General features: G+C 38.8%; 1 protein-coding gene across 1 annotated transcript; it reads left to right on the top strand.

Annotated features, from left to right (window-relative positions):
* Nucleotides 1-34,350: 34,350 nt before the first annotated feature.
* Nucleotides 34,351-37,474, top strand: LOC133831439 (disease resistance protein RPM1-like). Its single transcript, XM_062261735.1, has one exon. It carries the CDS (start codon nt 34,501-34,503, stop codon nt 37,366-37,368), a length of 2,868 nt encoding a protein of 955 aa, XP_062117719.1. The 5' UTR covers nt 34,351-34,500; the 3' UTR covers nt 37,369-37,474.
* The last annotated feature ends 34,615 nt before the right edge of the window (nt 37,475-72,089 follow it).

Below are 72,089 nucleotides of genomic sequence, written 5' to 3' on the forward strand. Positions count from 1 at the left end.
ACATGGCACTCTGGTCTAGCATGTCATGTCTCTGGTCTAACATGGCACTCTGGTCTAACATGGCACTCTGGTCTAGCATGACACTCTGGTCTAACATGGCACTCTGGTCTAGCATGGCACTCTGGTCTAACATGGCACTCTGGTCTAACATGGCTTACTGAGCTACTCCTAAGCCAAGTCACTTTATCACAACTCTGAGGAGCCAATATATTTATTGACTTATTAATGTGTCTTTTACGGACCATGTACTGCCACTTGTCACCTCTATTGCCACGTCATCGATCTCCAATTTTTGGGGATAACACTAATAATCTTATTTATTAATTCCATGATTACTCCACTATAAATATGGAATTGCACTCTAAGTATTTGTAGAATTATATTTACAGAGTTTTCTCTTGTAGTCCATTGATATAATCAATATATGTAGTTCTGTCCTCCATTATTGGTTTGTTAATTAGAGCTGGTCAAAATTACCGTTTTTCCCTTCTAATTACCTCTTGATCCTTAAGTATTATTAATTCACTAGTGAATAATTAATCTATAATCTAATTATATATTTGAGCTCAATAACTATTCAGTTCTAGAATTAACCCTTAAGGGAACCAATATTCAATCCATTAGGAAATCATGGATTCCATTATTGTAATTCTTGTTCCCAGCCATCCATGATATTGAATCTCCAAAACAAAAGTCATTAGCCTCATTATTCTAAGAGACCTTAATGAGTAAATCAAAAGATCCAATAAACACAAATAGGAGTTCATGAATACTCAGGATTTAGACTAATCTACAAATGATCATCTATTATGATAAGAATTAAATCTTTATGTCAAACGACAAGTTTTTAAAGATAATTAATTCTCATCGGTCCTGTCATATATAATCTCTATTATATACAACACTTTTACTAAGATGTCTATCCACATCAGTAATCTGAATCTAGATTACTCGCATCTCATATGCTTAGCAAACCGTACTAGTAACCATTCATTAAAGATTCCATACTTTAATATGTTAATGACAATTTTATTCATTATATATGATCTTAATTCTCTCGTACTAATACAAGATCATATTCTCACGAATAAATAGAGAATTTGCTTGATATTTTCATATAATTAATTGAAACAATAATTATAACATTCAAATATAATAAGATTGTACTTTTATTTAAAACCAATAAAATGTTTTTACATGCTTTTAGGACATTAATTCTAACAATTTATCCCCGCCTGAAGCTCCTCCTCATGCTCCTGGTCCTTAGTAGCGGCCTGAACGATGATCATAGTCTCCATGTGCTCCTACATCCGTTGAGTAAACTGGAGGAGGGCTTACTCAGCCATGTACAGCGTGTGAAGCCTGGCCTCCTCCAGGGACTTCTTGGAGTTTCTGAAGGGGTAGAGGTCCATTGAGCCCAGGTGTTGGTCCTCCTGGAGGAGGTCGTACTTCTATAAGTTCTTCTCTATCATGAGGCAACTGAGATTCAGCTCCTCATCGGGAATGGCATTCATCCTCTAAAGTCGGTCGTCGTAGGCAACGACGAACAGAGTACAACTAAAGGAACTTGCATAAGGAATCTCCTAAGAACCAACTACATGCAGAGGACAACCAAACAAGAGATTTGGGAACACTTACCAACCTTGGCGAAGACCAGGAGTAGAGTGGGGTTGGTCCCCGTTGGAAAGCCACTTGTGCAGAAGAAGTTATCTTTGTAATCCCACGTGTGGCTCTCGTTTATGCACAGAGCCTTGTAAGACATGCCTAGGTATGTATACTTCATTAAAGTATAGCACCCCTCGAGCTTCCCCTTCTAAGGGCCCGAAAGCTATAGACATACATGATTTCGACCCGAGAGGGGATGGGCCAGTTGTGCCTCTAGTACCTAACGAATAGCCCGACTAGCACCCGATACCCATTCGAGGATAGCTAGAAGGGGGATATGCCGAAAAACTTTAGAAAGTCAAAATAGTATTGGTGTACGGGCAAGGCCGCTCCTACTTGGAGGTGAGATGCGCCCCGAGGCCATGGATGCTCTCGTGCGCCCTTTCGTTCTCTCAAGACAGGCACGTCAAGATGTCCCGATCTTCCACTCCGTAGAAGGCGAGTATTCTATTAAGAGCTCCCCGATATTTCAGCTTGCTGGGGAGCTGCTCGGCTTCGAAGCCATGCGCCGTATATCTATTGGTCCCATACGTGGGACCCATGTTCACCTCCTCCTTCTATGGGCCAATCGGCCGGGGCCTCTCCGCCCTCATTGGTTCTTACCTCACCACGAAGGCCCTGCTCTGCTCCGAGACCTCCTGCCTCCTCTCCTCGGGTAGTCGTCCTACATCTAGAGCGATCTCCAATATCTCCTGGTCGAAGTAATAGAATCCTTGCTGGTGGAGATGGTGTAGCTCTTTGGACATTTGAAATAGCAAAACCAACCAGTTAGCACAATGAACAGAAAGATAGGCCAAAATGGGAATACCTAAGATAACTTCTCGAGGAGTGGAGGAGAAGGACTTCTAAGGGACTGGGGTGTCCTCGAAACCAAAGAATTGGTGCCACCGGAATTTATGGACCTCGCCAAAATCTGGGAAATTTCCAAATTCCAGTTGAAGGTCAAAATGCGAAAAAAATGCAAAAATGCCTAAGGCAATCCATTTGGACAGTTTTTAACGTCAAAATGGACTCAAAAAGACTAAAAGAAGGTCAAAGTGACTTTTGAATATACCTGGAATCACCAATGCCTAACACTTGTAACTAATCTAAACCCAAAAACTCAAAATAGAAAAGGAAATAGCACACTTACTCGAGATGTAGCGCCTGTAAGTGTTGTACAGCGTGCAGACACAAAAATATTTTGTCTCGTTTACCCAGAAGTACGAAGATTCTCTCCAGTTGAACTGATGGGAATTGAGGTTGTGAGTAATCGAGGGGTTTGAGAGAGTTTGGAAAGCTTTGGTAATTTTGAAAATTTCAAACGACAAAAGTGAACAATAGAGAGGAAACTCTCCTGTGTTATACATGAAGGACATGAGGAGGAAGCAACCCTGCCCTGACCATTGATCACTTATGGGGTAGACACTCGAGCGTGATCCAACAGTCACGATTATAAAGCACGAATCACAATCATTAGAATGAGAAAATGAAGCCTCGGGTACAGGGAAAAAGGAGACTTCAGGTACGGATTGGACGTCTTGGGCGTGGAACGGACTCCTGATTAATTGCACTAATTTATGGGCCCCAACAATGGGGAGTCAACATGTGGCTTTACGTTTTTTGAGTGTGATGTCATGAAGAGCCCAAGCGTCACCTCTCAAGACCTTTGAAATTACTCCTCTTAGACAAAGTCTCCATTATCCGAGGACAAGTGAAGACTTGGGAGGAAATGTTGTCTGTGATATCATCAATGGACACGTGGCGGTCACTAGAGAAATGATTAGGCTCCTCATGAGCTAATGAAGTCTTGTAGAGCTCGCCTAGTGCTCCTCGGAGCGTAGAATCCCCCAAACGCATTTTATCCATTTCCAAAAGTGGATGTATTCATGTTAGGAAACATCCCGAGGACATTCGTTATGGTCCTCCCGTCTTCTTGATCAGTTAGTCCTCTAGGCCTAGGAGTTTGTCCTCGGGACCTGGAGGGAACGCCAAATGTCAGTCGCAGCAGCTTTGTACCGTAAGCGGCCATCTGGCATATTTTTGTGCCTCGAGTACTGGTGTCGAGCCCGTACACTCGACAATTGACATGTCCCAATGCGCCGCCTAACATGGGAAACGTGCAACTGCATTCTAGCAGTGTCAGGGGGCATGCCTCATGTAAAGTATTGGGCTGCAACATACGAATTAGGCCCGGTGCGATACGTCTAGGCCCACCACCTTAATTAGGGCACCCAAAGGTGTTAATTAGCATTAAACTCCCAAAATGATTGAGAATGTTTGTAATAAATCCTCATTAAGGGAATTAATTATCTCAAGCACTTATAAATAGGGCTAGGGCTTCCATTGTAAAGGACTTTTGATCATACTTTTGTACTCAAAACAATATATACGCTGCTCGAGAAAACATCCATTGAAGCTTGCCATCTCAAACTTCAAGAACACTAATACTAAAGCCTTTGGACTAAGGTTGTTTTATAACTTGAACCACGTAAAATTTGTGTCTTCTATTTGCATTTCTTTAAGGTGGTGTTTGGTTACAAAATAAAAATGGAATAGTAATAGGAATAGGAATTGAATGGAATGAAATTTTCTTTCTTTTGTTTGGTAGTGTACGTCCTAAAATTCAACATGAGTCTTTTATTTAGCTTGTATACAACTATCGAGTAAAGAACTATAGTAGATGACCCATAAGTCCGTATTTCCTCCACAAAGATAGCACGGTTCCCCAGGTCAATAGCACGAGATGGGGAATGCAAAGTAATAAGCACGAGCTTGTAACATTTATAAGGCACAACATCTGCGACACGAGCTCACGATGTACTCAGCTCGAGGTACGCAAGAGACCTGACATATCCTTGGATCTTTAGAATCCCAGATACGTTATATAGACATGCATGGTCCAACATAGCATGTCTGCAAATCCTTGAAATCCTAAACATGTAATATAATCGTGCATGGTCACGCATGGCATGTTCGATTATCTCTGAGGATCCATGATTAGTTTTACCTAATGATATGACCATACCTTAGGATAAATTGTAATATTTATAATTTAGTGTGGCGTAGGTCACACTAGGGGTTAAGTCACATGATGACCTCAAGGCCTATCTAGGGTTTTCTCTATAAATACTAAGATCTTGGATAGGGAAAAGGATGATGTTCCTGTAATACAAAAACTCTGTCAAAATTTAGAGAGAAAAACAGTAATAATATAGACTCATGGACTAGGTGGATTTTAACCCCCGAACCATGTAAAAAAGACAAGTGTTCTTGAGAGTTCTTTTATAGTATTCTTAAGTATTATTTTCTTATTGCGATTTATCATTAAGCACTAATCCATCCCAACTATTTTCATAATTCACTGTTGGCTAAAAACCATGTCAACAGTTTGGTTCTTTCATTGAGAGCTGCATATTAGTGCTTTCATCAAGATCCCAATCAAAGCTCATCATGGTGGTCACTCGATCGAGGCACGACAATGAAACGGAACAACTTGCTGGGCTAGAGGTTCACCATAATGCTATTTCCGATGAGCATAGCCATGAAATCCAACAACAGTCGGGAAAACAACCGATGGGCCATGGAAACACTGGGAGTTCGGCATCATTGCTGCCAAATCCGAACCCGGATTACTTGACCGTGGTAGAGTTGGAAAACATACACTTAAGATGCCATTTGGCCAAAGCAAACAAGTAAATTGAAGAGGTTTTGGCTCGGCTACCCCCTCTTGCAATCGACGTTAATGTTGGAAAGAGGCAAGGTGGGACTCATAAGTCCCGCTGGGATGGCTGATCCAGACCAAGTCGATCGGTTAGGACCTCGACCCCAAGCTCTACGCCCATGGCACAAGATCACCAAGATGTTCAGCCTGATGGCCCTCCCAGGGGTCATTGGCAAGTTAGCCGGTCGGTTAGGACCTCAAACCCGAGTTCAGTACCACCGTCATATGCATCTGGAAATGCCCGTGGCAACCCGCGGGGAAGGTCTGGGGCAAACTCACAAAGACAGCATGTTCCAGCCAACCCCCCTGCATCACGATTAGATCGTCAAGCGCAGAGAGTTAGAAATGGTGGAGCAGAACAACCGCAGGATAATTTGGTTTGTCCTGACTGGACAAGAATTGCCTCGCCAGTTAAGCATTCCCCATCACCCATAAGGCATCCAACACTGCCTCGTTCTGCGCGAAATGTTCCTACTTATGGGGACAGCAAGAGAAATGCTCTTCCCGCTGCCCCTACTCGGGCCCCGAGGACACGCGACAGTATCCCAGATCCTCATCCTTAACCGCGAGCACTAAGCTTCACTAATGGGAGTTATTGGACTGAGAGTCGTCGAAGTGGCAGGTTCGATACAGATTTGAGAAATCACTTGAGTTCGGCTCAGAGCTCTCAAGTCGATCTCCAGACTGATCTTTGAGATCGCCTAAACTCCCAGACGAGGAATTCAATCCAAAATGGAGGCAGTTACACTCGTCAAGAGGGAAGTCCTTCCGAAGTACGTAATAACGGGAATGTCCCACCAAACCAAGCTCGAACTTGGAAGGACAACAACCCGCCGAACGCGTACGGTAGGACGGGAGCTGTTGAACAGCCCCAGAATAACTAAGAAACCAAAGACCAAACCCTCGAAAGGTTAGCCCAGATGGAGGAGCTGATGAAAAGACTCATATCAGAAAAGGAAAGAGATGAATATGATTCAGGGGACGAGCTCGAGCTTTTCGCCCCAAACATTGCGACAACCGCATACCCGCTGGGTTTCAGAATGCCCCATTTATCAAAATTTGATGGAGATGGAGATCCATCCAACCACTTGGGGATGTTCAATACTCTGATGATGGCCCACAACATTGGGCTCGAGCTAAGGTGCCTAATATTCCCTTCGACTTTGATCGGACCGGCTAGGAAATGGTTCAAATAATACAAAAAGCACTCTATTAGCTCGTGGAAGAATTTCTCTGCGGACTTCAAGAGAGCTTTCAAGGCTTCTCAGGCAGCTCGGATTAAGGCTGACTCCCTGGAAAATGTGAAGCAGCAACCTGGAGAACCTCTGAAAGCATACCTAAGTAGGTTTGCCAATGTTGCTGCATGAGCTAGAGACACCGACGAGAGTTCTAAACTCATGGCAATGAGGACGGGGATCCTCGTGGGAGGTGACCTATGGCAGGAGCTACAAAGAAAGGGAGTTAACACTGTGGATGAGTTCCTAAACTGAGTCCAGAGGTGGATTAATCTAGAAGAGGCATGGGCTTCTGTCGCAGGAACCAACCAGCCCCTGTTCAGCCCATTGGAGTGACAACAACTGTGGCTGGTGCTACAGCTCAGACCATTGCCCAGAATAACCAAGGGGGTGGCAAAATAAAGGGAAATGGTGAAGGAAGTTAGAGCGGGTTAAAGAAAAACAAGTTCGTGGAGAAGTTTAAACCGATCTATGCGACTTATTCCGACCTCACGGATACTAGAGAGCGCATTCTTGGCGAATTCTACTCACCTTCCGTGGAAGAAGCCAGAACCATTAAAGAATCAAAGGGCAAAGAGAGATCCCTCGAAATTTTTTTGGTTCCAAATGATATCGGTCATAATACTGATGACTGCAGACAATTAAAGGATGAGATCGAGACTCTCATCAAGGCAGGACCTTTGGCTCAGTACGCTCGGAATCAAGGGACTCCCAGACAGCCCGCTGGACAAAATATTTCATCAACTCTGGAGGCTCCAATGAATCAAAATGGAGATCAGGTGAATCAGGACAACCCTCCTCCGATCACAGGAGGAGATATAACAACCATTTTTGGAAGACCTCACCTGGTAGGAACGAGCAGAGGTGCCCATAAAAGATATATCAACGAGCTGAAATCCCATAATGGAGTGGAGTTCATCCCGAAGCAGAAGATATCAAAGCACCATCGATTAGAAAAGCAACCGATCATTTTTACAGAAGAAGACACCAGCCATGTCCAGTTCCCATACAATGACCCTTTAGTCGTAATGGTTCAGCTCGCCAACCGAAGAGTTAGGAGGATACCAGTAGATAATGGAAGTTCTGTGAATCTACTGTTTAGGTCCACCTTAGAAAAAATGGGGTTGTCTGTAACCGACCTAAAGGAAACTTCCATGATCCTATATGGATTTTCGGGTGAGGGATCAGCAGCCATCAGAACAATTGAGCTAGTGGTGACATTGGGAGAAGGTCCACAAAATGTCTTGAAACTCCTCGAGTTTGTGGTCATCGATTGTCCAACAACCTATAACGTGATTTTGGGGCGACCTGCATTGATGGCGTTTGAAGCCATAACCTCCATCTGCCACCTAACAATCAAATTCCCCTCCTCTGCGGGAATATGCACTGTCAGGGGTGATCAGCTCGCTGCCAGGGAATGCTATAGCATTTCCATGAAGGGAAAATGACAACTTGGGCAGCAAGCAATGGCCATAAATAACGGAGGCAAGGAGTCCCAGGAAGTGGAAGTTGCTTATGGGACGGAAGAACCTCAAGAAACCAAGGATAGAGGCATCACCCCAAGCGATGATATTGACCCACGAATGGGCGAGGATAGATCAAAGCTCCAAGCTATCAAAGAGCTCGAAGAGGTAAATATAGATCCCAAGGATGCTTCGAGAGTCGTTAAGATTGGGAAAAATCTTGACGATGAGAGAAAAATGGAGCTGATAAATTTTTTGCAAGGGAATCTAGATGTTTTCGCCTGGTCTCATGAAGACATGGTGGGACTAAGCCCGAGTGTGATCATGCACACCCTAAACATGGATAAAAGTGTACCTACAAAATCCCAAAAACAAAAACGTTTAGGGACAATCCAAGCTGAGGCATTGGAGGAAGAAGTAGCTCGATTATAAAAGTGCAGGTTCATTCGTGAAGCAAAATATTCGACCTGGATCATGAATCCTGTCATGGTACTGAAGCCAAATGGAAAATGGCAGACATGCATCGATTTCTCTGACATGAACAAAGCTTGTCCCAAGGATTGCTTTCCATTGCTGAGAATTCATCAGTTGGTAGATGCCACGGTGGGGCACGAGCTCATGTCCTTCATGGATGCGTATTCTGGATATAACCAGATCACGATGAATCCTGCAGACCAGGAGCATACTAGCTTTATGACTCCAACAAACGTATACTGTTATAAAATCATGCCCTTCGGATTAAAGAATGTCGTGGTTACCTACCAACAGTTAGTTAACAAAATGTTCATTGGTTAGATCAGAAAAAACATGGAAGTGTATGTCGACGATATGCTGGTCAAATCAAGACTGCCAACAACCATGTATCCGACCTAAATGAATGTTTTGAGATCCTGAGGAAATATAACATGAGGTTGAATCCCAGAAGTGTACTTTCGAAGTGGCATTGGGAAAGTTTCTGGGATTCATAGTCAATACAAGTGGAATAAAGGCAAATCCAAATAAAACTAGGTCATTATTGGAGATGCCTTCACCCAGCTCGCGTAAAGAAGTCCAGAGTCTGACTGGAAGAATGGCCGCCCTTAATCGCTTGCCATTCTATAACTTGCTCCGAGGGAATAAGAAATTCGAATGGACTGAGGAGTACGAACAGGCATTTCTCGATCTAAAAATGCATTTGACCAAACCCCCAGTATTGTCTAAACTAGTGGTAGAGGAGCCCCTATTCCTTTATTTGGCTACAACAGAAAATGCAGCCAATGTCGTATTGGTCCAAGAAGAAGACTGGGTTCAAAAACCAGTATATTATATCAACAAAAGACTTCTCGGAGCTGAATCATGGTATCCCCTAATGGAAAAGATGGCGTTCTGCCTGATATTAGCCTCCAGGAAGCCTAGGTTGTACTTATAGTCCCATTTAATCCATGTCATGACCAACCAACCCTCAAGGCAGGTATTGCAAAAACCTGAAGCGTTGGGACGTCTCCTAAAATGGGCAATCGAACTCAGGCAGTTTGAAATATTGTGCGTACCATGGACATAGATCAAAAGCCAGGTCCTTGCTGATTTCATGGCTGAATGCACTAGATTTCAAGAAGAGCTTTTGAAAGAACTAATACAAATGTTATGGAGAATATTCGTGGACGACTCCTCTAATGAGAATGGGTCCGGAGCTGGGATCATATTGATTTCTCTGGAAGGGCATCAGTTCCATACCGTGCTACAATTCGGGTTCGAGACATCGAACAACGAAGCTGATTACAAGGCTTTGTTATCCGGGCTTAGAGTGGCAAAGGAATTGAAGGCCAGGGTCGTCCAGTGTTACAGTGATTCCCAGCTCGTGGTCAATAAAGTGTTAGGGGAATACCAAGCGCGGGGTACCAAGATGGCAGCTTACCTAGCCAAGGTAAAGAAAGAGTTATCATAATTCGTGTTTGGCGTCGTCTAACAGATCCATCGCGAGCACAATGCTAATGTAAACACTTTGGCGAAGCTCTCCACCTCCAAGGAAGCTGAGACTTTGAACGTAGTACCAATGGAATTCTTGGAAAGTCCAAGCATGGCAGGAAGCGTGGCGGAGGTCGAGATGATTGACACTAGGCAGACTTGGATGACCCCCATGATAGAATATCTTACAACAAGAAAATTGCCTGAGGAAAGAAAAGACATGAGAAGGATACTCTATCAAGCTCTAAGATATATATTAGTGGATGGAACACTGTACTAACGAGGCCATTCCTTTCCTCTACTCCAGTGTGTTATGCCAGAGGAGGCTAAAACTATTCTGCAGGAGGTACATGAAGGATTTTGTGGGGATCATGCTGGGGGGCAAAACTTGGCCTTAAAAATATTAAGGCAGGGTTATTTTTGGCCCACTTTAACAAAAGATTCCATCTCCCATGTTCGAAAATGCAATAAATGCCAATGATTCACCACAGTTGCACGAACTTCACCGGTCGAGCTAACAATGATCTCATCCTCGTGGCCATTTGCAGTATGGGAATAGATTTAATAGGAGCTTTACCAACGGGAAAGGGAGGAGTTCGTTATGCGGTGGTGGCCATTGATTACTTCACGAAGTGGGTAGAGGCCGAGTCGTTGGCAACCATCACCTCAAAAAGAGTCCTCGACTTTGTGGTTAAGAGCATTGTGTGCCGGTTTGGGCTTCCGAAGAAGATCATGTCAGATAATGGAACTCAGTTTGACAGTGACCTCTTCACTGAGTTATGTGAAAAGCACGACATAGTTAAAAGTTTCTCATTGGTTGCATACCCGCATGCCTATGTGCAGGTCGAGGCCATGAATAAGACCCTCATGGAGAATCTTAAGAAGAGGTTGGATGAGGCCAAGGGAGTCTGGCCTGAGCAGCTCCCGCAGGTACTATGGGCGTACCGGACCTCCCACCGAACTTCCACAGGACATACCCTTTTCTCCCTGACTTTCGGAAGTGAGGTCGTCCTTCCCGTTGAAATAAAAGTAACCACGCACAGGCTCTAGATGTTCAACTAGGAGCGGAATGATGAGTTGCTCAATTCGTCTCTTGACCTAATTGATGAGAAATGAGAGGATTCACAACTACAGCTCGCACATTACCAACAAAAAACCACTCGTTATTTTAATTCCAAGGTCAAAAGGCGTAGTTTTGGTTTGGGCGACCTAGTTCTCTGAAGGGTCTTTTTGGAAAACAAGGACCCCAAAGACGGTGCTTTAGGTCTGAACTGGGAAGGGCCGTATCAAATAGTGGAGGTCGTGCGTGAAGGAACTTTCAAATTAGCTCGACTTAGTGGAGAAATAGTCTCATGGACCTGGAATGTCATGCACTTGAAGAAATATTATCAATGCTGATACCATCCATATATGTAAGGCTTAGTTATAAAATCCATTTAATTAAGAAATGAAGGGATCATTATGTATTTCTTGTCTTTCATATAGTTTATTTAGGTAGTTCGTGTGATAACATTTGTCCAAGCAACCGAGAAAGTTCACTTTCTGGATACTTGGGGGGCATATAACTCGAGATGGATTAGAACATTTAAATCACTTAAAATCCTGGACATAACCAGGTACAAAACTATCCTGGATATAACCAGGTCAAAAACTTAGAAGTTAGTAAAATTGATTAACTGATGTTGTTTTTTAGAAAACACGAGGTGTCAATAAACCTAGCATGAACTAAGTTTTAAATCATACAAAATATCCTGAGGTCAACCAGGTCCAAAACTTAGAAGTTAGCATAATTGTAAATTCGATGGCTTCCCTAGAAGCTCGAGATAATAGTAAACCTAACGTGGACTGAGTTTGAAATATTTAAAATCCCAGATATAACCGGGTCCAAGGATTGATGCTTGACAGGTATGATACAAACCAGCACATTAATTTTGGATATAACCAAATTCAGAATGTCTATCCCGATCTAAAAGTTAATTCAAAAGATTTTGAATGTGCAAGTCTAGAAAAGAATAAACATGAGAAACAATCAAGGAAAAGACAAATAGATAAAAAAGGTAGATATATGAATTAAAACCAAATTGTCTCGAGGAAAAATAACCTCAAACGAGGCCAAAAGGCAGATGTTTACAAAAAGATAAGAAAAAAGAAAACCAAGCCCCTCTAGGGGGCTCTGAGGATGTAACCTCTTTGGTCTCCTACTCGCCCGCAGTGGAAGCATCCCCGGTCTTAGACTACTCTTGTAGGATCCGAGCTTTGAACTTCTCGAGGTATGGATCCCAAACTTCAAAAGCCAGGAAGGAGAAGTTGCCATCCTGGTTGAAGGCCCAACAGTGATACAACATGCTTTCCATGGAGGACAGCGAGGCCGCCTTCTCCTCCTTAATAGTAACCTCGGCCTCCAGTTGCTTGGCTTTGGCCTCTGCGACCTCGACTTGGAGAACAGCCAAGGCAACCTTTGTAGCTTGCTCGCTCTCTTGAGACAATGCAAGGGCAGCCTTGGCATCGAGCTCGCCTTGTTGAGCAATTGCGAGGGTAGCTTGGGCAGCAGTCAAGGCAGTCTGAGCAGCCTGGAGCTCAGCCTAAAGCTCTTCATTCCTAGCCCTGACCCGAGCTATGCTGCGGTGCTGAGCCAAGACCGACTGCAAAAAAAAAATATCTGGGGTAAAATCAAAAGAAAAAAATAATGTATGTATGTTCAACTGAGGAAAGCTAGCTTACTGTGAGAGTCATCCCTAAGGAAGACTCTAGGACATTCTCCGGGCTCCTCTCCTCGACTACCCTCAGGTCCTTCGGGTGGGCCTTGTATATGTGCTCCACCACGTGGTTCGTCATCTCATAGAAATTCCTCCGAAAGGTATCAGGGATCTTCTCCAAGTCCTGAGCATTGACTAGGATGCATACAGTGGTGACGGGGACAATAGAAGCTGTGGGATCAACTTGTGTTGTCTGATCCCGAGCAGAGGCAGATGGAAATTGAGGAGGAGGCGGAAGAGGACCCATTTTTTTTGTCACGGCAGCAGTCGCAGTGGCGGGGCTCGTGCCTTTCCCCTTATCCGGGGATTTGTAGGTAGTCCTTGTCGCAGGGGGCGTCCTCTTTGCTGTAAATCGGGGCTTCTTTATGGCTGGCCCCGAGCTGGTCTTTCCCTCCCGGAAAATAGTGTGGATATCGGGAGCTCCTGATTGTGCCATTTCTTCACCTGAAAAAAAGGAAAATGAAGTTAGTATACATGTAAAGTCATCAGTTTACATAAAATGTGTATACATATACAGTACAATAAAAGATCCTACCCTCCGGGCTAGGGGAGGAGTCTATTGTCACGACCTCTGGCCTTGGATCTGTTGGAGGAGAGGGGGAGTCTAAGTCTACAATTTCTTGGATTAGGGGAGGCTCAGGCTCAAGTTTTATCTCAGGGCTGGACTCCTCTACGTACTGCCTGAGTCCAGGGGCAAGGGTATCCTGGAGCAGAGAGGGCCACTACCTGAGATTGGTCTTATACTCTTCAAAAAAGGACGACCTGAAGGATAGAGTATTGTCTACGACGACGGTGCCCTTAGGGTAGCCCATGTCATGGCGTAACACTAAGTTGTTCATGCACTGGAGTAGGGTTATATTACGGTCTGGGTCACTAGGGTGGCGATGGACGAGCTGGTTTGGATTAAACCTAACTAACCTAAGGTCAGCGACAACCCTATCTAAATCCTTATAGGGGTATGGGTTACCTTGGCCGGAGGGGCCGGCTGCTGCCCTCGAAGAAGCTCGCTCTAACTCAGGGTCCCGAGCAACCTTGGGAGCCCGCCTCTTCCGCACGAGAGGCACTTCATCTTCTTCTTGCTCCTCGCCTTCAGTGGCCTCAGCATCCCCTTCATGGGTAGGCTGGAGCTCGCGGACCACCGGGAGGTCAGCCCATGTTCTTCTCAAAGCCAGAGTCTGGCCTTCAGAACTTAACTTACATGCCAGCATCGTGTCATCTGACACGAGTTAGCGGTAGTCCTTCTTGCTAGGCGGAAGCCTAGATAGCGTATCATATTGACCCCCGAGGGTCACAGACTTGTCCGTCCTCGTGAATATGGTTGCACAAAAATACTACTCAATTAGTATATGCACGAGAAGTTGATCCAGGTATAAAGAGAATGATTTCACAAGCTAAGAAAGGAAAGGAAAGAAGACTTAGGAGGACGGTTGAAATATCGGTGTTCGCAGTTGCGAAACCCATTCGACATAAAGAATTGATCTTTATAGTTGTTGGGATAGCTGTGGAGCTCAATGACCGAGGGAGAGTTCGGGAATCGGGTCAAGTAATAGAACCCGTCATCTCGCCCTCGTTGTTCCGGGTTGGCCTTGAGGCAGAAAAAGTAAAGGATGTCCACTGGAGTGGGGACCTCCCATTCATGCTTCATAAGAGATACTTCAACCCCGCCAATAGTCGGTATGAGTTCGGGGGAAGCTGAAACGGTGCCAACTTCACGTAGTTGAGGAAGTTGGCGAAGTACTGGTCTAGAGGAAGGAAGGCCCCTGCCTTCAAATGCTCGTCTCTCCAGGCCGCGAAGTCATTCTGGAGAGGTGCGCAACTACTTTCCCCTTCATACGAAGGTCGGGCTATGAGGACGCCGGTCCCGACCTCAATGTTATGGGACAACATTATCTTGTTGACCCTTCATTGGGTCGTGATCTTGGAGACGATTGTCTCTACCTCGAAGAAGGTGTTAGGACCAACCACGACCTCATTCTCCACCACGGGGCCGAACTAAGGAATAGAAGATTCAGAGGCGATCTCCTTTCCCTTGTTGATTAGTCGAGATAAGGAGCCAGCTACACTCTTCTTGGGTACGCTCTTCTTGGGTGCCATTAGATCGCCTAGCGAACAAGAACGACGAGTCACTTAGTGGGCGACCTAATATTTTTATAAAGGCAAAGGCAGGGAAGCAAGAAAGGAAGTAATGCTTTTGAAGCCCGAGCTAAGCTAGTCTCAGCCCGTTGCGTGGTGCCACGCGCTACCTATGCTACGCGCCTAGGTTTCCCAATAGACCCCTGGTGTTTAGGGATCCGTGTGTCAGAAAATTCAGCCACTATTGTCCTTGGGGGCGGTTTAGAGAAAAACCACCCAGAAAAAAGAAAAAAAACGTGTTTCCTAAGCAATCTGATTTTTCTTTGAACCTTAACCTTTCATAATCTTAGGAAAGGTTCCAAACCTTCTGTGTAAGCCTAAAGTTGAAATCTATGTGCCAAAAATTGAGAAGACCCCCTAATATTGACTACAGCAAAGCATGAAAGAAAATGATAAATAAAATGCAGAGATCTATAAGGAAAGAGCCCATAAGAAGTGATAGGACATACAATATGATCGCCGATAGAAGAGGTGTGCTTCGTAAGGATTGGAAAACTCACTCTTGAGCAGCTGAACGGATGGGTCTTCAAAATATTTTGGGAACAGAGGGTTTTTGAAGGGTTTTCTTTTCTCTGAAAAGGAAGAAGGTTTGAAAACACAGTAGATGGGGGAAATTTTCGAATGAAAAATGGTAATTGTGGAATTGACTTGTCCCTTTTTATACGTAAATGGCATAAAACAACGTGGACGATTAGATCAAACCAGTTCAAGATCCGAGGGTAGTGTTTCGAAAGGATAAATGGTGGCAAAAAGTTTGCCAGGCCATTAATGCAGTCCTCGAAACCCGAACAGACGCCAATCATCGTGTTCCACGTGTCCAATACTCGAGTAGTGGGCAAGCTTGGATAATCGCAACGAAAGTTTAAAAGTCCCCATCGTGTAAATCAGAAGGAGACGTCATAAAACACGATTAGGGACTTTGGGAGCAAATGTACGTCCTAAAATTCAGTACGAGTCTTTTATTTAGCTTGTATACAACTGGTGAGTAAAGAACTGTAGTAGATGACCCATAAGTCCGTATTTCCTCCACAAAGACAGCACGGTTCCCCAGGTCAATAGCACGAGTTGGGGAATGAAAAGTAATAAGCACGAGCTTGTAATGTTTATAAGGCATAGCATCCACGACACGAGCTCACGATGCACTCAGCTCGAGGTACGCAAGAGACCTGACATATCCTTGGATCTTTAGAATCCCGGATACGTTATATAGACATGCATGGTCAGACATAGCATGTCTGCAAATCCCTGAAATCCCGAACACGTAATATAATCGTGCATGGTCAGGCATGGCATGTCCGATTATCTCTGAGGATCCATGATTAGTTTTACCTAATGATATGACCATACCTTAGGATAAATTGTAATACTTATAATTTAGTGTGGTACAGGTCACACTGGGGTTAAGTCACGTGATGACCTTAAGGCCTATCCAGGGTTTTCTCTATAAATACTAAGATCTTGGATAGGGAAAAGGATGATGTTCCTGTAATACAAAAACGCTATCAAAATTTAGAGAGAAAAGTAGTAATAATATAGACTCGTGGACTAGGTGGATTTTAACCCCTAAACCACATAAAAAAGACAAGTGTTCTTGAGAGTTCTTTTCTGGTATTCTTAAGTATTATTTTCTTATTGTGGTTTACCATTAAGCACTAATCCATCCTAGCTATTTTCATAATTCATTGTTGGCTAAAAACTGCGTCAACAGGTAGAGACTATGAAATGAGTGACTGAATAATTATTACTATGTTTGATATACTATGGAATGGAATGGAATTAACATTATTTTGACCAAATTACCCTTACTCTTTTAATGAATATTTTTTTTTTATCAAATTACTATTATTTTGTAATGTTAGTTTTTATTATATACCAAGATACTATTTTGTATTTGAATTTTTTTTTTACTAAATTAACCTTATATACAAATTAAACAAATAAATAATAATAAAATTCTAATTATTAATACTCAATATACAATTTTTTTATAGAAATTACTTTAAAAATTGTGCTTAATTGAATGGATTTTTTTACTAATATAAATATGTTATAACTTTATTGGATTTTATTATATTTGATTATCAAAAAAGTAAATAATAAAATTACATCTTAATATGATAAAATAGCAAATATTCATTACACAAAAAAGAATAATAAAAAATGTTAATTGTCTAGTGTTTATAGTTTTTTTTTCTATCTTATAGATATGATATAAATATATATTATATTTTTTTTTATCAAAATTCTTTCATGACCATATATATATATGGAAGACTTCTCAATGGTTACTACCCATAGATGTGTACTAACAATTATGATGATTTGATAACATAGTGACTTGGTATAGCAAGTCACCAACATGTAAATATTTTTTTTCTACATTAATTTTGAATTAAGTTATTTTTCTTTTGCCATAATTAATATTGTGTCCAACCAATGAGAGACACTAGCTATATTTAAAAATTAACATGTATTTGAAAAATGAAAAGTTTACAATATTATATTTTCATAATAAATACACTTTTTTCATCAGGTAAATCTTCCAAAAATTTGAAAAATTAAAATTTATTTTTAGAAATATTAATTAACAACTATAAATATGGACCATTGATCTTAATCAATTGGTTAATATTGAAGTAACTATCCATGGGTAGTAACCATTAAGAGTGCACCCTTATATATATATACTAGATATAAAAACATGCAATATGCACGTTTTGCTTAGTTTTATTTATAGAATTTATTAATTATTTTTATTAAATTTATATTAATGTCATATAAATTTTAAATAAATATTATATTTTAATTAAATAATTTATTTATTTTTGTTTAAGTTTATGTTTGTTCTAATTTTTTTAATTTGAGAGTGACAACAAGAGATTATATATTGTATGTTTAATGTAATATTAAATATTATACGTGGATTTTAAATTTAAGTTTTTTATTAGTTTTAAAAAAAATTAATTTGTTGTTAATTCACAGTAGATTATATTATTATATGTTTAATATGATATATTCTAATGAGTAAGTTTTAAGTTTAATTAAATTTTATTTAAGTTATAAAACATATGATTTTATTATTTTTAAATAATTATCATTGTAAAATATATTAAAAATATCATATTTTTTAATTATTTATTATTTTTTAAATAATTATCATTGTAAAATATCTCAAAAATATCATATTTTAATTTTTAATTATTTATTTTATTTTATTTAAGATTAAGTATTTACAAACTACCGTTAAATATAAGAATATTTTATTAAAGTTGGACGCCCTAAATATCCACGAGTTATTAGCGAGCTGGAAAATGGCATAATTCAATCTGCCACGTGGAAACCATACCCAGAGCTGCTGTTACGAGTCTCCACCTCTTTAGCTCGAGCCAATCAAAGGGTTAGCAAGTATGCTCGAAGGCATCGGGTCAGCAGTTTGGATATCACGAGCTGACACTACATCGAGCTTGAGGTGAGGCATAGATCTGGCACCCATGACCATTTGTGAAGTCAACCACGTAATGTAAACGTGCGCATATCAGACATCATGTGTCTACTCCATTCCTGAATTCTCGGACACGCAGCATAAACGTGCGTGTTCAAGCACCCCACGACTGGTTTGGGCCATCCGGCCCATTATCGCCCTTACCTATTGATTAGACAACACTTCATTGTCAAGTTTTAGGAATTAATCATAAGTGTCACAGAGGTAACATGATGGGTAAGAAGGTCACAGGATGACCTCCTTTACCAACACCCATATATCCTCTCCCTATACATAGGGAGACCCTGGACATTGCAAGGGGTTGGGTTTTTTTGATTGTAAAGAAACACTCTGTAAGGAATACTCAAGAAATATCAATAATATTGACTGGTGGACTAGAGGGATTTTAACCTTCGAACCACCTAAAAAGAAGGGGTGATAACCTTCCCACCATACTAATTTCGCCAGTTTGGAATATAAATATTTACACATTACGGTTCACTATTTAGCACTAATCCATCCCATTTATTCGTATAATTACCTGTTGGCGAAAAACCGTGTCAACAGTTTGGTACTTTCATTGAGAGGATTTATATTGGTGCTATTGCAGAAGCCTAACCATGGTGGTTACTCGTTCAAGGCATGGTAATGAAGCAGATCAACGTGATGGGCAGGAGGCCCACCATGCCGCCATATCCGATGAACAGAACCCCGAGGTTCAGCAGCGACCGGGAAAGCAGCCAATGGGCCAGGGCGACACTGGAAGTTCGGCTCCCCGGCCGCCAAATCCGAACCCGGATTTCTACACGGCGATAGAGACGGAAAACGCACAGTTGAGAAGTCAGCTATCGAAAGCAAACAAGCAAATTGAAGAGGTCTTGGCCCGATTACCCCCTCTTACAACCGACGCTAACGTCGAACAGAGACATAGTGGGACTCATAAGTCCCATCGGGGTAACCGGTCCAGGCCAACCGGTTGGTCAGAACCCCGACTCCAAATTCTACTCCCACGTCACACCACCAGGAAACTGTGTTTGAGGAACTTCCTAGGGCCGATCAACAATTCAGCCGATTAAACCGAACCTCAACTCCTAGCTCGATTCCACCCTCGAGTGCACCCAGGAGGGCCCGAGGCAGCTCACGAAGGAGATCCATGGAAGGCTCGCGATGACAGCCTACCCCGGCCAGTCGTCTTGCACCACGGTCAGACCGTCGAGCGCAAGACGCGAGGAATGGTAGAGCGGAGCGGCTGCGACCTAGCTTAATCCGCCCTGACGGGACTAGGATTGCATCACCAGTTAGGCATCCCCCGTCACCAATAAGATACCCATCTCCTCCCCGTCCAGTCCGAGACATTCCGGCTCATGGGAGTAGCAGGAGAAATCCTCCTTCCGCCGGTCCTTCCCATCGCAGCCGAGCGCACGGGGAAATCCCGGATCCTCACCCTCAGCGGTGGGCTCTGAGTTTTTCAAATGGAAGTTACTGGACCGGAAGTCATTGAAGTGGCATGTCTGGCGAAGACCTGCGCTATCGTTTGAGTTCGGCTCAAAGCCCTCGGGCCACCCCTCGGGCCGACCTCTGAGATCGCCTCAACTCTCAGAGAGGAGATCCAACTAGAAATGGTAGTCGTGCTCACCAAGGGGAGGGTCTGTCGGAAGTACGTGACAGCGGGAATGTCCTGCCTAACCTAGCTCAAGCTGGAAGGGACAATAACCCGCCTAACGCTTACAATGGGACTGGAGCTGTTGAACATCCCCAGAACAACCAAGGAAGTAAGGACCAAACCCTAGAGCGTCTAGCTCAGATGGAGGAGCTGATAAGGAAGCTCTTATCGGAAAAGGAAAAAGATGAGTACGACTCGGGGGATGAACTAGAGCTCTTCGCCCCCAACATAGCAGCTACGGCGTATCCACCTGGTTTTCGTATGCCCCACTTGTCCAAATTCGATGGGGATGGAGACCCGTCGGATCATTTGGGTATGTTCAACACCCTAATGATGGCTCACAACATCGGTCCCAAGCTAAGGTGTTTGATATTCCCTTCCACCTTGACTGGGCCAGCCAGGCAATGGTTCAAGCAGAATAAAAAACAGTCCATCAGCTCGTGGAAAACCTTTTCTACCAACTTCAAGAGGGCATTCCGGGCATCTCAGGCTGCCCGCGTCAAAGCCGACACCCTGGCAAACGTAAAGCAGTAGCCCGAGGAACCTTTGAAAGCTTACTTGAGCAGATTCGCAAATGTCGCGACTCGAGCCAGGGAAGCAAATGATAGTTCCAAACTTATGGCCTTGAGGACTGGAATCCTCATTGGAGGCAGAATCTGGGAAGAGATACAGAGAAAAGGTGTCAGCACCGTGGACAAATTCTTAAATAAGGCCCAGGGATGGACAAACCTGGAGGAGGCGCGAGCATCGGCCGCGGGAACCAGCCAAGCCCCTGATCAGCTCGCTGGAGTGGGAACGGATGCCGTGAAAGCGACCCAAACCGTTACACAGAATAACCAATTGGGTGGAGGCAAGAGAAAAGGGAGCAGCGAGGGCGGCCAGCACGGCCCAAAGAAGAAAAAACCCGTGGAAAAATTTAAACCAGTCTACACGACTTACACTGAGCTCACAAACACTAGGGAGAACATTTTCCTAGAAAACTCTGCTCGCCTTCCCTGGAAGAAGTCGGAGCCTTTGAAGCACCAGAAGGCTAAGCGGGACCCCTCCAAGTTTTGTCGATTCCACAACGACATTGGCCACAACACTGACAATTGTAGGCATTTTAAGGATGAGATCAAGACTCTCATCAGAGCCGGACCCTTGGCTCAGTATACGCAGAATAGAGTTCCCTCCGGTCAGCCGGCTCTAGAAGCTCCAATAAGTCAGCCCGGGCCCCGAATAAATCAGGACACCCCTCCTCCTGTGATAGGAGGAGAGATCTCCACGATCTTCGGAGGCCCCCATCTGGCCGGCACAAGCAGAGGTGCCCCGAAGAGATATGTCAATGAATTGAAGGCTCATAATGGAGTGGAGTTCGTCCCAGAGCACATCTACCCAAACAGCAACGACTGGAGAGGCAACCAATCATATTCACTGAGGAAGATGCCAGTCACGTCCAGTTCCCCCATAACGACCCTCTGGTAACAGCTACCCAGCTCGCCAACCGGAGAGTTAGGAGGATACTGGTCGATAATGGGAGCTCGGTGAACCTGCTATTCCGGTCTACGCTGGAAAAGATGGGTTTATCTGTCACCGAGTTGAAAGCCACCTCCATGATGCTATATGGATTTTCCGGAGAGGGGTCGGCAGCAATAGGAACAATCGAGCTGGTGATTACCTTGGGAGAGGGACCCCGGACTGTCTCAAAACTCCTTGAGTTTGTGGTCATTGATTGTCCTGCCGCATACAATGCTATTTTGGGCCGACCTACATTGATAGCATTTGAAGCCATAACCTCCATCTGCCACCTCACACTAAAATTCCCCTCTTCCACGGGGATATGCATGGTCCGAGGTGATCAGCTCGCTGCCAGGGAATGCTATAGCATTTCTATGAAGGGAAAATCAAGACTCGGGCAGCAGACGATGACCATCCAGGGCGGGAGTGAGTGATCTCAGGAAATTGTACCTAGTCCAGAGATAGAAAAACCTCAGAATGCCAAAGGGGAGGGTATCATCTTAAATAATGATATCGAACCCAGAGTAGGCGAGGATAGATCCGAGCTCCAGGCCATCGAAGAGCTCGAGGAGGTAAATATTGACCCACAAGACCCCTCGAAGGTGGTGAAGCTCGGGAAAATCCTATGTAGCAAAAGGAAGGCGGAGCTGATTAGGTTTTTGCAAGAAAATCTAGATGTGTTCGCCTGGTCTCATGGAGACGTGATAGGGATCAGCTCAAGCGTCATCATGCACACCCTCCACTTGGATAAAAACGTGCCTGCAAAGTCCCAGAAACAAAGGCGCCTAGGAACGACTCGAGCTGAGGCCCTAGAGGAGGAAATAGTCCGGCTCTTAAAGTGCGGCTTTATCTGCGAGGCAAAGTTCCCGATCTGGGTCGCCAATCCTGTGTTGGTCCCGAAGCCCAACGGGAAATGGCGGACCTGTATCGACTTTTTCGATTTGAACAAAGCCTGTCCCAAAGATTGCTTCCCCTTGCCAAGGATTGACCAATTGGTAGATGCCACGGCGGGGCACGAGCTCATGTCTTTTATGGATGCGTACTCGGGCTATAACCAGATCTCCATGAATCTGGCAGACCAAGAACACACTAGCTTTATGACCCCAACTAATGTTTATTGTTACAAGGTCATACCTTTCGGGCTGAAAAACGCAGGAACTACGTACCAGAGGTTGGTAAACAGGATGTTTACCAATCAGATCGGGAAAAATATGGAAGTGTATGTTGACGACATGTTGGTCAAGTAAAAAAATGCCGATATCCATGTCTCTGATCTGGAGGAATCCTTTAAGATTTTGAGAGAATACGACATGAGGCTAAACCCCCATAAGTGTACTTTCGGGGTTGCGTCAGGAAAATTCATGGGTTTCATCGTCAATACCAGGGGAATAGAAGTGAACCCCGATAAGATCAGGTCGCTACTTGAGATGCCCTCACCCCGGTCGCAAAAAGACGTTCAAAGTCTGACAGGAAGGGTAGCGGCCCTTAATCGATTTATTTATAAATCTACTGATAAGTGTTTGCCATTCTACAACCTGCTCTGGGGAAATAAAAAATTTGAGTGGACTGAGGAATGCGAACGTGCCTTCCTCGACCTGAAAGAACATTTAGCTGAGCCGCCCGTATTATCCAAACCAACGGCAGGAGAACCTTTTTTCCTTTACCTAGCTGTCATGGAAGATGCGGCTAGCGCCGTACTAGTTCGGGAAGAAGACCGGTCTCAAAAGCCAGTCTATTACATCAGCAAGAGGCTTCTTAGAGTTGAATCCCGATATCCGTTGATGGAAAAGATGGCCTTCTACCTTATTACGACCTCCCAAAAGCTCAGACCATATTTCCAATCCCACTCAATACACGTCATAATCGATCAGCCTTTAAGGCAGGTTTTGCAGAAACCTGAAGCATCGGGACGTCTGTTGAAGTGGGCTATCGAGCTCAGCCAATTTGAGATACTGTACATGCCGTGAACTGCTATAAAAAGCCAAGCCCTGGCTAATTTTGTGGCAGAATGCACAGGATTCCGAGAAAACCCAGTGGAAGAATCAGCTCAAACCTCATGGAAAGTCTTTGTAGATGGCTCGTCTAACGAGAACGGCTCCGGGGTCGGAATCATATTGATATCCCCAGAGGGACATCGATTCCACTAGGCATTACGATTCAGATTCAAAGCGTCCAACAACGAGGCTGAATACGAAGCTTTATTGGCTGGGCTAAGGGTGGCCGAGGAGCTGAGGGCCAGCTCCGTCCAGTGTTACAGTGATTCCCAGCTCGTGGTAAACCAAGTGCTAGGAGAATACCAAGCATGAGGAACCAAGATGGCTGCTTACCTGGCCAAGGTAAAGAAAGAGCTATCTGCTTTTGAGCACGACTTAATCGAGCAGATACCCCGGGAGCAGAACGCCAACGCTGACGCCCTGGCGAAGCTCGCCACTTTCGGGGAGGCAAAAACTTTGGGGCTAGTGCCGGTAGAATTCTTTGAAAGACCAAGCATAGAGGAAATTGGGGCGGAGGTCGAGATGATCGACACTAGATCGACTTGGATGACTCCCATCCTCGAGTATCTCACAGCAGGGAAGTTACCCGAGGAGTGAAATGATGCAAGGAGGGTATTTTACCAGGATCCGAGGTATACAGTGATAGATGGGATATTATACTGGCGTGGCCTCTCTTTACTTCTCCTACGATGTGTTCTGCCAAGTGAGGCGAAGACCATTTTGCAGGAGGTGCACGAGGGCTTTTGCGGAGATCACGCCGGGGGGAAAAACCTGGCCTTGAAGATATTGAGGCAAGGGTATTATTGGCCCACTCTGTCAAAGGACTCGATTTCCTACGTCCAAAAATGTAACAAGTGCTAGTGATTCACCACAATTGCCTGGGCTCCTCCGGTCGAGCTGAAGATGATCTCGTCCCCATGGCTGTTTACGGTATGGGGGATTGACCTGGTTGGTGCCCTCCCCACTGGAAAAGGAGGAGTTCGCTATGCGGTGGTGGCTATCGACTATTTCACAAAGTGGGCAGAAGCAAAGCCCCTAGCGACGATCACTTCAAAGAGGGTCCTCGACTTTGTGGTCAAGAATATTTTTTTCCGATTCGGGCTGCCAAAGAAGATCGTGTCAGATAACAAAATGCAGTTCGATAGCGATCTCTTCACTGAATTCTGCGAGAAGCACGACATTGTTAAAAGCTTCTCCTCCGAGGCTTATCCCCAGGCCAATGGGTAGGTCGAGGCTGTCAACAAGACGCTAAAAGCAAGCCTTAAGAAGAGGCTAGATGAAGCCAAGGGAGTTTGGCCCGAACAGCTCCCCCAGGTACTGTGGGCATACCAGACCTCGCACCGAACTTCGACGGGTCACACACCTTTCTCCCTGGATTTCGGGAGTGAGGCCGTCCTTCCTGTCGAGGTAAAGGTAGCCTCGCACAGAGTCCAAACATTTGACCAAGACCGGAACAAAAAATTGATCTGCGCGTCCCTCGACCTAATTGACGAAAAACGAGAAGCTTCACAGCTGCAGCTCGCGCATTATCAACAAAAGATCACTCGTTATTTCAACTCAAAGGTCAAGAAATGTGTCTTTAGCGTAGGTGACCGGGTACTCAGAAGAGTCTTCTTAGCCGGTAAGGATCCCAAGGACGGAGTGTTGGGACCAAACTGGGAAGGGCCCTATCAAATAACAGAGGTCGTGAAAGAAGGAACCTTCAAACTAACTCGACTTAATGGAGAAGCAGTCCCACAGACTTGGAACGCGATACACCTGAAAAAATATTATCAGTAATACTTTTGTAAGGCTTAATTATAAAAGCCACCTTTGTTTATTAAATAATGAGAGATAATCTTTTCGCGTTTAGGTATATGTTTGTGGATGTAATGTTAAAAAAGAAAAGAAAAGAGGGGGGTACGTTTCAAGTAACCACAAAAGGTCCTTTCCTGATTACTTGGGGGGCATATGCCTTGGATACGACCAGGTCCTAAAACTTAGAAGTTGATTCAAATTGATTAATCGATGTTTTTCTTAAAAAGCACAAGATATCAATAAAGGATTAACGCGAACTAAGTTTTTAAAGTTAATGTCCTGGATACGACCAGGTCCTAAAACTTAGAAGTTGATTCAAATTGATTAATCAATGTTTTTCTTAAAAAGCACGAGATATCAATACAGGATTAACGCGAACTAAGTTTTTAAAGTTAATGTCCTAGATACAACCAGGTCCTAAAACTTAGAAGTTGGTTCAAATTGATTAATCGATGTTTTTTTTAAAAAGAAAAGCACGACATATCAATAAAGGATTAACGCGAACTAAGTTTTTACAGGTAATGTCCTGGATACGACCAGGCCCTAAAACTTAGAAGTTGAGTTTAAATTGATTGACCAAAATTTTTATTAAAAAAAAAGCACGAGATATCAATAAAAACACTAACAGAAACTAAGTTCTTACCAAATATGTTGAAAATGAGTAATGATGAAGGTAAAAAATAGATTAAAGTGAAATCTGGGGAAACTAATTGTCTTGAGGAGAGAAAACCTCGTGGTAGAAGATTACAAATAAAAAATAAAAAAGAGAAGGATCAAAAGTCCTAGGCCCCTTCAGGCCGCTCCGACGAAGTCACCCCTTCGACATCCTGCTCGCCTGCAGCGGAAGTCTCCCCAGTCTCAGAGGGCGCCTCCTATTGAAGTCGAGCCTTAAACTTCTCGAGGAAGGGCTCCCACACCTCCGGTCCTAAGAAGGAAAAGTCACCATCCTGGTTGAAGGCCCAACAATGATACAGCATGGCCTCCATGGAGGAGCTGGAAGATGCCCTCTCTTCCACAAGGGCAGCCTTGGCCTCCTCAAGCTTGACCTTCACAGCATCCAAGGCAACCTGTGTAGCCTCGACCTCCAGTAGCTTAGCCCGGTTTGCCTCCAGATCAGCCTGCGCATTGACCAAGGCGGCCTGCGCGACCCTCTCGCTTTCCCTGGCAGCCGTCAGGGCAGCCTTAGCATCCTACTCTTATTGTTGAGCAGATGTAAGAGCGACCTTAGCAGTTTGGAACTCTCCCCTGACCTCGTCAAACCTGGCTCTGGACCAAGCTATGCTTCAGTGTAGGGCCAAAGCCGCCTGCAAGGTCAAAAGATGATAAGGCATGTGCTTTAGAAAAATCAAAGAGAGCCATTGATTAAGCAAACTTACCGCGAGGGTCATCCCCAGTTAAGACTCCATAACGTTCTCGGGGCTCCTCGCCTCAATCTCCCGCAATTCCCTGGGGGTGGCATTGTAGCAATGATCCACCATATAGGTCGCGGTTTCATAAACCGTCCCTCGAAAGGCCTTGGAGATTTTCTCTAGGGTCTGAGTGTTGACTGGGATGCGCACGGTGGTAACCAGAGCTGGCAAGGTCCCAGTCGGTACCTCCAGTTCCTGGTTAGAGACCGGAGGTCGCAGGGGAGGTGGGGGCATCTTCCCTGCAGCAAGAGGATCCTGGCTTTTCCCCTTGGTGGGAGACTTGGAGGTGGTCCCGGGAGGGGGAGTTTTCTTGGTCAGGCGGAGCCTCTTTACCAATGGTCCAAACGACCTGGAAGGAGGATTCCCCCCCCCCCCCCCCCCCCTTGGAACATGGATCGCAGAACGTTGTCCCCGGGCTGTGACATCTCCTCGCTTGAAACAAAACCAAGGAAGCGTTAGTAGACTTAAAAATACTTGATAAAAGAAAAAAAAAAGGGTCTAAAGAATCTAAAGAATGTATTGAAAAGGTCCTATCCTCCGAGCTAGAGGAGGAATCTATTGCCACGACCTCCGGCCGCGGAGCTTCTACGGGGGAGTCTAAGATTATCACTTCACGAATGAGAGGGGGCTCTGGGTCTGGATTTGCCTCAGGACTGGACTCCTCTACATACTGCCTAAGCCCCGAAGCTACTACACCCTCTAGAAGGGAGGGCCACGACCTAAGGTTGGTCCTGTACTCCTCAAAAAAGGCTAACCTAAAGGCTAGGGTATTGTCTACTACTATAGTGCCCCTAGGGCGGCCCATGTCATGGCGCAACACTAGTTGGTCAACGCACTGGAGTAGAGTTATGTTACGATCTGGGTCATTTTGATGACGATGTATGAGTTGGTTGGGGTTAAACCTAGCAAGCCGTAGGTCTATGGCAGCCCTGTCTAAGTCCTTAAACGAGTATGGGTTACCTTGGCCAGAGGGGCCGGCTGCTGTCACGGACTGACCCCCTGGGCGATCTCAAGAGCCCGCTTCCTACGCACGAGCGACACCTCGTCTTCCTCGTCCAGTCCGTGACACCCCCTTGGGGATGGGCGCCATCTCACGAGCTGCTGGGACGGTCCGTGACCTCCTCAAGGCCAGGGTCTGGCCCGGAGACATTAACTTACACGCCAGCATCATCTCATCAGACACGAGCTGGCGGTAGTCTTTTTCGCTTGGAGGGAGCCCTGCCAAAGTTTCATATTGACCCCCGAGGGTCACCAATTTAGCTGTCCTCGCGAAAATAGTTGCACGATGGGTCACCAGCAAGAAAGTTACATCAGTGAATGTACTTTATGTTCCCGAAATGAGTAGAAACTTGGTAAGTGGTTATTTGCTTGGCAAGTCCGGCATTAAAGTCATTTTTGAGTCCGGTAAACTTATACTTACCAAATCAAATGTATTTTTGGGAAAGGGGTACTCTTGTGAGAGTATGGTTAAATTGTGTACCAATGATGTAACTTTCAATGTTATCAATAAAAATGCTAATTCTGCCTATATTGTTGAGTATGATTCTTTATTTTTGTGGCATCTTAGACTATCGCATATAGGTTTTTCAACCATGAAAAGAGTAGTAAAATGTGGTATGATTGCATGCAATATTAAAAACTATGGTAAATGTGAAACATGTGTTAAGGTAAAAATTATTAAGAAACCATTTCCTAGTGTAGAAAGATCATCTAATTTACTAGATTTAATCCACAGTGATCTTTGTGAATTAAATGGCGTTTTAACTAGAGGTGGTAAAATGTATTTTCTTACTTTTATAGATGATTTTAGTAGATATACCTATGTGTTTCTTTTAAAGCATAAAGATGAAACTTTTGATGCTTTTAAATTGTATAAATTAGAAGTTGAAAATCAACTAAATAAAAAGATTAAGGTGCTAAGAAGTGATAGAGGAGGAGAGTACTTCTCTAATGAATTCAATACATTTTGTGAAGAAAATGGTATAATTCATGAGTGCACTGCACCTTATACACCACAACACAATGGTGTTGCCGAAAGGAAAAATAAGACTTATCTAGAGATGATAAATTCTATGCTGGTGTTTTCTAAGTTGAACTTCAACTTATGGGGAGAAGCGCTTTTAACCGCTTGTCACATTCTTAATCGAATACCGATGAAGAAAAATGAGATATCTCCATATGAGTTATGGAAAGGAAGAAAACCCAACATAGAGTACTTCAAAGTGTGGGGGTGTCTTGCATATTGCTAGAAAAATGAACCTAATAGAACAAAGTTAGGTTCAAGAGCCATAAAGTGTACTTTTGTTGGTTATGCCAACAATAGTAAAGCTTATAGGCTATTAGACTTAGAGTCTAATATTGTGATTGAATCTAGAGAAGTTGAATTTTTTGAGAATATGTTATGTGACAACAATTCTCAAGCTTCAACATCTCTAAAGGAGAATTTGTTATATGAGAACAATTCTCAAGCTTCTACATCCAAAGTTGATTCTCAAGAAGAGAATTCTCAAAAGGATGTAAAGCAACCCTTTGAACCTAGAAGAAGTCAAAGGCTTAAAAATCATAAAAGTCTAGTAGTGGATGAGATATATTCCCAACGAATTTCATTCTATATGGTAGAAGGAAATAGAGAGGAAGTCATTAGGAAAATTCCTATTGTACTTCTCGTTGAGGATGATCCTAAGACTTATAGAGAAGATATGCAATCGAGAGATAGTGCATTTTGGCAAGAAGTCACTAATGATGAGATGGATTCCATTATTTCCAACAACACTTGGGAATTGGTAGATCTCCCACCGGGGTCTAAGGCAATTGGGGTATTTAGGAGAAAATACTACACTGACGGCACTATCCAAACCTTTAAAGCTAGATTAGTAGCTAAAGGGTTTAGGCAAAAATAAGGTATCGATTATTTCAATACCTATGTGCCTGTTGCAAGAACAACTTTTATAAGAATTTTGTTCACTTTAGCTTCTATACATAACTTGTATGTTCATCAAATGGATGTCAAAACGACATTCCTTAATGGTGACCTCAATGAGGAGGTCTATATGGAACAACCCGAAGGGTTTGTCCTGCCAAAATATGAACATAAATTATGTAGACTTGTAAAATCCTTATATGGATTGAAACAAGGTCCTAAGCAATGACATGAGAAATTTGATCAAGCCATCATGTCTAATGGGTTTAGACATAACAATGGAGACAAGTGTTTGTATTCCAAAACTTGTAAGGGATATGTGATCATTGTTTGCTTATATGTGGATCACATGCTTATTCTAAGTAATAGTATGAAATGGATAGAAGAAACGAAGAGGTTTCTATCATCAACCTTCAAGATGAAAGATCTTGGAGAAGTTGATACCATACTTGGTATCAAAGTAAAGAAACATAGTGGGGGGTTTTGCGTTAGGGCAAGCCCACTATGTTGAGAAATTATTGAAAAAATTTAACCATCTCAAGGTTAAAGATGCCCATACTCCATTCGATCATAGTGTAAAACTAGAGAAGAATGAAGGAAGGGTGGTGGCTCAATTGGAGAACGCTAGTACTATAGGGAGCCTAATGTACGCTGCCCAGTGTACTAGACCTAATATAGCATTTGCGGTAAGTAAACTTAGTAGGTTTATAAGTAATCCAAGTGTGGATCACTGAAAGGCTATTGGAAGAGTCCTAGGTTATCTCAAAAAAACCAAAGGACTAAGCCTTCACTACTCCAAATTTCCTTCAATCTTAGAAGGATATACAGATGCAAGTTGGATATCCCATCTTGGGGACAACTTGTCCACATCTGGTTGGATATTTACACTTGGTGGAGGTGCAATTTCTTGGGGTTCCAAGAAACAAACTTGTATATCTCATTCCACTATGGAAGCAGAGTTTATAGCTCTAGCTGCTACCGGCAAAGAAGCCGAATAGTTAAGGAATCTGTTGAGCATACAACGAAGTGTATAATGGTAAGTCTAGACATATTAGTCTAAGACATGGATATGTAAGAGAATTGATTCAAAGAGGAGTCATCTTAATATCCTATGTGAGAACAAGTGAAAATCTAGTGGATCCTTTCACTAAGCCACTAACAAGAGATTTAGTGGCTGCATCATCTCGAGGGATGGGACTTAAACTCCCTAAAGAGATTCACAATTGATGGTAACCTATCTTAGCACTAGTTATTCAACTAGTGTTAGGTTCAATAGGTAACAACAATTCAATCAAGTGAATATTAGTTGTACTCAAAACAAGTACCATATGAGATATTGAGCACTTGTGTGTTACCAAGTTGAGGGTTAAAATCGAAAGGTTTTTTAATAGAATTCAGTCTTGTGAAGACAAATATTTTTGGTAACAAAATACTGTAAGAATTCTACCTATTGGACCTAGGGGTGGTGCCACCTCTTATGAGAACTGGGAGTATTCTCAAGAACGTCCATGAATGGAAAGTGCACATGGCCATTAACGGTGCAAAGCGAGACATAGAGGTCTCAAGTGAACATCGCAAAGGTGTGTATGTTATCACCGATTTGTTATCATGAAAAGATGGTTCAATGCCTAGTGCAACCAAATTTTCGACAAATTTTCGACAAATTTTGTGATAATTACACTATAGTAAAGTTCAAGTTGAAAAACGCTTTGCTTTATGCACTAATGCAATGTCTCCTATAAGAGAGAGTTCTTATTTAATCAAGTGGGGGATATGTTATATTTTAAAATATAATGATTGATTAAATAAGTGTTACATTAAAAAACTATTTAATTTAGTGGGGGAATGTTATATTATTTTATAATATAATGTATTATTATATTATATTATAATATTTTAGATTAAATAAATGTGACAAAGAGTGTCACATATTGTAACATATAATAGAGAGTTACAATATTTAGATATATGAGATATATCCAAATATGTAACATATTTGGTGTTACAAATTTGTAACTTCCAAATATTACCTTTTATTGTGTAAATTTGGTGTTACACAATATTGAGATGAATTTCATAAAGCCATATGTGAAATGGCTATTAGAGATATGATTTTAACCCCAATAATGTATTTTGGGAGTTACAAAATCATTTGGGAGGGTTTGGAACCGTTTGGAAAAACAACACATTTTCAAGTGCTGAAATTAGTCAGTGGCCGCAGCCTGTGGGACAGAGAGCAGTGGCCGCGACCACTGATGTCCCTGACCGCGGCCACAGGTGTAAATCTGACCAATTTTTCAGTTTTTTCAATCTTTGTTGAACGGCTCAAAAAACTCAAATAATTCCCAAATCTCATTTTTAATTCCATATTAATCCAATTAAACATTGGTAACAACCATGGGATTGGTGGAATTTGAAATTCAAAGGGTGTCTCTAAGCTCTATAAATAGGAGCCTATAGCTCACTTGAAAGACATAACATTTCTATCCATTAGAGCACGTGGCTAGAAATACCTTGAGGCTTGATAATTCTAGAAAGCATTTCATTTAATCTAAGAGAGATCTTTTAGTGCTTGAGTTAGGGGGAAATAAGCTTTCGGACAAAGGTTTTAAACCTTGTTCAAGTTGGTGATCCCCAACCCTCTTCACTTAAGTTGTGTAAGTGAGAGTTTACATGTGTTTCTGTTCTTACATTTTATTCTATTACTTTTCTTCTTATTCTCCTGTTCTATTTACTTGTAACTTTTGTTTAGAGTTGTAATCTTCTTTTTTGTTTCAAACACCTTTACTTGTAATCTTTTGCTTAGAGTTGTATTTTTCACTATTCTATTCTTCTTCTATTCTTCTTCTTCTTCTTTTTGTTTATTTGTACTTTCAGTTATAGAGTTGTAACCTTATTTAATCAATCTATATTTATTTGTAATATATTGCCTAGAGTTGTAATATTCTTACCTATTTCTATTGAGGCAAAAACTATTTTTCCTAACATACGTGACATGCATGGTTATTATTGAGGTATGTTGAGTGTTTAATTGTGGATATGGATTGCATATCAAATGCTTAGCAATTCTTGCTTACTTGTGAATGGTACCGACTTACTAGTCAGAATCGACAATGGTGTCAGAACTATCTGTGAAGCTGTGACTTACTAGTCAAGTTCCACAGTAGTTTTGAGCACTGGTCGTATGTACTGACCTAAGAGTCAGGAGCGACATAAGCATCATGAACGTAGAGCCGATGAAAGATTAGATCTAATCGACATCTGCATTGAATGACTCATCATGAGCATTAATGTCGGACCGACCCCAAATTCGATGAAAACTAAAAACGCGTGCCTAGTTCTATGACTAGTTACTCAGAGCTAGGGCCAGAAGGCCCAGATGATCCTATCGTCACATGGCTAAGGGTACGGAACCCACAGTAGTGACTCCATGGCCACTCACTCGGTTTACATTGGTGACTCGCTCATCAGTCACATATTCTGTTAAAGCTAGTGACTCGATCACTCATTTGTAAAGGGTGCGGAACCCATGTTAGTAGTGACTTATACATTTGTCACTCATCAGATTAGGACTATAAGTCCTGGATGATTATCATGATCATTATTTGATATTATATATATGCAGTATTGATTTTCTTGATGGGCTTTGGCTCATGGGTGCTATGTGGTGTAGGTGAAGGGAAAGAAAAGCGCACCCAGCCTTGAGTGGAGAGCTTATGTGGCGATGTGTACATATGCGACTGCTTGACCACCACGGCTAAAGAATTCTCGGAGGAACTAGGGGGTTTACCTTATTTTTGCCGCTTAGGTCGGCAGGTTGTAAATTTCAAATTGTAATGACCATTTTGGATTGTAAATACCTTGTAAATATTTTTATGGGCCCATGAACAGTTTTATGAATTAAATAAAATATATCATTTTCCTTTTGATTGATTTTATACATTAACCTATTAATAACACATAGATGCACATTTATAACCAAAGAACTCGATTAGCAAGTTAAGCACGGTTCAAAGATTACAGTAACGGTTTTTGAGTGACCAGAGCGTTACATTAGCCATGGTTTTTCTCCTCAAAAAACACTCAAAATAGATGTTGTCTTTGATATTGACGACTTCACAGAAACAATAGAGATGACTAACAATGATTTTTACAAGAAAATCATAAAAATCTGTAGATTTTATGGAGGATTTCGTGAGAATGAAAAAGACAGGGAGAGAAAGGGAAGAGAGACGAAGAGAAAGTTTTAGAATTTTTGATAAAATAAGAGGGATATTTTGAGTATGAAAGGAATGTTCAGCATCAAATTAAAAAAATTAATAAAACTAGAATTTTTTAATAATATTAGACATTATTAAATATTATTTGTGATATTACCCTAACCAAATTTCCCTTTGAAAATTGAGATTAAATTGGATTAAATTGAATTATCGGGTAACATTAGCACAAATCCCGCCACCTGCATCATAATATGACGTGTTGACAAAGTGCATGGTAATGACTGTTCAGAACTTCCAAACGTGGATGACAAGTTGACCACGACTCATTAATTCATGAGGAGCAAACCACAACGGCAAACACCCCGCGCCGCCGCGTTAACCAAATTAAATAAACCCTTAATTAAATATATATGAACTGAATATAATAAGTATAGTATCACAACAACCAACAGTAAAATAATATTATCGAATAAGCCAACTAAAAAAACCATTTACCACAAAAAACCAACCATACAAAAACACTTTCCTTCTATCTATTTCATTTCGCCTTATCAAATTCAAGGCACTTTTTTTTTCTTGGTTTTGAAAAAGCCTTATCAAAACACTTTCATTGAAGAAAAATGGCCGAAAGCGTGGTGACCTTCCTGCTAGACAACCTCTCTGTTCAACTGCAAGAGGAGTTTCGGCTCCTGAGCGGCGTTCGAGATGATGTACAGTACATTGTCGACGAGTTGGAGAGAATCAAAGGCTTCTTAAGAGTTGCGGACGCCATGGAAGAAAACGATATCCAGCTCAAGGTCTGGGTCAAACAAGTCAGAGACGTCGCTTACGACATTGAAGACTCCCTTGACGAGTTCAACCTTCGTTTTTCTCATTTCCATGGCCGTGGATTCCACGCGCCGCTTCGGAAGCTTCTCCGCTTCGTCAAAAACTTAAGAGCCCGCCGTCGAATTGCTTTGGAGATACAAGTATTCAAGTCCAGGGTGGAAATTATCTCGGAAGGTCACCATAGATACGACCTTCGAAGTCGAAGGCTAGGCTCGAGCTCAGGTGGTTTGATCCGGGGACGAGTGGCGAGTCAGGGGGATGCGCTTTTGCTTGAGGAAGCGGATTTGGTCGGAATCAGTGAGCCCAAAGGACAACTAATTGAGTGGCTCATGAGGAATGATTCCGGACGACAAGTCGTTTCGGTGGTGGGAATGGGAGGGTTGGGGAAGACGACATTGGTGAAGCAAGTTTATGAGGATCCGAAAGTGAAGAAACGCTTCAAGGTTCATGCTTGGATCTCTGTTTCTCGGTCGTTCAAGACCAAAGATCTCTTGAAAGATGTCGTCAACCAAATCTTCAGGGTTATCAGAAAACCAGTTCCACCAGAAGTGTCCACCATGAGCAATGATCTTCTAAAGGAGAGAGTAAAAAACTTGCTTAAACAGAGTAGATATTTGATTGTTCTTGATGATGTTTGGCAGGTAAAAGCTTGGGATTCGATCAAACTGGCTTTACCCACAAACGACATGTATGGTAGCAGAGTTATGATCACCACTCGCAATGCTGAGATAGCTTCTGCGAGCTGTGTTGAAACCCATGATTGGGTTTACAATTTTGAGCCTTTAGGGGAGAAAGAATCTTGGGACTTGTTTTGTATGAAAGCCTTTCACTTTCAGGGTGGTTTATGCCCTCCTCATTTGGAGGAAACTTGTCGATTGATATTGAAAAAGTGTGGAGGATTGCCTCTTGCAATTGTGGCAATTGGAGCTGTTTTGGGTGCCAAAGACAAGGCGAGTAAAGATGAATATACCATTCTATATGATTGTATTGGTTCTGAGATTGAAGGGAATTACAATCTTGATAGCATGAAAAGAGTCCTTTCTCTTAGTTTTAATGATTTGCCATACTACTTGAAATCTTGTTTCTTGTACTTGAGCATCTTTCCTGCTTTGCAAAGCATCGAAACTATGAGATTGATTCGGCTATGGATAGCTGAAGGTTTTGTGGTTGAGAAAGAAGGAAAAACTCTTGAAGAAGTTGCTGAGGGTTATTTTAAGGAGCTTTTGAATAGAGGGCTAGTTCAAGTGGCTGAGACAACCAATGATGGAAGGATCAAATCATGTCGGGTACATGATATTCTAAGGGAGATTGCCATTTTGAAGTCCAAGGATCAAGATTTTGCTGATATAGCGAAAGAGCAAGGTTCCATGTGGTCAGACAAAGCTAGGCGCTTATCGATCTTTAACATACCGCAGAATGTAGAGCACAAAAGAGTATCCAAACTTCGTTCATTGCTTATATTCCCAGAAGAAGATTTGGCTGCTGAATTTTCATTATCAGCATTGTTTCCTAGAGGTTTTAGGTTGCTCAAGGTATTAGACTTGCGAGGTGCATCATTGGAGATTTTTCCAAAAGAAATAGTTAAGCTAATTCATTTGAGGTATTTAAGCTTGAGGAATACCAAGGTGAATCATATTCCTAGCTCTATTAAGAAGCTTCAAAATTTAGAGACACTGGACCTTAAACAAACTTATGTCACTGAGCTTCCTGTGGAGATTGCGAGTCTCAAGCAACTCCGGCATCTCCTGGCATATCGATATGAAATTGAGTCTTATGCACATTTTGACTCCAAGTATGGTGTTAAGGTCCCTTTAGGAATAGGAAGCCTTCAGTCACTTCAGAAGCTCTGTTTTATAGAGGCAAATCAAGGAAATGGTTCTTTAATGACAGAGCTGGGAAATATGAAGCAGCTGAGAAGGTTAGGGATCATAAAATTCAGAGAAAGAGATGGTATTGCTTTGTGTTCTTCAATCGAAAAGCTCACGAAACTTCGCTCTTTGTCTATCACTTCTGAACAAAAGGAGAATGTGATTGATCTTCAACAAATTTCTTCTGCACCTGAATCTCTACAAAGGCTGTACTTGGCTGGGCGTTTCGAAAAGTTACCTCACTGGATAAACTCTCTTCAAAATCTAGTATTACTACATTTAAAATGGAGTAGGTTAAAGGAAGATCCTCTGGTACATCTTCAGAATTTGCCTAATCTGGTTCATCTTGAGTTTCTTCAGGTTTATGATGGAGATAGCCTGCATTTCAGAGAAGGAGGCTTCCTAAAGCTCAAGCTATTAGGTCTTGACAAATTAGATAGACTTCAATCTGTGACAATGGATAATGGGGTCATGCCAAGACTTGAGAAGTTGGTCATACAACGCTGCAAACTCTTGAAGAATGTCCCAACTGGAATTGAACACTTGACTAACTTAAAGGCGATCGAGTTTTTCGACATGCCTGATGAGTTAGTCATGAAACTACGTCCAGATGGTGGAAAAGATTACGAGAAGATTACTAATGTACCAGCAGTTTACTCTTCTTATTGGATAGATGGTGCTTGGGATGTATATTCTATTGAGAGGTTCAGTGAAAGAGAGAGTTCGCACCCAGGTACTACTGCTGCTATAGCAGAGAGGAGACACCAGAGGAGTACTCTATGGAAAGTGTAAATTTTTGTACAATCAGGTTTTTTTGTGTATAGGGTTATTACATAAATACATAAATATACTTTATACAAGTTTAATAAAAAAATTTATACAAGGTGTTATGCTGCAATTTCATATTTGTATTCTTTTACTTTTGAATTTTATACAAGGTGTTATGCTTTGTGTCACTAGCTTCAGGCAAGTACACCATGACCAATTTGACTTTTGCTTAGGTACATTGCTTAAGGAAGAACTTTGTTCCTTTTGTTTATTAATTTCTTGTTTCAAACCTTTGTTTGCCATAAACCAAACGCTGCAAGCCTGCAAACACTCATTGTATGTACCAAACGCAACCTCACAGGATTAGTTTAAAACAACATTATCAAGTGCATCAAAAACACGTTAGGAATTACTCTATTAATTAATTTTAAATTATGAATTTATAAGTTAAATAATTTAAGAGTTTATCTTTTTCTTGAGCAATAAAATATGTTAAATCTCTACAGAATATGATATGAGAAATGCTAAATACACTCTATATTATAATCTCTTTTGCACTATCTAAAATCAATGAATGACATATGTAATCTACTAGTGATTTATAATATTTTTAAATATAAAATAATTGAATAATATATCCATGTCATACATTAATGAAAAAGAGTAAGAAAGAGTGCAATAAAGAGTTTTCTTAGTGCTCCTTCGATAATATAAATCATTGTGATATTTTGATGGGTGAAAACGTAAAATAGTCTCTTAGCTATCTCAATATCACAAATTTATAAGTTTTGAGAGATTTTGATAGTCACCCACCCATTGAACTTATATAAATGACCATAGATAACTTTCAGTCTATCATTCCATATATTTACTGTTGAATTTATAAAATGATGTCGAGAGGACAATACCATTCGCAATAACATTCATCACTAGTTTAACACAAAGATCAACAATTTTATAAAATATGGAGGCGTATACCAAATAGATTTTAGATTAGAAATTTACCTCTAGAATCATTAATGTATGAGATGATTGGGGCTCTCAATAACATGCCAAGAAAAGTTAGAGAAGAACAAAATAGGTACAAGGAGATTATCCTCTACACACTTAACCTTTCTCACCATACGCCCTTGTAGCCAACAACCTCTAGTATAGGTGTGTTCTATACACAATGAGCTCTAAAAGCGTATTTTGGTCTAAATGTAGATCTTAACCTAATGGATTGATTAGTGATTAAAGTGAGTGTTTCCATGTGCCTTGTGGTGATCAAAGCTATCACCAACCAAGAACTGAACCAGAACAAGATATTTCAAGATTGATATTAATCTTAATTGCAAATAACAAATCTGATATGCAGAATTAACAACACAATTATAAAACTAAATTTCAGAAGTAGAATCAATATTGATCAGAGAAACAACAATAGAATTACGTGGTTCATCCTTGTTGCCAGGGACTATCTCCACGGGAAAACAGCCACAGAAAAGGGCTTGCACTTATCTTTATTAAGAGTAATGATATGTGCACCCAAAATATACACTCAAACATTACACACAGTGATGTGGCAGTTTGGTCTTGCCAATCATATTTATTAAAATTAGGACCCACTGTTTTAAAAAACAGTGACACGTCACTGTGTGTAATGTTTGAGTCCATATTTTGGGTGCACATATCATTACTCCTTTATTAATGGTGTCAATAACAATGGCAACTTGTACATCAATGATTCTCCAAGTAACTCTTCAAGAATCTTGTTCCTTTACACAAAGAGAAAATGAGAGAACAATACAACTCTTCTAAACTCTCTCACTCACCATAAACTCTCTAAGAAAACTAAAAACTGAATTCTTTTTCTTTTTCTGTAAATGAGTTGTGTCCTCCCTTATAAAGCTAGCATCAAAATAGAGAATTCCAACTAACTTGACAGCTGGTAATTTTACTCCAACTCAGTTGCCGTGTATTGTTGATATATTTAAGTGGATAGACCACATTCTTCAATAAATCCACCTTGGTGCAGTCACTTGAATATCAAGATAAAATGCAGGACTGTTTCCACTTTGCCTCCAATGAGGCATATCAGCAGTTACCAATGTTCAGCAAGTCTAGGTAGTGCCTAAACTTTTCTTGAGTTACTCCTTTTGTGAAAATATCTGCTGGATTGTGTGCAGTACCAATCTTCTTAACTTGGACTTCTTTACTTGCTATGACATCTCTTATAAAGTGTAGCTTAATATCTATATGCTTGGACATTTCATGAAGCATGAGGTTCTTCGTTAAGTGGATAACACTTTGATTATCACAATGTACTGTGATATCTTCAGAGTTGAATCCCAGTTCATTTGTGAGACCTTTGAGCCACAATGCTTCCTTGATTGCTTCAGTAGCTGCCATGTATTCAGCCTCTGTTAAAGATAGAGCTACAACTTTATGCAAGTTCGATTTCCAAGTAAAACATCCACCTTGCATTCTAAACACATATCCTGATAGTGATCTTCTAATGTCTAAACAACCAGCATAGTCTGAGTCTACATACCCAATTACCTCTCCTTGTTTCAATTCATTGAACTTGTAGATAAGTCCAACATCAAGAGAAACTTTAATGTATCTGAGAATCCATTTAAGTGCACTCCAATGTTCTTCACCTGGATATGAAATGAACCTACTAACGATGCTCATAGCATGGGCTAAGTCCGGTCTTGTGCAAACCATTGCATACAAAAGGCTGCCAACTCCACTTGCATAAGGAATTGAATCCTTGTGCTTCCTGTCCTGCTCTAATTTTGGAGACTGATCTTTAGACAATTCAAAATGAGGAGCTAATGGAGTAGATACTGGTTTAGCTGGATTCATGTTGAATTCGTTTAATACTTTCAACAAGCAATTCTTCTGAGATAGAGATATAAAACCAGGTCTGAATCTTTTAATATAAATTCCTAGTATCCTTCTAGCTTCTCCCATGTCTTTCGTCTCAAATTCACCCTTAAAATGACATTTTAGTTTATTTATTTCTTCCATGTCTTTACCAACTATTAAACTATCATCTACATCGAGCAGTAAATAAATTTTGCTATTCAAATATACACATGGGTCATATTTACTTTTAGTAAATTTGATTCTTGTCATGAACTCATCAAATTTAATAGTCCATTGCCTTGGTGCTTGCCTTAAACCATAAAGAGACTTAAAAGGCAAACCTGATTTGGGTTGGTACTCTCAAAACCTTCAGGTTGTCTCATGTAGATCTTCTCATCTAATTTTCCATGTAGAAAAGCTATTCTAACACCCATCTGATCTATTTCAAGATCCATTTAAGCTCCCTTAGCCATTATAGCTCTTATAGATGCTTGCTTAACAACTGGTGAGAATATATTTTTGAAATCAATGCCCTCTTTTTGAGTGAACTCTTTTGCAACTAGTCTTGCTCTAAACCTTGCTTGTTCCACTCCTTGAATTCCCTCCTTTTTTTTTTTTATGAAAATCCACTTGCATTCGACTAGTCTTTGACCTTTTGACTTGTCTACTAAAACCCAAGTTTTGTTCTTTTGCAATGATTCCATTTCCTCATGTATTTCTTGAAGCCATTTAACCCTTTCCTTGCTTGTAATAGCCTCCTGGTATGTTGATGGTTCTAAATTTTCTAAGTCACTAGTTGTTGCAAGTGCAAAAGCTGTAATATCAGCAAATCCCAATTTTTTAGGTGCTTTTATATATCTTCTTTCACGATCTCTGTCAGCTGATAACTTTCTGTAATGTCCCGAATTCGTCATTAAGGTTGAGTGCCTTGATTATTGTGCTTGGAGGGCCTAATTGGAATTATACGTGTGATTATGGGTTATACTGGTGATTGTGTGACATATATGAATTGTGTGGTAAAGTGATTAGACATGCATGTTTATGTGTATTAAATGTGCATGTGGGCCCATTTCTGTGAATAGGGGCATGTTTGTAATTTTGGCTCGCTGAGGACATAAATGTAATTATGCTTGTATTGTGAGTGAGACCATAGTGTTATGGGGATATATTTGAGATATGTGGTCCGAGACGATCCTAGAGAGCAGATTAGCGAAATAGTCACAATGGGATCGAGTACCCAGCTCGGGGCAGCCTAGGGGTATTTTGTGAACATAGTTCGTGTTCGGGAATTACCGGGTAACGGGTAGTGATTTAGTGTTTGTTTAAGAGTGCCAGAGATTAAATGGGGAATTATAGGAACATTCGAGGAATTAGCGGGAGGTGGAAATGACGGGATTGCCCTTGGTGGCACTAAAGGATTGAGGATAGACTTGGGGGCATTTTGGTCATTAGGTAGTTGGGGATAGTCTTAAGATGATAAAAAACACTAGAGTTAATTAGAAGGAAATAGAAGAATCACTTAACTATTCTCAACTCTCTCCCTCTCCCTCGCGTCTCTCTCTCTCTCTCAAGGCTAAGGAGGGATTGGAGCTGGAAGTGATTGGAGTTAGCTCAAGGTTGGAAGCAACATAGAGGTAAGGTTTAGAGCAAGCTTTTTGTTGAATTTCTCTATCTTTTTAGTGTTCTAGAAGTTTTTAAACTCAAAAGATTAAGTTGAATTATAATGAAGTTTTGGTTCATTTTTTAGGGTTTATGTACTGCTCTAGGTATAGTGAAAGTGTTTTAGGACTCAATTCGAGCATTAGAATATGTTTGGATTGATTTTCATGAGGATTAGAAGTCTAAAAATGGTGGGATTTCTGGGTTCGTAGGCTCGAGCCGCGACCTTGTTCTTCAGGCGCCACTACCCGTATGAACAAAAAGGCTTGGGAGCCTCTGTTTTTGCCCAAGCACTGCGGTGTAGGCTGAGGTGCGCCGCGGTCCGTGTCCTTAAACAGAGAGAGTCATACTCTTTGACTTGAGTGTGCTGCAGCCCTTATGGGTTGAACCGCGACTCAAATGTGAAATATTGGCCAAATGAGGGTTTTAAGCTTGAGAACCCAAACATTAGGGCTCGAGAAGGATTTCACTACCCGGTTTAGTAGAATCTGAGGTCCCGAAGCCTAGTATTTTAATCTGAAGTTCTAAAATGATTAGAGATTGATGGATATCTATTTGTTATGGTGTTGTCACTAGGTTTTACTGCTTAGGCTCGGGATCATGTGTCGTGCTCGGGATCGCTTTGGCTTGTCAGCTTGGGACACTAGGTAAGAGAACTGTTTTTACCTATAGAGTTGTGTGGTGTATAGTGCTTTATGTATTGGTTATAACTGTTATGTTACATGTGATTGTGACTGATTGGCAAGAGCCGGAAGCGACAAGGGGCCGAGGTTGGCATTAAGTATGCTGAATGCAGGCCGCCAAGGCAAAACCCTCTAGGGTGCTGTACACACCCATTCAGTTAAGGTCGTAGACTTGGTGCCTAATAGTGCACCTCGGTCCGCGAAGGCCGCAGCTATGTCACGGTATCGCTATGTTAGTGTACTATTGTGTTACTGTACTACTATGTTAGAGTACTTCTGTGTTAGTGTACTACTATGTTACTGTACTGCTGTGTTAGAGTACTTCTGTGTTAGTGTACTACTATGTTACTGTACTGTTGTGTTATAGTACTTCTGTGTTAGTGTACTATTGTGTTACTTTACTGCTGTGTTAGAGTACTTATGTGTTAGCTTACTACTGTGTGACTGTACTGCTATGCTACTATGCTATTAGGTTGTTATGCCACTGTGCTATTTTTTTAATTATACAGTTGTGTTGTTCTGCACTCCAATAGGAACTGGTAACTGTTTGTTGTCTTGATTAAGTATGTAATTGCTGAAATATATTATTGTATGTTGTGCTTGAAGTTCTCTTGCTGGGCCTCGACTCACGAGTGCTTTGTGGTGCAGGTAAGGGCAAGGAAAAGGTCTAACAACCATGAGTTGGGGGGCATGGAGTGGTATATACATGTTTGGCCTACCTGGCCGCCACGATTGGGGTTGTTTGAGGAACACGGGGTAAAAGTTTGATTTTGTTGCTTAGGTCAACTGTATCATATCTTTGGATCATAAATGTATTTCAAAATAGTATTTTGGGAGCCCAATGTAACATTTTTATGAATTTTAATGAATAGCCAACTCTTTTTACTTAATGTTCATTAAATGAGTCTTTATTTTGATTTAATCATACTTTTTAAGCTAAAACCTCGACTAGCAAGCTAATGGCACATTTATAAATCACATGGTAATGACTCTAAGGTACTAGGGTTTTACAACTTGGTATCAGAGCGTGCCAAAGTTTATGGTTCCTGGAGATTGACTGAACATGTACGATCGCAGCCAGAGATAAGCTCGACTCAGGGTTGTTTGGTATTAAATGTAATATTTGTTTAACTGTTTATCAGAGTTGCTTTATCTGCTAGAATAGGGAGCATGATAGATATTTTTGTGTTTTATGGGATTGAGGTTTGATGAGTGATGCATGAGTATTTTGGATTTGTGTCTTGGTATGTGTATTATATTGCTATTGTGTTGTTTGGCCTTGCTATGGTTTAGTGCTGGATAAGAGTATCAGGGTTGGTAGCCCAGGATTTCGGCTGCAAATAGATTTGGAAGTTTTGTATCCAAGGCAGTCACTGGATTAGGCAGTGTTAATGATGGCAGTTGAGGCCATAATCATTTGTCAACCCTGGGATTGGCGGCAGGTGTTTGTTGGCATACAGGTAGAATTGTAAAGGCAAGAGAAAGAGACTAGATGATTGAGACATCGAGTTCCGTTAGGGAACGTTGTCTTGTGTGTGTTGGCAACAATGGTACCATTTACGACCTAACCTAAGGGTGGAAACATATGGGACTTACTATATGAAATATTCTAGAAGTGTTATCCTCCAGATTCTGAGGGAGGTTTGGACCCGTTCAGAGTTGAACAGTGGACGGGCATGGTTAGCTCCGCCCTCGGCTATATAGGAGGGAAAGGCAGTGATAGGGTAGTTTATCCCACGTACATGTTGCGGGAGGATGCCCCAATGTTGTGGGAAGTTGTATCCCGGACCCAGAATGTTGTCATGGTGGGTTGGAAGGAACTTAGACAATGGTTCAAGTACAATTATTATGAGCACTCAAATTTAAATTATGGAGAAACTAATGATATGTATGATTATGGTGAATCCTTTGATATCCCATTTGCCCCTGCCTATAATCCAAATTTTTCATGGAGTCATACCCAGTCTCCAATAGGGCATGAATTCAACATGCATAATCAAATTCATGCCCAATCCGACCTATCATATCCCATTGAACAAGAAACGAGTCCATCTTTAGAGGATACCCTACAATAGTTCATGCAATCAACCTACAAAATCTTACTAGCCCAGTCTCAGTCAATCTCAAAAATTGAAACAATAGTAGGACAACTTGCAACTGTTATAGAGTCGGAAAAACAAGTTTATCCCAACCAACCCATTCCCAATCCAAATAGTCAAATTGAAAATGAAAAGGAGAATGAAGTTATTGAAGAACTTGTAATATGCATCCAACTCCCTAATAAAACAAAAGAGTTGGGTGAAATAATTTTCGAGGCTCATAAGGAAAATGAAAAAGATATAATTATATTTCAAGAGCCCATAATTGAACAAATTTGTATATTTACTCAAAATGAAAAGGAGCCTAATATAGATATGCAATTTTCTTATTTTATTGATATTCCATTAAAATTGCATATTTCTAATTTTCTTGTGGGTGTGATGTTATCAATTATTATTTATGGCATTTGCATCAAAGTCATAACTCACCCTACAAATGACATTTTACACCATCGATTAGGTGTAGGTTGAAAAAACAAAAAAAATATAGTCGAGCTAAAGACTATAAACTAAAGCGCTTTGTGGGAGGCAACCCATACTTTAATGTTTTATTTTATATTTCACTTTTGTTGTTTGTTTTTGTTTCATGTTTTTCAAAAAGCTTGAAGGAAACTTCTTGCCCAAAAAGAAAAGAAGAGAACAAAACAAAATAGCCAAATCAAGGAAGCATACCTCAAAGGGAGTAGTTCTTAATCTTTTATATTTTATTAAACATTGAGGACAATGTTTCATTTAAGTTTGGGGGTAATGTGTATGTGTTTTTCTTTGTGTTTATGCATGTTTTTCACTTGTTGTAAAATTAAAAAAAAAATTATTTATTTTTTTTTATGAGATTTTCATTTATAATGTTAAAAAAAAAATTATTTTCTTTGTTTTGTTTAAAAAAAATATATATATTGGTGATTTTCATTTTCTAATTATAAGAACTATGATTGAAATTGTTCTTAGTTCTTAGAAAAATATAAATAATTATTAAGCTTTACTTTTAATTTCTAAGTTAGTTTTGTTTAAATATATATTTTTCATAATATATCACTTTTTTTTTATTCTATTCGAATTTGTGATATTTGGATATAGTTTATTTAAACATTAAATTCTTTAAATCTCTTAAAAAAAAATTGAAAAATCCTAGAATTTGTTTGATAATCTCTTGAGATTTAATTTATTTTTTTATTTGCATAAGCTTGTCTAAATGTTCACATGATGATTTGATGTTTTTGTGTTAAATATCTATTTTGAATTTTTTTTAACTTTTTAATTAATAACATAAGTTTTACTTTTATTTGTGATTTTCTTTGAACTATTTCCATTATATAATTTTTGACGAAAACATTTGACATCACCAATTAAAAAAAATGTATGTGTTTTTAATTTTTCTTTTGCTCGAGGACTAGCAAAATATTAAGTTTGGGAGTGTGATAACTCTACAAAATATAGTTATTTTACCACTTTTTATGTGCTAATTGTTGCTTAATTCTTGAGATTTTAAGTAATTTATTAAGTTTTTAAGTAATTTTGAATTTATTGGATTTATTTTGATTTTCTACATTTTTGTGTGTTTTTATAGTTATTTTGTTGTAAAATGTTATAGTTAATTATTTGAATTATTATTGTTAAGTTAGTGGTAAAAAAATGTTGTATTATTAAACTTAAATGTTAAATATAAATTAAGTTATAATTAATATTTTCAAAGAATTAAATTGATTTATTTTATAGTTGAAAATATTTTATTATGATTTATTTTATATTTATTTTGTAGGAACATTTATGACACTTTTACTCTTGAAAAGAAAGAAAAATAAAGAAAATGTGGCATTTTTAAAGTAAAGAAAGAAAGAAAAAATGACATTCTTGAAATGCCATAACCAAGGCCCAACCTTCAGCCCATGAAGATGTCCCAGTCGTGTATCTACTCAGCCAATGCACCCAAGGCCAACGCATACCCTCCTGAACTTCCTCATCAACTACCTCTTGATGCACTAAAGCCGCCAGCTGTCACCATCTTCAGCACTCCACATGACTGCCCAAGTCACCCCAGCCCCAGCACACTCCAGCACCAAGGCCCAGGCCCACGCCTGCCATCCTCCAGCCAGCACCCAACGCTCAGCATCCTCCCAGCCGTACGGGCCCAAGCGTGCTCCAGCTGAAGCAATTCCCAGCACCTGCCATAGCCCACAACCATTTTCTTCTTTATTTTTCTTGAGCCCATAAATAACTTAAGTGTACCCTTTGTCCCCTTGTCCAAAAATACCACATTTTTACCCCACTTTCTACACATTTTGCCCCCAAAACATCATTATTACACCCTATAATTTACCCCTATTTGCCATATTATATTTAATTAAATTAATTTAATCAATTTAATTAATTTAAATTGATTATTTTAATTATCATTTTTTGGCTATAAATAAGGGAGTTTGGTGTCCATTTTAGGAGAGCTTACACTACACATTCTACACATTTAAAAACCTCTCTATTCTTTTCATCTTCTTTTTTTTTTTTTTTTTTTCTATGTATTTTTAGAGGAAATTTTGGGGGTTTCTACTCCAAATTTTCCTATTTATGTTTGTAATTTTTAGTTTGTATTTGCTATTCTAGTTATGAGTTTCTAATCTTTTTAAGATTATTGAGGTGATGATGAAACAATATGTAACTAGATAATATTTATTTTGTATATTGATTTTCCATTTTGTGCAACAAAGTTTATGGAATTTTCTTCTTCAAATATCTTCTTTCATCTTAAATATCATGTATTTTGGATTGTTAGCACATATTTACACTTTGTTCTTCATTAGTGCATAAACATAATATTCTTTGTGTAAGATGTGTCATTAAATTGTACATATCCATGCTTAGAACAAAAATATTATGTTTTGCCTTATAAATAATGTTCATTGATTTTTTTGTTATTTCATTAGGTTGATTTACATTAAATGCTTTGAAATTATAATTTTGAAAAGTGAAGAAAAATCTTATCTTTTTAGAAGTAATTTGTGCTTAAAATTATAAATCTATTTGGAAAATGATAGTTTGATTTATTTTAACTATCACTAAAACTTGGGAATCAATGTACTTATAAATATTATTGAACTTGTTTTTTGTGGATTCTAATCCTTAATAATCTTTCTTTTACTATCTCGATTTTTAGTTTTAATTTATATTTATATATATTGTCTTTAATTTCTTTATTATTATCTTTTATTTTATTTTTATTATACAAAAATCCCATCAATCTTTGGAACTAGGTTATAATTTATTAATTTTGATTTAAAATAGTTTTATTTTCAATTTTAGACAACTCCTTTGGGTTCGATCTCATGCTTACACAAAAATTATTCTATAAATACGATTCGTGCGCTTGCGAGTATAAATATTTAAAACATACCCGTTTTGGGTCCAACACATATCTCAGCTCGCTAATAGCCCGTGGAGAATCAGGGCGTACAGGATCCCATTGTTTATAAAACATAAAACATAAATTTTAATTGTTTAAATACAAAATGCGGAAATACATAAAGACATAAATAAAAAAAAACTTAAAAACAACGTCATCCTCAATTTTGATAGTCACAAAGTCCATTCAATCCATTCATCCTCAACACACAAGCCAAGCTGCCATGAATCTTTCTGCCTTCCATAATCATTTTCTTGCATCAAGCTAAAAATAAAGGAATGAGCCTAATGCCCAGCAAGGAAAATCTATTAACAACATAAATCATAAACATAAGACTATATCATATACATATACTATAAAACATATGAATATAGAAACGTACATCATATAGGACTACAATATTAATGTCCATTAACTCATTAACATGGCATGTGATAAACCATCTAGGTCCTCTGTCTACTAATCGAGGTAGGTTAGATCACATTGTAGTATATGATAACCCATCTTGGTCCTCTGTTTACTAATCGAGGTAGGGTAAATCATAACTCTAAACCATGAAAATGATAAAAATTCTTGGGGCTTGCTATCTAAGTAAGTCATATGCCCAAGCGACTATAAAACATATTCTTGGGGCTTGTTATCTAAGCAAGTCATATGCCCAAGGACTACAAAACATATTTATACATATACATATTATAGCATAAAACATATCATAACATAAACATATAAACACATATAATCTATCATATTTTCCTTACCACAAACCGGGATATTTGAGAACAAGAACGGGATTATAACACTCCTAAAAACCAACAGCACAAACCATGAGTATTTCTAAAGAATGAAGATGAAAAGAGAACTAAACCATCAAAGAAGAAACTTATCGAGAAGAACCTTAAGTTTTCAAGAAACGTAAATACCTAATCAAGAATCATAAACAACAGTTAGGATCTGAAAGAAAATAAAAGAAAACTAAAAAACCATGAAGATCTAAACTTAAAGATAAGAATACCTTGAATGATCTTATGACTTGATCTAAACATCGATACTGAAATCCCACTATATCTCACTTCCCAAATGTTTATAAAATCTTAGAATGATAAAGCTTTTAACCCAAAACCCAAGTGTTTCTCTCTATAGTAAACTTAGCAACTTGGAGGCTCTGAAAAAATGCTTGAAGAATGAAGAAAATGGTTGAGTACTAGGTCCTATTTATAGAGTTCAAGGAGTGAAACTAACCCATTTTAATTTGAATAAATAAATGAATTTAAAATGAAAAAGATTTGAATTTTCGTTCAACAGATGCCCAGAACTCAGTCAAAATCATTCAAAGGCAGGTCCAAGTGGTTAAGGCTATTTTAAATTTAAAACCACAAACTTCCAAAAATGAGAGTTGGAGCCGATATATCGCCCCCTATAGGCGATATATCGCCTCCCCCATATTCCTGAGCCCCGTTAGATCGTTCATGCGAAGTCGACGTATTTTCCATAGGCGATATATCGACCCCTAAAGCTTCGACATATCGGCATACGTTGATATATCAAACACGTATTTGCACTTTTTCAACATATTTTGAATTGATAAGACAACTTTGACTAAGTCTAAACGTGATTCTAACAATTTTTGGAAGGTTCTAGAGCTTCTAGATCTTTCTTTTATTTAATCTAATCATAAAAAATACTTAAATCCTTAATAAACATGATTATGACAAGTGTCACATTCTTAATAATTCTATCTAAACCTTAGGTTACAATAAATATATCTATAGGACCAGCAATATTAATCAAACCTTATGTTATAATTAATATTCTTAAACTATAGGTTAAACTTATAAAATCCATAACTGTTGCTATGAGTTTCCAACTAAGTCCCGACTTGAACCAAAATCCACGGAATCTAACATACTTTAAACTATACTAACTATTACTACTACTATCTAGCTAAGTGAAATTTTGGGACTCTACAGTCAAGCATTTCATGCTTTTGTTGATAATGATTATGTCGATTAGATCTAATATTTTCGGCTTGCGTTAAACACACTAATACTGTTCTTGACTCATAAGTCAATTTCATACAACCAGTGCTCAATACTACTGTCGAACTTAACTAATAAGTCAAAACTTCACAATCAATATTGACATCATTGTAGTTTCCTAACTCATAGGTCAGTTCCATACACAGATAAGCTAACTGCTAAGCATTTAATATGCATTCCATATATATAGATAGAGCACTCAACATGCCTCATCAATAACCATGCATGTCACATACTAGGTGCGGTTTTCTTACCTCTGGTTCGAGTGTGAAATAATAAAAGAAAACCTTTGAGAACGATCAATCCTTTGGTCCCTTAGCAGTCACCTAGTCATAACCAAATAAGGAATCCCATCAATAAAATCAATAATAAAAGGTTTATAATCTAAAACCTCGCTCTTGGGACCTTGAATCTTACTAAAACGATTCGTAGATTTGATCCTGAGCCTTAGGAATTGAACCCCCAAGCTTAAGCCCTTAAAAAATCCTCCCTAGCACAAAAGGAAGGGGCAAGTCATGACTTGGCCTAGCAAGTCGTGGCGCGCCCCAAGTCAGAGAGCACACTCAGCCTGGGCACTAGGGCGGGTCGCGATTTTCCTGGCCAAGTCACAACTTGACCCCACGAATAGAGACCCCTTGCCATTTTCTCCATTAAAACCAGCCAAGAACCTCAATCAAACCTCCATAAAACCAACCCAAAATCAAAACCAACCATCAACACATCATATCCACTAGTTTAACCACAAAACACAAGCTTTAAACCAATTAAAATCACCTCAAATAACCACTTCTACTTTAAGCTCAAAAAACTAACTTAAAACAGAGCAAAAAACAACAAAACCATGGTTGAATTCTTACCTCGAACTCAAGATTGAATCCCCTTCAATGGAGGAACATAATCCTAAACCCTCAAGCTTTAACTCCCAAGCTTGAATCCTCAATCTCAACTTCAAAATTTCAAAGGAAGGAAGAGGAAGATAGATGATCTTGGGAGAGAAAGGAAGGCTCTGTTTTTGCTTAAGTTCATCTACAACCTTCTAATTTTAACATATATCCTTTGGTCAAAAGACCAAAATGCCCCAAGGTTAAATAAATTCCTTTAAAGCTAGCAAGGGCAAAATCATCATTTCCCGTCTATCTCGTTAATTATAATTAACGTCCTCCAATTTCTGTTATTCCCAATTGTAGAGTCCAAGAACTTTACCTAGCTAGTTAGATAGTAGTAATAATAGTAATAGCTAGTAGTAGTTATAGTAGGTTTATTACTGTGGATTTTGGTTCAAGCCGGGACTTAGTTGGACACTCGTAGTAACACTTGTAGATTTTATAAGTTTAACCTATAGTTTAAGAATATTAATTATAACCTAAGGTTTGATTAATATGACTGATTATGAAGATGATAATTATTATAATATAAGGTTTAGATAGGCCCAATAAGATAATGACATTTGTCATGTGCATGTTTAAAGAGAAATTAAGTATTTTTGAGGAATAGTTTATTAAGAGTAATATTTGAAAATCCCAGAGTCTGCCAACAGCTTTGAAATCGTTATTAGACTCAGTCAAAGCTATTTACTCAATTCAAATTAGGCTGAAAAAGTGTAATTACGTGTATAATGTTTCAGCGTATGTTGATATATCACAACTCTAGGGGGCGATATATCACGACACGGGGATACGAAAAACACGTAACTTCGCACAACCATTTCGACGAGCCTTGGGAATATGAGCCCAGGCGATATATCGCCTATGGTAGGCGATATATCAGCTCTAGGGCTGCATTTTCAAATGATTTTGAAACCGAGCTCATTTTAATCCTTAACCTCTTGATAAGTCCAGAATCTTTTTGACCGAGTCTTCAGCCTCTGCTGAACAATTATTCAAATGTTTTTCAATTAAAAAGCCATTATTTTATTCAAGCTAAATGAAGATCTTTTCATTCTTTGACTCTATAAATAGGACCTAGTACCCAGCCATTTCTTTCATTCTTCAAGCTAAGTTCAGAGCCTTCAAGCTGCTAGGTTTACTTTAGAGTGTTAAACACTTGGGTTGGGGTTATAAGCATTATCATTATAAGCTTATCAAACACTTAGGAAGTAAGATTTATAGTGTTTTTTGGTTTCGAGGTATAGTTCGGTTATAAAGCAATCAAAGGTATTCCTATCCCTAGTTCATCTCTGTTTATTTCCTTAGTTTTTATAGTTTTTCTCTACTCAAATCCTAACTAAGTATTCTTTATTCTTGGTTAGGCATCTAAGTTCTTTGAACTTGAGGTTCTTGTTGGTAAGTATCTACTCGATGGTTTAGTTCATTCTTTTCATCTCTTTTCTTTTAGAATACTCACTTCTCTATTAATGGTTTTTAGGAGTGTTCCAAAATCCCGACCTTGTCCTCATCATCCTAGTATATTGGTAAGGAAAATATGATAGTTCTTATGTAATATGTGCTATATAAAAGTGTTATGATTAAGCTATAGTATGATTTTATGTGTTATGATATATGCATGTTTTGGGACTTATAGTTGTTATATAACAAACCCTAACACTTTTATGTTTTGGGCTTATAGTTGTGATATAGCAAACCCCAACACTTTTATGTTTTTGGGGCTTATAGTTGCTTAACTAGCAAACCTCATTGTAGTTTGAGGCTTATAGTTGCTTAGTTGGCAAACCCCAATAGTTACCATGTACATGAGTTAGAATTATGATATATGTTTATAGTATTTGTTATATGTTTATAGCTTATGTCTATGTATATGTTTCATGCTTGTAGTAGACTTTCCTTGCTGGGCATTAGGCTCATTCCTTTGTTTTATATGTGCAGGAAAATAGTATGGCAGTGGGAAGATTCTTGGTAGCTTGGGATTGTGTATTGAGGGAGAATGTAATCGATGGACTGCGCGAACGATTCAAGGATGAAGTTGTTTAAGTATTTTAATTATGATTTATATGTATTTTTTCGCACTTTGTTTTGTAACGAATTTTAAGATTTAAGTCATGTTTTGTTTTATTTTTCAAAACAATGGGATCCCATATCCTACTCTGAATTTTATGTTAACTTTTGTTTTACAGTTTTAAGAAAGTTATGGTTATATCATATGTATGTTTTCTTAAGATTAGTGTCTGTATATATAGTAGTAGTTTTTAATGGTCCAAGGTCTAGAATAGTTAGGTCGTTAAACCAATATTCTCAAATACTAATAAATCATATCCCATTACCCCGAGACTCACCCCGAGCCTGGTAAATAATCCCGTTATGACCAAACCGCTAACTTGCATTCAAAGATCGTCTCATGCCAAATAGCTCAAACAAATCCACATTATAATGTGGCCTCATTCATAATTCACCAACATGCATGAAAATATACAAATATGCCCTCAACGGGCCAAATTACCAAAATGCCCTTATAATGAAAAGTGGATCCATATGCATGCATTTATCATCATATATAATATAACTCACATAATCATGCATATAATCATTTAATGGCATAATAAATCAATTGTGGCCCTCCCGGCCTCCTAATCAAGGTTCTAAGCCTTATTAGGAAATTTGGGTCATTACAGTCAGGCATGGCAGGCGCTCGTTAGCTCGACTCGGCTTTGGTGTGACGCGTGTTAGGCAAGCAGGTGTGCGTCAGGCGGCTCACGCAGCTCGGTTCACCGAATTAAAGGCCCACACGTGGCAGCTGCAGGTGTCTTTTGGGCTTGGGCTATTTGGGCTTGGTTTGGGCCTAGTTCACCTTCAAAAATGCCACTTTTTCATCATTTATTCATTTATAATTCTTTATTTCTTCTTTCTTTTTGTTTGTGTCAAAATACATTTTATTTCTTGGAAATTGAAAACAAATTAAATAAAAATTAATATTTGCAAATATAAAATATATTACATTAAATCCATGAAAATATTAATTAAAACTTAATTTATTTTAAACTTTAAAACTAATAAAATGATATTCTTAAGTACTAATCAGGAAGAAATTGCAACGTTTGAGTTAAGTCCTTATCTCAACACTCGAAACTACTACTATATATATATGTTTAGTAATCTCAAGTGAATACACATTTCATAAGACAAACAAAGCATGCAAATGTTGGCCTAATACTAAAGCTTGTAGTTTCCTCTTGGAAAATACCAAGGATAAACGCACCAAGGCAAAAGAGAAACCCATAAAAAAACAATAAATAATTTGAGATTTTAGCTTATTTGGGGGTTTTCCTATATATTTTACATGATCAAATTACCCCAACTAAAATGATACAATTCCAATTTAACCAGCCCTAAGTTCAATTATCATTTTCTTGGCGCCCATTGCCCGTGTTTCCCACCAGCCACGAAACCTCCTTCACTAGCCATCGCACTTCTCCGACCAACCACTACCTGCCCTCTCCAGTTCAAGCCCTCTAAGGCTTTGGTGCTAATTTATTTTATGTATTGATTTGTATTTTGATTTGAATGTGATATGAGATTTGAAATGTTGGTTTAACTTTCCATATGAAATATATTAGCAAGCCATACCTCTGATATATATACGTGCCTTTCTTTTTTCTGCTCTCACATTTGGTTTCCGATTTCTGTTTGTATTTTTTATAGTTTTGGTGTTCATATATTATATTGGATTTTTATTCCAAATTACATTTTTGCAGTTGGAAGTTCTTTAACTACTTTTGGATGATTGACATAAAAAATTTGTCGGGTCTAATCCATTGAAATGATTACTATATAATGGTAGATTTTTTTTTTTATGTGATTATGAATCTCAATCTTCAGAGCTAATATTATAGTCTTGAGGATCTACCAGGGTTGCCGCCACGCAGGGACAGAGCCAGTATCAAGGACACCATATAAAATGGCACCAGCAGAGTTGAAGGAACTAAAGATACTGTTGCAGGAACTTCTGGATTTGGGGTTCATCAGGCCTAGTTACTCGCCATGGGGCGCTCCAGTGTTGTTTGTTAAGAAGAAGGACGGGACATTGAGGATGTGTATAGATTACAGGGAATTGAACAAGTTGACTATAAAGAATAAGTACCCTCTACCAAGGATTGATGACCTGTTCGATCAGTTCCAGGGAAAGACGTTGTTCTCAAAGATTGATCTACGATCTGGTTATCACCAGCCAAGGATCAAAGATGAGGATATACCAAAAACGGCCTTCCAGACGCGATATGGGCACTATGAGTTCTTGGTTATGTCTTTCGGTTTGACCAATGCCCTGGCAACTTTTATGGATTTAATGAACAGGGTATTCAAGGACTTCTTAGATTAGTTCGTCATTGTCTTAATCGAAGACATTCTAGTATACTCCAGTTCAGAGGTAGAGCATGAGCAACATCTTCGACAGGTTTTGCAGAGGTTAAGGGAGCATCAGTTGTACGCCAAGTTTAAGAAGTGTGAGTTTTGGTTGTCAGAGGTGACTTTCCTTGGGCATATAGTCGGTGCAGAAGGGATTAAGGTGGATCCATCCAAGGTGGAAGCAGTAAGGGATTTTCCGAGGCCAAGGAACGCCTCGGAGGTGCGGAGTTTCCTTGGGTTGGCGGGTTATTACAGGCGGTTTGTGGAGGGATTCTCAAAGATCGCTTCACCGATGACAGAGTTGACAAGAAGAAATCAGAGGTTTGTTTGGTCAGAGAGGTGTGAGAACAATATCCAAGAATTGAAGCGACGACTTATCTCTGCACCTGTGCTGAGTCTTCCTTTGGAGGAAGGAAAGTTTGTGGTTTACTGTGATGCATCAAGGATGGGTTTAGGCTGCATGCTGATGCAGAATGAGAAGGTTATAGCCTATACATCGCGTCAGCTAAAGGAGTATGAGCAGCGGTATCCTACTCATGATTTGGAGCTGGCGGCAGTGGTATTCGCAATGAAGGTTTGGCAGCATTATTTGTATGGGGAGAAGTGCGAGATATACACTGACCACAAGAGTTTGAAATATTTCTTCACTCAAAAGGATCTGAACATGAGACAGAGATGCTGGTTGGAGCTGGTTAAGGATTATGATTGCGATATCCTTTACCACCTAGGGAAGGCCAATGTAGTGGCAGATGCGTTGAGTAGGAGGGGTCCAGGACAATTGTATAGTTCCACCCAGATCTCGAGAGAGTTAGCTGATGAGATGGCCAGGGCAAAGAAAGAATTGGTGGTGGGCCAGTTAGCTAATATTACCTTGCAGTAGACCCTGCTAGAGAGGATTAAGGAGGGACAATTGGTGGATGCGCAGTTGCAAGATGTTAGGCAGCATGTCCTAGCTGGGACAGCTAAGGATTATTCTGCTTCTGAGACTGGTATACTTCGATATCAGGGACGGATTTGTGTTCCGGCAGATGAGGGGATCAGACGAGAGATACTGGATGAGTCTCACACTACGCCATACTCGCTTCATCTGGGTACCACGAAGATGTATCAGGATCTACAGACATTATATTGGTGGCCCGAAATGAAGAAGGATGTGGTAGAGTATGTGTCTAGATGTTTGACATGTCAGCAAGTAAAGGCTGAGCATCATCGACCGGCGGAATTGCTTCAGCCTTTGGGTATCCCAGAGTGGAAGTGGGAGGACATCACGATGGATTTTGTGGGAGGAATACCCAGGACAGTGGGACTTTGTGACTCGGTGTGGGTGATAGTAGAAAGATACACCAAGTCAGCTCATTTTCTGCCAGTGAGGTCGACGTACTCAGTGGAGCAGTATGCAGAGTTGTATAGTTTGTCTCCATGGGGTTCCAAAGTCTATTGTATCTGATCGAGATCCTATCTTTACCTCTAAGTTTTGGGGAGCTCTACAGAGAGCTATGGGGACCCAGTTGAAGTTTAGCACAACTTTCCATCCTCAGATTGATGGACAGTCTGAGAGGACGATTCAAGTGTTGGAGGATATGCTTAGGGCGTGTGTGATTGACTTCGAGGGATCTTGGAGTAAGTATCTTTCGCTAATTGAGTTCTCCTATAACAACAGTTATCAATCCACGATTAGAGTGGCTCCTTATGAAATGTTATATGGGAGAAGGTGTAGATCACCCATTCATTGGGATGAGATGGGTGAGAGGAAGTATTTGGGGCCAGATATGGTTTAGAAGACTAATGAAGCTATTGAGAAGATTCGAGCCAGAATGCTTACCTCGCAGAGTAGGCAGAAAAGCTACGCTGATCCAAAGCGTAGGAACGTGGAGTTCCAGGTTGGGGACCACGTGTTTCTGCGAGTCTCACCATTGAAACGGGTAAGAAGATTTGGAGTAAAGGGAAAGCTGAGCTCGCGGTTTGTTGGACCTTTCGAGGTCCTAGAGAGGATTGGACAGGTGGCTTACAGGTTGGCCTTTCCACTGTCGCTGTCAGGAATTCATGATGTATTCCATGTTTCCATGTTGTGGAAGTACGTTTCAGATACGACACATGTGCTAAAGTATGAGGACTTAGAGCTACAGGCAGATTTGTCCTATGAAGAGCGACTAGTTCAAATTTTGGATCGAAAGGACAAAGTTCTACGGAATAAGACAATTCTGTTAGTTAAAGTGTTGTGGAGAAATAGCAAGGTCGAGGAAGCGACCTAGGAGTTATAGACAGCGATGCGGGATCAGTATCCCGAGCTGTTCAGGTAAATTTCGAGGACGAAATTCTCAGTAGGAGGGGATAGTTGTAACGATCCAAAATTACTGTTATGGTTTAAGGGTCCTGATTAGTGTGCCGGGAGGGCATAATTGGTTTATGTGTGAATTTATTGATTTAATGCATGATTATATGATAAGCATGCTTGTATGATTATATGAACGTAAATGTGGTTAAATGCTATATCTGTGAGAACCACATTATTATGTGGGTAGGTCTGCAGTGTGCGACTTGAGACGACCCTAGGGAGCCAGTTAGCGGGAAGTCACAACAGGGCTTAATATTTGACTTTGGACAAGTTAGGGGTATTTTAGGTATCGGGTGGTTATTTAGACTATCAGGTTATGGAAATAAATATATGGAGATATATTTGAGGTCAGGAAGCTTAGGAGGGAATATTGGGGAATTTTACCGTTTTGCCCTCGGGGACGCTTCCGGTACCCCGAGCCTCGGGATTGACTTAACTGACTAAGATTAGACTAAGTTAATGGAAAGCAGTAGAATAGAAGACACAACCGACCCTTTAGCATATCTTCTCCTTCTCTTCTTCTCTTTCTTTTCTCTCTTAAGGAAACTACAGAAAATCTAAGGATAACTCAGCTGGAAATTGTGTGTTTGAGCTGAATTTATGAAGGATTAGCTTAGGTCTGATTAAGGGACACTCAACCAGAATCAAGGTAAGAATTGAGTTTTGTTTTTGGGTGTTAGAATTCTGAGTTTTGGTTGAATATTAAGGTGTTTATGGTTTTGATGTTTAAGGGCTGAATTGAAGCTGAGAGCTTGGGTTTTAGCTCAGAAGTTGTCAAGGAAGTGGTTCAGCAAAGAAGGTAAGCTTCAATTCGTAATTTAGAGGTTAAAATCAGAGTTTGCATGACTGGTTTTTGGTGTTTTGAGCTGCTGGGTTTCAGGAATCAAAATGGAATTTTAGTAGGTTTTTAAGTTGGATTTCTGTTGGATTATGTTGTTAGAATCATGTTAAAAGTGTTGTGATTAATGGGTTTTGAGTTAGGGTGCTTTGGGATGGTTTTTGATGAGGTTAGGATGCTAGAAATGGTGGATTTTCTGGGCACGAAAGGTAGGGCCACGACTCTGTTCTAGAGCACTGCGGCCCTACGAAGTAAGGAAGCCAGGGAGGCTCGGCGGCGCCACAAGGAAGGGTTGCGGCGCGTGTCTGCCTACTGAGGGGCTTGGGTTCTTTTTTAGGGGCGGGCCATGGCTAGGTTTCAAGGGCCGGAGCCCTTAGGTGTATTCTTGATTTTTTGGGGATTTTAAACACGGGAACCTAACCTAGGGTGCTCAGGATCGATTTTACCACTGTGTTTGGTGAAATTTTATGTCCCGAAAGCTAGCATTGTACCTGGAAACCTTTATTTGAATATTAATGGAATCCATTGCATTGGTTGTGACTAGGTGTTAAGCTAGGGCTCGAGAAACAGATTGTGCTCAAGGGACGTCGCTCGTAGTCAGTGAACGTGGAAATTAAAGGTAAGAAAACTGCACCCGATTGTGTCTTTGTAATGGGACTAAGGGTTCCCTAATATGTATGTTTTGAAAGGATGGTATTATGCCATGTAAACAGTAAACCAATGGCCTAAGAGTGCCAAGGTTAAACTAGCGCACAGGGGGCGGCTTGGCCACTGGTAGCCGAGGACAGCTTATTATGCACTGAGCTTGGTTTAAGCGGGCCGGAGTCAGTGGGATAAACAGAGGGTGCGGCCTAAGTTGTCGGCCCTGATTATCGTATAACTTGATTGTTATTAATGCTTAGTTGCATCTTTGATTCTGAATACGCGCTATGTAGTTAATATAAGTATTGAGTGTTTGATCATGTTTAAAGGATTATTCACCTGTTATTGTTGTTTGTGATGCAAATTATGTTTTCTTGCTGGGCCTTGGCTCACGGGTGCTACGTGGTGCAGGTAAAGGCAAGGGCAAAATTGATCAGCCCTGACTTGGAGAGCTCTGTGAGATGATTGTACATGACCAGCTGCTCAGCTGCCACGGTTGAAGGGAAAGCAGGAACAGGGGAACCAGAAATGTCTGTTTTGCCTTAGAATGGCTAATGGTTGTCTGTATTTTGGAAGTTCTATAAATCGACTTTTAAACATTGTTTCTTTTTGGGATCCCATGTGTAAAACTGTTTAATTATATAAAATGTATCTTTTGAGACCAAGACCCTTTTTAAACCCTAGCACATTCATGGTTAGTGACACGTTTTTAACTAAATGACTTGATTAACAAGTCCTGCACCTTTATAAGTACACAGTGCAGCGGTCCTGGCTATCCAGGGCGTTACAATCGTAGCCCAAGTTGAATTGAACAAGTGCCGTATAACGTAAGCATGCAATTTCCAACATATCATATGCATGCAGTTTCGTAACGTAGACATGCATTTTAAAACGTAAGCATGCCAAGCAGTTATCACATACACATACACAACACATAACTACAATTACATATAAGCTCATAAGCATACTCATTGTAACGTCCCAAATTACCTAATAAGGCTTAGGGCCTTGATTATGGGATCACGATGGAAAATTATGGAAATTATGTGATTGTGTGATATATATATATATATGTGTCTCATTATATGATTATGTGAGTTATATAATAATATGACTTGATATGCATGTTTAGGTGTATTAAATATGCATGTGGGGCCATTTCTGATTAAAATGGCAATTTTCGTAATTTGGCATGTTATGGGTATATTTGACATATATGTGATATATGTGTGGGACCACATTATTATGTGGATATATTTGGGTTACTTGCACGAGACGATCCTAGGGAGCAAGCTAGTGGGAAAGTCACAACGGGACCCATACTTGACTCGGTGTGAGTCAAGGGGTATATTGGGTATTTAGTACATTACCGGATTATTGGGTAATGGGAATGAATATTTGTTGATATATTTGAAGTTAGCGAGATCATGAGGGAACTTTGGGGGATTTTGACTATTTGGCCCTCGAGGACGTTTTGGGTATCCCGAGTATTGGGATTTGCTTAAGGTTACTTAAGCTTGAAGTAACCTGACAGAATAAATAAAAGAACGTTCAGTCACGTTCTCTCTCTCTCTCTCTCCCGTTCTCTTTTTGGCGTTCGATAACATTTTCGAAGGAAACTCGAGTTTTAGGACTCAGATTTAAGTAATGTTAAAGTCATAACAATTCTAGGAAAGATTAGAAGCTTGTTAACCAGAGGATTTAACTGGAAAACAACTGAATCAAAGGTAATCCATGCTTTAAGTTTTGAGTTTTTGAGTTTTTAAGCTTTGATTGGATTTTACATTTTGATGAGATTTTGAATTGATTGGGATTTGGGTATGTTTTTGAATTTCATGAGAATGTCTAGCATAATAGGCTAACCTTCGGAAGGTTAGGATGATCCTATATGCACTATGACTTTGTTTGGTATTTTTGATTCACCTTGTGCTTAAAGTTTATATATTTGAGTGATTTATTTTCTTTCATCTCTATTCCTTCATCTTGTTATCTATATTTATGTTTACTAATAGTATATAGATTTTGTCAAGCACTTTCTATGTATTATCAAATTAGTGAAAATAATATAGATAATATATTTATCATTTTCTCCATCTCATTCATATATATTTACTTTTGCTAAAATCTATATAGACTTAGTCATGCTCTTTCTATGTATTTTATAAATAGTAAAAGTAATATTTGTGTTAGGTTTTATGTCCAATATTTTATTGCATTATTGTCAATGGTATAATGTCATTTTTAGATTTCTCATAAGATTTATCTCATCATTCCATAGTAAAGAATAATAATCACTTGAATATATTTGTGTAAAATTTATTTGTGCTTCAATGTTAATCCTCCAAATGAATAGTTGGGATGTGAACTATCCATTTGTACAATTTTTGTGAATCAAAGATCTAAATAAATAAGTATGCATATTGGTGACTCTTGATCATTCATACTTGTTACTTATTATTACATCATATTTTATTCTATCTTTATTTCTAATATTTAAATCTCAAAAAAAAAAAAAAAAATATCACTTGTTCTATTTTCTTCATATTATTTATCTCTAACATTTATTTATTGATTAACTTTATTTATTTGCCTCCTTGTGGAATCGACCGCCTGATCTATACTATAACAACCGCTTAGTGGGAGTCAAATTTGGCCGTTAAACAAATTTTGGCGCCGTTGCCTGGGAGGTAATAGTGAAAAAAAAATTCAATAAATTTTGTGAAAGAGGTAAGTAATTCTATCCTTTTTTTTTGTATATTTCTTTGGATTTTTTTTAAATTTATCTTATTTACCCTAAAAAAAAGTAAAAAACAAAAATCACTATCATTTTTTTTATTGCTCATTTTTAGTTAGTTTGTCATTTTCTTTTTTGTCATTGTTGTACTAAAAGAAAAAAAATTGCTATAACTTATTTTCTAGGATTTGTTAGTTTTATTCTTGGTTTATTTTGTTATTATTTTTCTTTTTCTTTTTTTATTTATTTTTGCTGTAAAAAAAAAAAAAGCTTGTTGTGGTGTATTTAGTTTTTTTTTCTTTTGTTAATTTAATTTTGGTAACTTATTTCATTTTTTTCTTTTTGGTGCTCTATTTCCTTGTTAATTTAAGCTTGTTGTACAAAACAAAAATTAAAAAAAAAAAAAAAACTTGTTGTGTGTTTATTTAGTTTTTTTTTCTTGTAGCTTATTTTATTTAGTTTTTTTTCTTGTAACTTATTTTATTTTATTTTGTTGTTATTTTATTTTTTTTGTTCTTTCTCTCTTTTTTTTTTTTTATTATTGTTGAAAAAAAATTAAAAAAAAAAACTTGTGTGTGTATTTAGTTTCTTTTTTTAAATTTATTTTTGGTATCTTATTTTATTCTATTTTTCTCTTTTTTTATTGTAGTAAAAAAATTTAAGCTTGTTGTACAAAACAAACTTAAAAAAAAAGATATAAATTGGTTGCTTATATTTTCTTTGTTTAGTTTTAATTTATTTTTTTATTTTAATTATTTGTGTTTAGGATTAGTTACATTTTTTTTATTTTCTATCTTACTTTGGTACTATTTTTTTTATGTGTTTGTAGGATTACTTTATTTTTTTTGTTTACTTAGTTTTTCCTCATCTTTGAAAAAATATTACTTTCTTAGATTTTTTCAGCCCTTTTATTCATTTATTTTAATTTTTTTTCTATAATATTTTTTTAGGTTTTGTGAGTATCTTATTTCTTGTGTTTAGATAAATTTTTTTATTTATTATTTCTAGGGTTGTCTCTTTATTTATTTATTTATTTTTGTTAGTAGTTTTTTTTTTTTTCTATGTTTAGGTTTTAAATCTTAAAAAAAAATCATAAAATACAAAATAAATAAATAATCATAATAATAAAAACAAAGCTTGTTTTGTCAACATAAGCAATTTTTACTTAAATGCCTCGTATAGAATTGAGAATTCTAATTTGTTTGAATTCTAGAAATAAAAAAGGTATGCCGAGATTTGAGTAAAGTTCTATCCATGCTTACTTAGTAACCTCGGGGAGTTCTAGTAAGTATTGGTTGTAAGATGACCGTTTTTATGAATTGTGACCCCTCCACAATTATCTAGCAACCTCGAGGAGTTCTAGATAAAGTGTGGGTCTTAAGTGGGACCGTTCTAAAAACCTCAAATCGACCTGGAAACAAGTAAAACAAAAAAAAAAAATCAAAAAAATCAAAATAAAAAAATCATAAAAACAAAATTAAAAAAGAATGAATGATGAAGAGAAGAAACGTTTCGAGCTGTATTTTCTTATGTATTATCCTTCAATTAGAAACAACCATAATTCTAGTGCTACTGAGGGTACTAGCCGTTTTAGGAGTGCATGCAAACTTAGTGTAAGAGAATACCGAGAACTTGAGGTCTTAGCAACTAAGTTTGAAAGAGAAAATTACGAGGTTCCCGAGGTAGATTATGATGAACGTTATTGTGATTTTGAAAGAGTCGACCATAGGAATCATAATTCTAGTTGGACCAACCCTGTAGATTTTAGTTGGAAGCTTGAGTACAACTACCATGCACCGCCTCACATGAGTTTTGAGCAAAATTTTCCTAACCTCCCACATGAACCTCCATATAATGTTTGCACTAATATGAATTCCTTAGAGGACACTTTACACACATTTATAAAGGAGCAAAGATAATTCAATAAACAATTTGTGGAAGATTTTAGGGAAACTAGTACTCAACTTTCAGCATTGACCAACGCTATTATTTCACATAATTTAAGTCAATTCCCATCCCAACCTGAGGCCATAACACCATCCCCTACTCTCAGTTCTAAACCCGATGAGGATGATGCTATTACCATTCGGAGTGAACCTTTTTCCCGTACCGAAATTCTTCCAACCACTCCAAAGAAAAATGAGAGTTATCATACTGATGTGATAGACTTAATCGTTGATGAAATCATACACATATTTGCAATGAAACAATCACCCAATTTCCTCCACGATTTTGAACCCAAACATTTTCTTTATCCTGAAAATGTTACTAACGCTTCTATTTTTGAGACGCATGATAAAATAAAATTCATTTTCTATATAGGATAGCACGCAAATATGCAGTTGGTAGACTCACCTGAGAGCGATGCTTTTGTCTACCAAAGACTGATAAGGTTTTATCTTTTTTTTTAGTGTGTTTTATTTTAATTTGTGCCTTTATTTTATGTTGCGAATTTTAATTTTTGGGGTTTTGTTGTTGGTTATCATATTCCCTTTTTCTCGCACAATGAGCTTAACGTTAGACATTGAGGACAATGTCTCATTTAAAGTTGGAGGTAGTATGCATATTCATGCGTTGAAATATATTTTCATTACCATTTTGAAATTTTGAGTTAAATTTTTGCAAAATTCATGACAACAAAATCTTGGTGAGATAGTTTTTGCTATTTTTTCTATTAGGAATTAATTTTTTTAGAGTAATTTCATGCACAACCAAACATTGAAAAAAAAATGACACATTCAATTGAGAAAAATCTTAAAGTTTAAAGCTTTTAATTTTTGTGAGATGAGAGAATGAGAAAACAACTTTGAAAACTTCTATTGATCATTTGAGTTGGCAACATTAATTTTTTGGATTTAAAATATGATATTTACTAGAGGGATAATTTTTGTTTTAAAGAGCCTTTGTTGTATTTTATTTTTCCTTTTAATTTCTTGTAATTTTATTTTATTTCTACATTGTCTCTTGTCAAAAAAATGATAGAAAAAAAGAATAAGAAAAGAAAAAAAAATTATAAAAAAAAAGGAAAAAAAGAGAGAACAAGAGCAACGTTTTTCATCTTCATCTTTTGTAGTTTTGTTGAAAAAAATAATAAAAAAAATAGAAAAAAAAGTCAACATTACTACATTTGTTTTCAATTTATTAAAAAAAATAGAAAAAAAAAGTTTTGTTTATTTTTATTATCCAATTTTGTTTTGTTCTTTATTTTGGCTCTTAATATCATTTTAAAAAATCTCGAAGGTTCTTACGTCATTTAGATTCTAATTAATTGATTAACCTATCTTTGGATCAATATTCGTTAACATTGTTTGTCCTAAAACGATAACATCCATTTTTAAGTGTTAATTGATTAATTTCCAACTCCAAGAGTGTCAACCATCTTCCATAAAAATACTTTCAATACCCTTGTGAGGATTTGGAGTTGAGACTTTATTCTTTAGTGATTTCTCAATATTGTTTGTGTTAATTTTGGAAAGAACGATATGGTTTGTTGCACACACACAAAACTCTTGAATTACAACTTTGATAGTTTTAAATAACATTTTCTAAATTCTCACTAAATATTTTGTTAAATGATTGTGCATAATTTAGTTCATTAATTCATCTTGGTAATAATTTTTATTCGCTTGAATTGCTAGGGACTAGCAATAAGCTAGTTGGAGGTTGTGATTAGTGGTGAAAAATGCACATTTGTTGATTTTAATTGTCAAAATAAATTAAGTTTTAATTAATATTTTCATGGAATTAATATGATTTATTTTATAAATGAAAATATTTGATTATGATTTAATTTATTGTTATTTTGTAGGAATTAAAGTGCATTTTGGCATAAAGAAAAAAGAAGAAGAAATAAAGAGATAAATATGAAAATCAATTAAAAAATGGCATTCTTGAAGCCCAAACCGAAGGCCCGCCTTCACCCCTGCACGCCACCCGTCCGCGCCCTTGTTGTGCCACGTGTCCAAAGTTTCTTCAACACAGCCCACCAAAGCTTCCTTCAACGTTGCTGAAGCTCTCCCAAGGCCTCCAGCAGCCATTCAAAGCCTCTCTTCCCACGGGCCCAGCAGGCCCAACTTCCCAACGTAAGCCCAACGCCAGTAGCTTCAGCCATGCTCCTCCAACGTGACCATCCGCTCACCCAACCTTCCTTCAGCCTCCAATGGCCCAGGCCCAACTCACGCCCAAGAATCTTCCTTCTTCAGCCCAGCCGCCCACGTGACACCTCCTCATTGGCTGGGAATGGGTCAAAACCCACTTCTACCACCAGCCACCTTCAACCCATATTTTGTGGGTATTGGGCCTTGCAAAATTGTCATTTTGAGCTTTAAAGCTCATCTTTTTTTGTGTTTTTTAAGAAGGGCATTTGATCATACACCAAAATAACTAGGTTAATATTTATAATAAGATTTGATTTTTCAAAATCATATTTTATTATTAATATTTCATATTTATTTTGTAAACCCCAAATTGTTGTTTAATTTCTTTTTAGTCATTTTCTCCCTCTATAAATAGGGACTCTTCCTTCACAATTTCAATGTAATTTTTAGGTAGCAAAACTCTACCAAATTTTAGTCTCATTTCTCATATTTTTTCTCTAGAATTTCATGAGAATGTTTAACATAATAGGCTAACCTTATTAGGAAGGTTAGGATGATCCTATATGCACTATGACTTTGTTTGGTATTTTTTATTTACCATGTGCTTAAAGTTTATATATTTGAGTGATTTATTTTCTTTCATCTCTACTTCTTCATCTTGTTATCTATATTTATGTTTACTAATAGTATATAGATTTTATCAAGCACTTTCTATGTATTATCAAATTAGTGAAAATAATATAGATAATATCTTTATCATTTTCTCCATCTCATTCATATATATTTACTTTTGCTAAAATCTATATAGACTTAGTCATGCTCTTTCTATGTATTTTATAAACAGTAAAAGTAATATTTGTGTTAAGTTTTATGTCCAATCTTTTATTGCATTATTGCCAATAGTATAGTGTCATTTTTAGATTTCTCATAAGATTTATCTCATCATTCCATAGTAAATAATAATAATCACTTGAATACATTTGTGTAAAATTTATTTGTGCTTCAATGTTAATCCTCCAAATGAATAGTTGGGATGTGAACTATCCATTTGTGTAATTTTTGTGAATCAAAGATCCAAATAAATAAGTATGTATATTGGTGACTCTTGATCATTCCTACTTGTTACCTTTTGTTACATCACACTTTATTCTATCTTTATTTCTAATATTTAAATCTCCAAAGCAACAAAAAAAAATATCACTTGTTCTATTTTCTTCATATTATTTATCTCTAACATTTATTTATTGATTAACTTTATTTCTTTGCCTCCTTGTGGAATCGATTGCCCGATCTATACTACGATAACCGCTAAGTGGAAGTCACATTTGGGCGTTAAACACCGCGGCTCGGGTGTTTGGGGCCGCGACTCAAAAGGGGAAAAATGGCCAAAATGGGTTTTTAGTGATGGGAACTTAAACGTAAGGGTTTGGGATCGATCCTACTACCCGGTTTGTTAGGATTCGACGTCCCAGAGGCTAGGAATCGGTCTACAAACCTTTACATACTCATTTTTTACGAGATTCTATATTATGGTTGTGACTAGGTTATCGCTACGGGCTCGGAAACGGGATTGTGCTCGGGGGTCATTTATTGGTAACCTGTGCTTGAACCAAATGTAAGAAAACTGCACCCAGTATGTGATACATGTGATTATGGCGTGGCTTGAATGCTGAATATAGAATTGATCAGAGCTTGAGTCTCTGTAAATATGCATGATTATGATTATGCTTGTGATTATGGATTCAGCATGTTGAATGCTTTGTATCCAGATATTTGACATATGATATATGTTTGTTTGCATTATCTTATTGAGAAAGGCTTGACTTATCAGCCAAGGACGACAATAGCGCTGATCATGAAGCATTGGCTTATTAGTCAAGGGAGGCAATAGCGCATTGATCGCTGGTCATTTTGGTTAGGCTAACAAGGAGCGCATTATACGCTTGCCCGACCTATTGGTCGTGGAGGAATTCAACGCCAGGTACGCTTAAATAAAGGATAGGGCTAAGGGCCCCGGGGTGACTTATTAGTCCCATATCCTAGCATTGACTTATTAGTCAAGGACGGCCTTAGCACGTTGAGTGCTGGTCGTAAAGCATTGACTTATTAGTCAAGGATGACCTTAGCACGGTGAGTGCTGGTCATAAAGCATTGACTTATTTGTCAAGGACGACCTTAGCACGGTGAGTGCTGGTCGTAAAGCATTGGCTTATTAGTCAAGGAAGACGTTAGCACAGTGAATGTTGGTCGTAAAGCATTAACTTATTAGTCAAGGAAGGCATTAACACGTTGAGTGCTGGCCGTAAGGTATTGACTTATTAGTCAAGCATGGCAATAGCGCGGATTGCTAGTCCATATGGTTTAGTCTAACCAGGAGTGCATTATACACTTGACCGACCTATGGGTCGGAGATAACTAAAGCGCCAGGTATGCTAGGCTAGTTCCAAGGATAATTATACAGAGGATAGAGCAAAGGGCCCCAGGGTGACTCATTAGTCCCATATCCTAGGGCATTGAGCCCAGTATGATTCCATAATCATGTATTTTGGGCATTGGGCCCAATATGTTTCATTGATCATTTATCTAGAGCAATTGGTCCCATATGACATTGTAGTCATTTGTATGAATGGTATGCGTGCATGAGCAGGGTTATTACTGCTAGACATGCTTATTATGATTTGATAACATGTTATTAACTGCTTATGAGCATGTTTAAATTTTCTTGTTGAGCCTTGGCTCACAAGTGCTATATGGTGCAGGTAAAGGGAAAAGAAAGGTGGACCATCCTTGAGTTTGAAAGCTTAGGTAACGATGTATACATATGCGGTTGCTCGACCACCACGACTGAGGGTTTAAAGAGGAACTAGGGTCAAACCCTATTTTGCCGCTTAAGTCGGCAGGTTGTAACTCTTTTATTGTAATTAAACTTATGAATGTATTTTGGGATCCCATGTATACAGTAAATGTTTCAGTGACACGTTTGTATCTTTGACCAAAAATTTTAACCCTAAACCGTTAATCACATTTAGTTACACGATTATGGCCAAATGACTCGTTTAGCGAGTTTAGCACTATTTAAAATACACAGTGTAACGGTCCCTGGGTAGTAAGGCGTTACACTCATTCACTAGCATAATCATACATTAACATAAACATATCGTATAAAATACAAAATCTACCATACAGTACGTCAAGTGTACTCCCTGTGTGCAAGTGTCCGCTCTTCTGTAGCTATCCACACACCCTAACATGTCTCTTCAAGTATCCTTAATGAGCCTAATCATAACATATAACATCAAAGTTTTAAAACCTCAACCAAACAAAACCATAATTAGACCAACTAATATTATTTTTAAGAATAATTCATCCCCATAAAATCCTTAAGAAAGCCTTAAAACCCTTATGCATAAAGTTCCAAAAATTAAAATCTTATATCTAAAAGGTACATAAAAGTCCTCAAAAATCACATTTCTATGCAACTGGCGCGGTCGTGCTCACAGAGTGCCAGGCCAAACTAGTCAAGTAGTGCAGTTGCATTAGGTCTCTACTTTCAGAGATCACGGTTGCGCTTTTTAAACCTGAAAATCGAACCAAATCGTAAAAGTTGACCTTGAACCACTATTAAATTAATCCTAACATGTTTCTAAACTCAATAACTTGTAAAGATTCAACTCTAAATTTGAAAAAAAAACCTATTATTCCCATCTAACAATCAATAACCCAGTTTACTTCAATCCTAAATCTGACAAAACTTTAACCAGTATAGGTTTTAATAATTACAAATCAAAATCCAGCCACAAGAACTCAGATTATTGCTGCCTATGAGATTCCTAGCCCTTCAACAACCCAGATTGGTGATCTCCTCCATACCTCAAGCTTCAAAACTTAGATCAAGAACGAGATATTGTTCTTGGTCTATCTCTCCTTTAGTCTATCGCAAAAGAAAAAAAAACTGAGTCTGAAAAGGTACGACATCTAAAATTATTTTACTTATTAATTAATTATTTAATTTGATTTTAATCATATAAAACCAAATTACTTTACTGTCCCCAACCTCTAATTTATCCTTAATAATCACGTAAGACTCTTATTGTAATTTCAAACCAAAACTAATAGTTTTAACTTTTCATAATTACACTTTCCATAATAAAACCCATAATTCTACTTTGACCCCCAATACACAACTTCTATTACACTTTGACCCCTAATACTTGAAGAAACTAATATGTGTGGATTGCTTGACATAACACATAAAATAAACATACATCATAATTCATGCACATCATAATTCATATAATTAATTACAAAATATGATACAATTTACCATAATATCCTGACCCAAGTCAGATTACCAAAATACCCATACTAGTAGAAGCGAATATTACAACTATCCTCTCCTAAAAAGAAATTTCATCCTCGAAATTAACCTGAACAACTCTGGGTATTGCTCCTTCATCTCGGTTTCCAACTCCCATGTTGCATCTTCGATAGAGCCATTTTTCCAAAGGACCTTGACTGACATGATTGTCTTATTCCGTAATGCTTTTTCCTTCTTATCAAGAATCTTTATCGGCTTCTCTTCATACAATAGATCTGGTTGCATATCCAACGCCTCATAACTAAGAATGTGAGACGGGTCTGAAACATACATGCTTAACATGGACACACGAAAAACGTTGTGCACTCTTGACAAAGTTGGAGGCATGGCTAACCTATAAGCCACTTCCCCAATTTTCTCTAAAATCTCGAATGGTCCAACAAATCGAGGACTTAATGATAACTCTACAAAATAGAGTTATTTTACCACTTTTTATGTGTTAATTGTTGCTTAGTTCTTGAGTTTTTAATCGATTTATTAAGTTTTAAAGTAATTTTGAATTTATTGGGTTTATCATGATTTTATATATTTTTGTGTGTTTTTATAGTTATTTTGTTGTAGTTTAATTATTTGAATTATTGTTGTTAAGTTAGAAGTAAAAAGATGCAATTTTGAGCTTAAATGTTTATGTAAATTAAGTTTTAATTAATATTTTCTTGGATCTTATGTTGTATATTTTATTATTGAAAATATTTAGTTTTAATTTAATTTATGTTATTTTTGTAGAAAATTTGTTGCATTTTTATTCTTGAAAAGCAAGAAAAATGAAGGAAAGATTGGTATTTTCAAAGAAAAGAAAGGAAGATATTGGCATTATTAAAAATCCTTGGAAAAGGCCCACCACCAAGGCCCAACCGAAATCTCCATCAGCCAGCTGCCAACAGCAGCCTTCAGCTCCCTTGGGTTTGCCTCTGCCCAGGGCCGAAGCACCTGCCAGCACCGAAGAACCACCCATTCGGTCCCTTGCCTCATGAAGCTCACCCAAGCCTCCCAGGCCCACTACGTGGCCCAACAGGCCCCTGCCTAGTCCCAGCCGTGCACCTGCTGCCACCTTCCAATTGCCAACGCCTGGGCCTGCCTCCAGAAGCCTAGCCTGAAGCTTCAGCACCTGCTGCCCCCTTCAGCCGCCTGGCCCATCTGCCATGAGCCCCCCTACAGCCGCACAACACCCACAACCGCCTTCACCTTTTTCCCCCTTATTGAGCCCAACACAATGTACCAATGTCCCCTTGTCCCCTTTGTCTAAAAATACCATATTTTTTACCCAAACTTTTCTACACATTTTACCCCAAAATTATCATTACACCCTACAATTTACCCCTATTTTCCATATTTTAGTTAATTTATTTAATTTATTCAATTTGAGTTGATTTATTAATACTCTTTTTTTTGCTATAAATAAGGGATTTGAGTGCTTGATTTTGGAGGAGAGGTCATACCACAAAGTTTCTACACTTTCAAACCTCTCTATTCTCTTCATCTTCTTCTTCTTTTTGGTTCATTGTCTATGTATTTTTAGAGGAACAATTTGGGGGTTTTCCTCCAAATTTTCCTAAGTTACGTTTGCATTTTCTATTCTAGTCATGATGTAAAGGTTTGGAAAAACTAGAAAAATGAAACCAAAAATGCAGAGAAGAGACTTGTGAAAAATGAAGAGCTCAACCACAACACAGTGAGACTCTTGATATATATATATTTTGATA

This window comes from Humulus lupulus, chromosome 4 (genome assembly GCF_963169125.1).
Source record: "Humulus lupulus chromosome 4, drHumLupu1.1, whole genome shotgun sequence".
Classification (NCBI taxonomy): Eukaryota; Viridiplantae; Streptophyta; class Magnoliopsida; order Rosales; family Cannabaceae; genus Humulus; species Humulus lupulus.

Excerpts from the sequence above, each read along its gene's own strand:
- LOC133831439 (XM_062261735.1), top strand. The coding sequence starts at position 34,501 with ATGGCCGAAAGCGTGGTGACCTTCCTGCTAGACAACCTCTCTGTTCAA.